Below are 72,089 nucleotides of genomic sequence, written 5' to 3' on the forward strand. Positions count from 1 at the left end.
AACACTGGACTGATCCTTCAGTTGTTATTTCTTATATTGATGCTTTAGTATTTACAACACACCTGTGTGTAATATTTCAGGTCAGGGTGTTACTGTGCTGAAACAAAACAGCCTTTGGTTTCTGGCAGCTTTATAGGGTCTTGAATAGATTAAACCATCTAGTTGATGTATTTGGAGTTTAGGATTTTTATAGTATTTGAATTTTTGGTATTTTTAAAGTTAACTTTAATATTAAATGTAGCTAAGTGCAGATTTTTTGGAAGTTTGACCCAGTACATTTTATATTGCATATACCCAGATTTGTCTTTGATAACATTATGCATTGGTTTTGTGTGTCATACCGATTCAAATACAGATCTTAGCTCAAGCTGCATGTTTTTCACATTAAAACCACATGCATCCAAAACAATTCATCATATTTGCATATCTACGTTGGCTTTATTGGAGTCATGACCTTTTGAATTACATTCAAGCTGTTTATATTCAGTAACTAAAAGTATAAATAAATGTTCATTTAATTTTGATCTTATCCCTCGCATTGTTTATTGTATTAACAAATGAGGTTAATAATGACAAATATGAGAAATAAAAAAATAAATAAAAAAAATGCTGCATGATGCATCAAATTATGGTGATTGGAGAATCAGGTTGGCCCTCTCTCACCTTCAGCCACCTTCAACTATCCTCATATTACTTCATCATGGGTGGCACATCCACCAGCACTGAGCGTGATGCTATGCCTGCTGTACCCACACAATGCCATGATTTCCTCTTGTGTTGACGCATTCACCCGTATCACAGTCTCGACCTTCTGTGTTAGTATCAGACAGGAAACGAAACTTCCCTGAATGAATGAAATGCTAAGCAAACCTTCTCGCTTGATGACAAACATAAAGAAAAATCTGTGTTTGAGCATTGCTCAGTACATATGTTCATGCTGGCTTTCCTTAAACAATGCGTTTCTTTGTTATCTCCTGCGTTCCTTCCCCATGACTTCAATGGCTTCCGCGTTATGACAACTTTGGCATTGTTTTCCACTTTAGTCGGTTGCTGTCTGGCTCACTGTGTTATGGTGATAAACGGGTCTTTCCTCAAACTCTTTCCTTTGTCATGAACAATTCGATTTTAGGCAAAGCAGTTGCATTTAATGAAATGAAATATGCTGCAGTTAAACTATGATTTATGGACACATGTGTCATTTTAAATGGACAGAAGATATTTAATACAACAGTTGAGAGAAATAATCAATAAATGTCATTAGAAGTTTAAAATGTAGAAAATAAGTCATGCTGTATTTAAAGAGTTTGGTTCCAAAAGGCAATAAATCCATTTTGACTAATTTGGGTAAAAACGTGTTTTCTATACCAAGAAAGTGACAAGATGAAAACCACTATTTTCTGTTAGAAAACTTTCACATGGCATCTATAAGTTATAATAACATTAAACATTTTAAATCCATAATTTAATTTTCAAAGATTTATTATAAAAACTGATTATTTTTTCATCAAAATGCAATAAATCCATGACAAGTTTTTTTTTAAATGCTACAAATGTATTTAATCAATATATAAATGTGAATTCATCTTTGCCACGTTATATTCATTTAGTTGACTAGTGGTATACACTGGTTAAAAATAAACATTAATGGCATTAATCAAAACACTTACTTTGTCATATAAATAAAACTGTCATTGCCGCTTTCATCCTCGGACGTCGCGGCTGAACTTTTTTGACAGCGATCAGCTGTAAAATGTTTTGGTCCTGCTCGATCTTCGTTGACTTTGAGTAAAATAATGAAAAGTTTTTCATAAATTCCCCTGGGGTCAATGTGTTAGCATGACAGAAGCTTGATTCTGTCGTGTGAGAACAAGCAACAGCCGGCATTTTTCCATTTCCCGAGTGCCTCTCATGTAAATTACTCGATTTTGATGGCTTACGTTTCTTTCCCGTCACAGAAAACCAGCAATGCCATCAAAGTATTATTTTGTTTTTGTTTGTTTGTTGATCACGAAGTACAAAGTAGATGAGGAAAAAAAGATTATGTCTGTATTCAAAGCGCCGCCATTTGTTGAGCAGATTGATTGCATTCTGCAGAGAAGGAGGAGTGCCGTTTAATGCGTTTTGGGAAAAAAGGGAGTAAAGATGATAGAATAACACGGCGGATATTGGATTTTGCAAATTAAGAAAATTTACTTTTTAACACTGACCAGACACAATACTGATTTTGGGAGTAACTCTTTTTTTATTATTATTGTTTATCGCTTTTTTTAACCAAACGCTTCATTTGTAAATACTATTAAATTTATTGTTTAAGTAAGGAATAATTGACGACGGGCCGTTGAATTATAAGAAAATAATGCATACCCAAGGTGGCAATGTGGCACGACGCGAAGATGATTGCCTTTACATCGGGGGTATGCATTATTTTCAAATAATTCAAAGGACTGGAGTCAATTATTCATCTTATACCACGTTTACCGCAAACATTGATCTGGTGCCTGTTTTTAAGACATGTTAAAGGTTAGGTGTGCAGTTTACAGAAAAATACTCAACACCCATGGAACATTTCTCAGCCAATCAGAATAAAGCATTCAACAGGCCCATGGTATAACTAATGTTAACAAATACAACCTTATTGTCAAATTTTATCATCATGCTCTTAAGTCTCATTTTGTTACTCACAGATAAAAGTGTTATTGTTATGTTACTATAACATCAGACGTTGCTCTTTCATAGCTCAGATGTAACATGTTTCAGTAATCTTTCAAGTACGGTATTAACTTTGTCTGGAATGTTTCTCCTAAAATTCCTTAGGAGAGATAAAAAAGACACAAATTAGTAAATTGTTGACAGTAAGACATAAAATGAATGTGAATAGCATAACTCAGATAACTTTGTTTTTTTTTAATGTCCACATTCTCCCAATGTTTTATTCATATTAAATGTTATTTGCAGGATATTTATTTGCAGACATTAGGACACACGTGTGATTACTGGAATAATGGTTTTTAGGATAATAACTGGAGAGGCACGAGACATTGCTGTCTAAGAGAAACAACTGAGATATGTTGCTGTAAAGGTCAACATGGCTCCTGTATAGCTCATTGGTAGAGCATTGCATTTCATTGGTCTTGTGTTGTAATGTATATAAAATGTATACACTTGTGTTATTAAATGTATCCCTTGTAATGCACTGTAAGTCACTTTGGTTAAAAGCATTGGATTGAGTTATAAATGCATAAATGTTAAAGTTTTTTTATATTGGTTCCCTTTATTTACTCTCTCTCTCTCTCTCTCTCTCTCTCTCTCTCTCTCTCTCTCTCTCTCTCTCTCTCTCTCTCTCTCTCTCTCTTTCTCTCTCTCGTCAGTCACGAGGACCTGGTAGGCAGCCAGATGACCTCTGGACAACCCCAGCAGGCAGTGGATTGGGTGTGGGTGATAGATTTAATACACTGTTCTCCATTCTGGATACTGGATACCAACGGACAAAAGCTGTCATCTTGTCTTTCAACTGTACTTTCTCTACATGTACACATGTCATATTTTCCCATCAGATCAGCTCTCACCCTGATGTCTGTGGTCTTTAGTATGTCCAGACAACAGAAGCTCAACCTCTTTGACTCTTGCAAGCATATTATCCACCTCTTCCTAAAAGTACCACTATACTCTCTCTCTTTGTCTCTCTCTCTCTTCCATGCTGTGATGACCACTCGTTCTGCATTCCATTAGCATTCTTGCTCCATCACGTTGACCTGCTTTGTTTGGACTGTTAAGCTGACCCTCTTGGCTTAACTGTTAAGCTGCCCAACAAGCCTGCTGTTACACTTAGGGCCAACCTTTTACTTTTATGTACAGTAAGATCTTTCCGTTAAACTCTTGAACATTGAATTTATATTATATTTATGCATTTGGCAGACGCTTTTATCCAAAGTGTATAAATTGCATTACAAGCTATACATTTTTATCAGTATTTGTGTTCCCTGGGTTCGAACCCGTGACCTTTTACGCAATGCTTTAAGACTGAGCTATACAGGAACACAGACGATAAATTACTTTAGGAACATGCTGTAACTTACAAAACTCAATAATCTTCTTAACCTCAAATATAACATCACAGATAAACATACATTTAACATTAATGTCTTTAGAAAACCCATACAATGCATTTTTGCTCATATTCAACTTTGGTGTGCCACTGGCGGTATGTTTGCATATAGTCATGGACATCAGTTTCATGTGTGAATCGTATACGGCCCTGAAGTGACCTGTATGCACAAAACAAGGCATGGGATCATCTTCCTGTCTCCTCCAGCACAGAATTGCGATGTCTTGATGTCATGAAATGCGACATGGCCGTTCAAGACTGAAGACGCATTGCAATACATTAGATATGTATCCAATTTAGGACCACATATGAAAGTGGACTGGGATTTGTGCTATTCAGACTGTTATGTGTCACATTTTGGAAAAAAGATGGATTTGGGCCACTTTTGCCTGCAGTGTGAACGTAGCCTAAATGTCTCTTGACTCACTGAGACTGTAAAGGATACATTCGTAAAAAACAATGAGAGATATTTTAAAATCACTTAAAATGTTTGCAGTTGTAACAGAGTTTGCAGTTGTAAAGGTCTGATTACAGAAACAGTTGTTGCTCTTGACTGTAACATGTCTTTTATTGTATTAGCTCTTAAAGGTTATTCACAGCGATGCCATTGAAGAACCATTCAGTCATAGGTTCTTAGAAGAGCCATTTCCGGCATACCTTTATATCATTTGGTATTCCAAATACCTTTTGCCTTGAAATGCTGAAGGGACTTATCCTCATGTTAGAAGTCCACAGCATGTCACCGGTTTGAGGTGAGTTTTTGGCATGGGGTCTGTCTCTCATTAGTGAGGTTACAGCTGACCCACAACCCCCTCTTGCCCTTTCTTCCTCTCTCTGCCTTTTTTTCAGGCACAGCCTGAAGCCGTGCCTCAAGAAAACCATAATCCCTCAGGCCAATAGAAGACAGATGCTGTTCTCTCTCTCTTTCTCATTCTTTTGTGCTACTTTCTATCTTTCTCTCTCCATCTAGTCTGACACATACACATTAACACGCACTTGAGCTTTGCCCCCCTCCCCTACACCCCTTTTTAAAGATCTCTCCTAGCCTGGTTTTTCAGGTCTTTTGTGGTCCATCTTCCTCCTTCAGTCACACAAAAGAAATGAACCCCCATGGAAAGGGGATTTGGATGTTGGCATATGGAGAACAGCTGTGCAGTCGGGGAGCTCTGTGTCAGGAGGTGAACGCTGTACCTGCAGCCCCTGTGGTACTGCTGAGGTCTGTCGGGTACATTAAAGTACTCATACTGACAGAAAAGTGATTTGAGTTAGTAATGACATGATGACTGAGGTTTATTTGGTTGCGTTCTTCGGATTCTCTCAAGAAGGTGGAGAGGAAACCAGAAGGCCCGATGTATGCAAGCATCCAAGACTATAAAACAAGAAGCACCTGCTCTTTATATTTCTTTACTTTAATCAATGACCTTGGGCCAGTTATTTAAAATTCATAGCAAAAATCCCAGCAAGCAATAGCCATCATTTACCATCTACGTTAACTATAGACATGATTTAGCTATGACTAACCCAATTCTAGCAAAAAAAATTTGATTTTGCCAAAATAGCTTGTGACATGTTAGATTTATCATCATGTAAGCAACAGTGATTACGGTTTCATTTATAAAAAAAAATTAATGGTGAGGGGTCTATTTAAATGACTGACAGCTCAGATTTTAGTCTAGACGTCTGGCCTGTGTTTGGATGGCTATTAGACATCTTTCAAACGCAAAATTGCTTGCTGGTATTGCTCAGATGAATGAAGTTGAGAGAGACAGCAGCGTTCCCATGAGTGGGCGTGGTTTTAGCGCCGGCAGCGGACATGACCCAGCGTTTGACGGCACAGAATGCTCCTAATTTTTCAAGATTTTGATAACTTATTTTATTTGCCTGCCAGTTTTCATCTTTCAAATTGGGCTGGGTGGTTAATAACACATTTTCCTGTGGTGTGACAAACCCTGAAGACATTTAAAGCTCCCATAACTCACACTGTTTCTGCTTATCTCATTTTAATCTTGAGTACCTATTGAGTAGTATCAAATCATTCATGTCTATGAAAAGACTTTATTTTTATAAGATTTATATAAGACAGATCTAGCGAATATTTTTGTAAAAGCACAAAATCCCAGAGGGAGGTGCAAGTCACAGGCAAGCAACACACACAAAACATTATCCCACTATCTCTGGATAACTTATGAATCATGTTTGTGTCGTTCACATGCACTTGCGTGCCGATTTCCAACATAACCCTGCGACTCATGACCTGGTTGGGACTTTTTAACAAAATCCAGCGTTAAACAAATACACACGCAAAACTCTGCTGCTAAACCTGATAAACAAACTATATCCATTGTTTCCATAATGGTGGCTTACTTGGAAAGCTGAACAAGGCTTTCCTCTCCTTACATCCAAAAACACACTTCTTCTTTTGTGCCATTGTTAAGTCTTGATATAAAACAAAGGTGTTACATGCAGTAGTGCCTTTTGACTTCTACTCGAAGGAACAATGCTAATAATCGTCCTCGTTTGGTCTCATTCTTGGCACTTTTCCATTGCAGGGTCAGGTTGTGTCAGCCTACCTTACTTTGGCTTGGTTAGCTTTACCAATGAGTTTAGTTCCACTTCGCAGTGGGAGGGATAATAGGCGTGTCATTATATTTGCGCTGCCTACTGCTGTGACATCATACAAAAAGTGGGAGCGAGCATCATTGGAATGCAGTGTTTCCCATTCATTCATTTATTTGTCAGTCCACCACAAAATCAAATTTGACCACCACAAATAGATGTTTGCACATCACGTTTATCACCACATCTGTCTCACATGTGAAAAACACCTGTGGCGTCTCTGCTAAGTTGCAAAAATGCCGTGCATACATACGGATGTGCGGATACACAAACTACAAGGAAAACACTGGTATGGTATTCCTGATTCTCAGCCTGTGGATGTAATTTTACTACTGAAGGGAGTTTGGGAACTTACAACAAAGCACAGATGACAACAGGTTTGCTTGAGACAGTAGTGACGATTCTGTTAGACCAATCAGTGACCTACAGTGTTTTCACATCACGTTTTACTATTTGCTCAGCTCGCCTGGAACCCCAACCGAGGTGGTACTAAAAAAAGTATCGGGTAATACGTACTGAAAAGCCCTCAAAAGTAAGCTGACCCACCAATGCAATGTACTATGCAATGAAAAAATGCCATCTGATTGACATGTGGGCGTGCTTTTCTGGAGGAAGTGCCCATAAAAGGAATATAGAGTTACTGGTATGTAACGGGTACCCATGTTTTAAAAAAACTTTCAGAAACTTTGCTTAGCTTTTTTGACATTTTGCATTTGTTTAGCATGAGGATTACAACTCGTAAACTGTGTTAATATTCAGAATGCATAAAATAGCATTAACTCCCCCCTTTAATATCACTTAACACAAATTTTAAAGATGCAATCAAAAAACAAACAAACAAGATAGTTTTAAGTCACATGACTTTATATTTCCATATAAAAATATTACTCTCATCGGCAACAATGTCATTATATATACAGCACAAGCATAAGACTCATAAGAAAACATGTACATTTTATCTCAGTGCTTTCTTTGAAAGCAGAATCTTCTTCACCTGTCACGTAATAGATTTTACATTTCCTTGGGAAACTTTCACTATCACACTGCAAGGAGACTGATCGACTAACCATCATCTACAACTGAAGTACCACAATAAACCCTGTCAGATGTCTCAACATTGAACATTACAAATAAAACAAGGTTGGATGATAAAAATAGATTAAACAATACTGTTTCTTTGATTGTAATAGCAAAATACAAGCCAAAAATTTCACAATTTGAAAAGGAAGTGTTTACATTCATTAAACTAATAAATTACTTGTGGACGCATCAATTGATGAAAGAACTTAAGCAGTTATATAAAAAAAGATTTAAAAAATCAAACAAAAAGCTTTTAAAAGCTTAACAAATAGACCCTGTTTCACATAAAAAAAATAAAAGTGCTGAATAACAGAAAAAATAAAGGATGATTCTGTGTGGGCACGAACAGCAACAACACATGAATGAAAGATTGAGAGAAAGAAGTGAGAGAGATATTGACAGGAGATCTCATTAAATACACACACATGCACTCTGAAATCCTAATGTTATCTTGTGTCCTGCCACAACAAGCACAAAATACCACTCTCTGCATCTCTGCCAAATACGAACACATTCACAAACTCTCGGGAAAAGAGCCGGACGTCCAATCCCAGGTTCAGAGGCAGTATTGCACTTTGGTTGGCTGTGATCTTTGCCTGAGTAAATCTCAGAGAAAACCAAACTCCCTGAGAGATGCTTTCTCTTCAGATGTAAGCGAGAGTGTCTTCAGATGATGTCTGCTCCTCCTTTCTCTCACGTTTCAGCTCCCAGCCGTTCCCAGTCGTACGTAGGTGAGTTTACCTGGAGCTTCTGTCACGCTGACCGCACTGGTTTTAAAGACTACTAGCTGATGACCTGCAGAGATTGAAAACAGGTTGTGAGAGAGTGAACTGGAAAATCGTTTTCGATTCTGGAAAAGTTTTAAAACCATTACCTGTCCAAGTGCTCTGATTGGTCATCACAAAGGCCCGGCATTGGGCGTGGCTCTCACACACGTCAATAGCTTCTTCGGCACTAAAGACCGACAGCATGCATCCATCGTGCTGATAGGACGGCCAGCAGCGGTAGTTCTCAGATGCTATTGAGGTGTTTGAAATGCGTTTGTACTCTGTCAAGAGAGAGAAAGATGCATTTCTATAAATCATACTAAATTCATAAAATGAAATATTAAGTTGAATTCAGGGGTTAACACTGTATAACCAGCTCCATCATTGTTAACACATTGGGCCGGTTTGTATTTTGACAGGGGGCGGCATGCAGGGCATTGTTAACGTGAGCCTGACATGTGTCCTCTGATTCCTCTCTTATCTTGTGGTTCTTCAGAAACTCATTCAAACACACATACGAGTTTAAAACGGGACTCAACGTGGCCCCCGACCGCAAAACATGCCCCCTTCACCGAGCAACCAAAGCCAGAGAAAGGCCAACAAAATGAGGTCAGAGTTAAAAAGAAAGACAGATAAACACGCAGAGATGTGATGAGTGACGACCAAAAGAAAACTAAACTAACAATGCCCCTCCCCTTGTCTTCATCTGGCCACGCCCACTGATTCTGCACTGCTACCACTTCTGTGATCACATTAACATAATGCAGTACGTCGCTAGTCATTGTAAAAAACTTCAAAACGTTCTAACAACAAAGGAAATAAACTAACCTGAACAAATACTTTTAGTAGTATGTCATTTTATTTTATTTATTTATTTGTTTGTTTGCCGAATAAGATTTAAATTTAAAAATTGTTGCTAACAAAGATTATTTTGTTACTGGATTGAAATACTTGAGTATTAAATAAAAAGTCAAAGTTTCAGTTTAAAGTTAAATAAAAACAAAATTCTTTCAGTTGGATGAAATTGTCTTTTTTAAGTTGATAAGTGAAAAAAAATCAACATTGCAACTAACAAAGTTTAAGCCTGGAGTAAAGTCAGTGAACGTATGAACGCACAGCCTTGCAAAGTATAGTTTATTCGACTTGTACGTATAGACAGATGTTCGATGCATGTGCATTGCGACAAAATGCAATGCATCTCCTGGGCTACACAAAACATTCTCCCGTAGGTGCATACTCGATTTACACATACAATGTACGCAGAGTTTGAAAAGTCCGGTGGTGGGCATACAATATGTGTGCACTCTTTTGATGACGAACATTGCGTCGTGCTCACTATACACAGACCATCTATGCATAAAAACTTGATACTTCAGCCTTAGATTGGATTAACATGAAAAAATCTTTTTTTGTGCTTTGTAAACGTTTTTATTTAAAACTATTCATCTATTACAGTCTAGAAACTCGGTTTTATAATGATCCTACACACCAAACACAAAGTGTATTCGAATTGCGTTCCTCACTTAATATTTCTCGCTAGATTTAACGTTGGGTCAGGCTAATTTTTCGCTCAAGTTGAATTTTTTAGACGTGTATGAGGCGAATAGCACGTTTACGTGGAAATAGCACCACCCAATTTGTGTCAGTCGCATCACCCGCAGCGAATTTGTGCCTTATTGTGTCTTTGCATTTACTTTTTATTTGATCTACTTGCACAAACTGTTGAATTTGCGTTTGTTTGTACGCCCCATAATACCCAACGTCACACTTCAAAATCCAACTTACAGGGCCATTTTAGAAATGTTGGCTGACATTATGTACAAATGAAGAGTTTGGTTACAAAACACAATAAACGCCATTTTTGAAAAAAAAAAATGAGTTACTGCCAGAATCAGTATTATATCAGGTCAGTATTTAAAAGTAAATTCTTAATTTTACGCAAAATCCAATATCCGCCGTGTTATTCTGTCATATTTTATCCCTTTTTTCACAAAACGCAATAAACGCCACTCCTCCTTTTCTACAGAATGCAATAAATCCGCTCCACAAATTACAGCGTACCATTCCACGCAATGTAAACACACAATGGCGGCGCGTTGAGTACACGGAGTCCTCATCTACTTTGTACTTCATGATCAACAAACAAACAAAAACAAAATAATACTTTAATGGCATTGATAAACCTGTGATGGTTTTCTATAACTGGAAAGAAACGTAAGCCATCAACATCTAATAATTTACGTAAGAGGCACTCGGGAGATGACCGCTTGTTCTCTCGACAGCATCAAGCTTCTCATGCTAACACATTGACCCCAGGGGATCTTATGAAAAACTTTCCATAATTTTACTCAAAGTCAACGAGAATCGAGCAGGACCAAAACATTTTACCGCTGATCGCTGTGAAAAATGTTAAGGGACGACGTCAAGTATAACCGCAGCAATGACAGTGTTCCTAATATCACAAAGTAAGTGTTTTTAATGCCATTAATGTTTATTTTTTTAATTAATGTAAACCACTAGTCAACTAAATGAATATATCATGGCAAAGATGAATGCACATTTATGGCTATTGATTCAATAGATTTATAGCATTTTGAAAAAACCTTGTCATGGATTTATTGCATTTCATGGAATAAATCTTTGAAAATCAAGTTATGGATTTGATTTTTTATGATTTCATAACCTATAGATGTTATGTGAAAGTTTGTAACAGAACCAAACTCTTCAAATATTCTTAAAATATCACAACATAACATCTGTATATGTCATTTAAATTTTTTTTATTTTTTTAAAACCTGCAAAAAAATTCACACCATTTGCTAACCAGACATGACACGTGTGAAATTGCGATATGACAGTCTTGGCTAGTAAGAAAAGTTTTGATATACAGCGGGGAACAGCGGTGGGCGGAGCTTCTTGGCGCAACACAATGTTCTCCAGCTCGTCGTGGATGATTAGGACACAAAGTGATAGAAACATGCAAGAGATCGACTTTCAGTCGTATGTATTAAAGTCTAATCATTTACACAGACATGAGTTCAGTCCTCTAAAACATCAAAACTAGCTAATGAGAAGAGACTTCTGTAAATCTGCCAAAATTCTCCTCACAGCAGCGATGATAGCCAGATTGTAATAGCTGGACCTTTCAATAAAAGTGTTTTTGTCATAAAAAGCACAGCTGCCTGTTTCTCATCTCTGGTCGTGTATCAAATCAGCGTTACAAGACAGGATTCATATTAACACAACGTACTGCACATAACACTGAACATATGACATTATGATATTGAAAAAGGGCAGATGTGCTCTTTTAGATCAAAGCGAGAACAAATGTCTGTCTGAATTCATCAGTGAGAAATTTCATTTGATGTAACCAGATGAAACACAAAATAAAAGCACATGCTTCGTTCATGACTATTAGTAATGCGACTATTAATAAAGCAGAATAATTGTTTCCTTCCACTGTCAATGCCACCAGTTTGTAGATTGTGTATTTTGTGGTGGGCTGAATTGTTTTTCTTTGCACTTCGGTTAAGCTCCAATGTGCAGCTGCATGAATTTTAGGCATTTACAAAAATAGCAAACATAGGAAAATCAAACATTCCACACTTTACATTTACCAATGTAAGAAAAAATTCTCACTTTTCGCAAACATGCGTTGTCTTGTGACCCAGCAAGCAAATCTGTGTCAGTTACTCATAAGCTCTCATTTGAACGGTTGCAGGACAATTTGGATAACAAAAAGAAAACACCAACTGCTGGTCAACCACACTCGAATTCAAGTCAAAATCCCTATGCGGCACTTTTAAGCTGTGATGTTTGGGAACGGAATTGCGATGGATTGGTTGTCATGGCCTTTGGTGAGCCTGGCATAAATGAGGCCAATGTGGTCATGTATTCTTCTAAGTGTGTCCACTTCCTAGACATTTTTTGGGGAGATGTCAAAATGGCTGCGCTGCATAGTTGGCTCATAATTGTGTGGGGTTTTGGATTTAAGGCTCTACTGGTTTTGGGCACCTGGACACCTTTGCTGTCCAGAATTGAATTTTTACACATGTATGGAGATTCCACTACACCACCCAAACAATTACATGAGATAAAAAATTATTTATCCTCTGAATTTTGTTAGTTTCACCAACAGGCATAGACTGTAATATTGACACATATCACAAATGCAATTTTTAAACCGAGATTTATACATCATATGTAATAAATAAATAAGCTTCCATTAAAATATGGTTTGTTAGGATAGGACAATATTTGGATGAAATACAACTATTTGAAAATCTGGAATCTGAGGGTGCAAAAAAATCTAAATATTGGGGAATCTCATTTAAAGGAATAGTCTACTCATTTTCAATATTAAACTATGTTATTACCTTAACTAAGAATTGTTGATACATCCCTCTATCATCTGTGTGCGTGCACGTAAGCGCTGGAGCGCGCTGCTACACTTCGATAGCATTTAGCTTAGCCCCTTTCATTCAATGGTATCAAACAGAGATAAAGTTAGAAGTGACCAAACACATCAACGTTTTTCCTATTTAAGACGAGTAGTTATACGAGCAAGTTTGGTGGTACAAAATAAAACGTAGGGCTTTTCTAAGTGGATTTAAAAGAGGAACTATATTGTATGGCGTAATAGCACTTTTGGGAGTACTTCGACTCGGCGCAGTAATCATTATGAGAGGGAGAAGGGGAGCGGATTTTTCAGGCGAGTCGAAGTACTCCCAAAAGTGCTATTACGCCATACAATATAGTTCCTCTTTTAAATCTGCTTAGAAAAGCGCTACGTTTTATTTTGTACCACCAAACTCGCTCGTATAACTACTCGTCTTAAATAGGAAAAATGTTGATGTGTTTGGTCACTTCTAACTTTATCTCTAAATGGCAGCATTGAATGAATGGGGCTAAGCTAAATGCTATCGAAGCGTCGCAGCGCGCTCCAGCGCTTACGTGCACGCACACAGATGATAGAGGGATGTATCAACTTTTCTTAGTTAAGGTAATAACATAGTTTAATATTGAAAATGAGTAGACTATTCCTTTAAAGTTGTCCAACTGAAGTCCTTAGCAACACATATTACTAATCATAAATAATTTTGGATTTATTTAAGGTTGAAAATGTACAAAATATCTCCGTGGAACATGACCTTTACATAAAAAATTAATAATTTTTATTCACACAATGTATTTTTGACTGTTGCTACAAATATACCTTTGAGACTTATGACTTGTGGTTTCATGTTACAGGGTCGCAATTGGGGAAAAAAATCCAAAATAAAATTTCATGACTGGTAAATATGATATATGGCCAAGTAGTTTTCTCCAATAGTTTGTCTTTGTCAGAAAGTTCATTTTATACCCTCCTTGTAACATAAACCCGAAGCCTCCTAATGGGCCCATAAGTTGACAATCACAGTACTGTGTCAATGGGCATGATGAAAGGAGGGCAGCTTTTTAAAGACCTAAGCTAACTGTCTGCTACAAATGTCAAACTGCTCGATCATAAACGGTTAAATCTCTAAGTCTCCTAGGGATATGGCTGAATGGGTTTCTTTTCAAAAGTAAAGGGGCTCTGAAAGAAGGTCACTGGTAGGCTGCCTCATATGAAGTCTTCTCTGATGAGAAGAACCTACAAAGTGACAATTTTAACATCTTACAATAAATTATATGTGGGGTATTTTGAGCTAAAACTTCACATATGTTCTCTGGGGACACCAAAGATTTATTTGACATCTTAAAAAAGTCTTGTGAAATGGCCCCTTTAATGTCTAAAGCTTGCACGTGGCAGAAAACTGGGCTGAGTGAGAAGCTAGTAAATAAGAACGACTTTATTGCCCTAATTAATGCTTCATGGAGCTCTCGCTTTCTGTGAATGTAAGACGCAGAAGAAATGAGATAGAGGTGAGGTAACCAAAGGCATGCTGGGATTTTAATGTGCGTTGGCCAGGAGAGTTTTCCAGGGAAGCCCTGATGATATACATGCCAACTAACAGATGACCCTGTTTTACAAGAATACCTAAAATGCCTACTCAAGTCATAGTTAACCAACTGAGCACAGTTATACAACAGGCCATAAATCAGTTTGACTCATATGTTGGTCTTTCATTTTTTTATATCCACAAATGTCTTTTTTTTTACATAAGCAAAGAAAATGTTGTGATTTTACATTTATTTTGGTGTGGCTGTGTTAATGGTTCAATGACGTGATGTTCATTATTTTGTGTCCGTACGGTTCAAGTAAATGTAAAAGGGTAAAAATTTCAAAATAAATTAGCAGATTACTGCATACATTCTCTTTTTTGAGGACCAAGTCTAAGATTTTGCTAAAAAATTGCTAAAATGTCATGTGGTGTAACTGGTCTGTGTCAATTGGTGTAACTAGTATTTTTCTTTTTAATAAAAATTTAAATATATTCATAAAAAATGTGGAATAAAATATAATCATCTGGTTTAGTGTAATATGATTTTTTTACATAGATTTTTACATTATTTAGATTATTTAGAAAACAGCTGTTTTCAGCATATGTCAGGATAAATATTACAAAAACGCATTAAAATGTACGTTTAGAAATAAAGAATAAAATGATATATATATATATATATATATATATATATATTTTTATGATTATGCTTACATGAAGCATCAAGGTGGATAAAATATTTAATATTTCTCATTCTTTGGCGCAATTGGCGGTTACACCATTTGACATTTTCAGGTCCACTCACTCTTAACTTTCATAAAAATGGTGCAAATGTAATGTTTTATTGCATAAAATCTACATAAATACGCTATGTGCATTGAAATAAATCTGATGCAGGCTTTTAAAACAAGTTTTTTTTTTTAAGATTTTTGAATTTCTCATCTTGCTAAACGTGTTTTTGTCACTGACCCTAATACAAATCCCAAAGTCTACAATGAGGCAAGTTATCGTCTCCAACTGAAATCTCTTTTTTTGGACTTCAATGAACGCAAGGATTATAGTCATAAGTTTACTTCCATAACAACTCAACGTGGACTTGATGCACATGATCATAAATCTTTCTTGCTCAGTGCTTTGGTCCCTTATGTGGAAATGTATACGGTATGGAAATAATGTACGGTATGTGAAAAATAATGTTTTTTTAACCATAAACCATGTAAACACATTGCATTACACCAACTATACAAAATAATCTTCTGTTTACCAACGTCATATGACCTCTTTAAAACTTACCAAACTGTAACAGCATGTATAATTTCTGATTAGTAAATGTACACAGCGTTTGCTGAAAGGGTGTAAAGAGTTAAATGGCGCTGTAAAAGATGGCCCTCGCTTGCTTAACACACCCATCAGTCAACAAGTGTCTGTATCTGCTTTAGACTGCCAATGGAGCATGAAGAAGAGAAGAAGGGATAGCATAGAAAAACATAGAGGAAAGGGAGTGAAAACAGGGGTGGAGACAGAAGGAAAGTGAGTGAGGTGTTTCTCCGTGTAAAATGGTTGTTTTGTCAGCCGGTTCTCTCTAACAGCCCCTCTCCTAACCAGTTATAAACTCTTATCTTCAACATCTCCTCTCTTTTGTCCTCACATGCACACACAAAACGTCTTCTTTTACTTTCTATGCTGTCTGTTTAATTCTGTAGAGATTTGTGGCTACCCATATGCCAGAATTGGGCATCTTGTTGACTTAAAGTCATGACGGACTGATCATGTTTATGAACACCAGCACGAAACCATAACTTTTTTTAAAGTCGCACATTACAAATTGGAGATGATTTACTCCAAAAATTCATGCCAGAAGCAAATGGTATTGGTCATCATTTTAATTGTAAATCTTGACTGCACAACCTGATTTGTATATTTCTATACTGCTAATGAAGAATAGCACATTAACGTTATATATTCATTTAGCTATTTTATGAGGCAAAAAATTGAGAATAATGGGAAATCTATTTCATTTTTGTTGGATTTAGACCAAATGGCTCATTTAAAGGCTTTTTTGAGCTTATGAACCATGCAATGACTCAGTCACTTACCTGTTTTGTGTGTTTGTGAGTTATTTTTGAGGTAATATCCATTCTTGTACATATCCAACACTTTTTCGAGATGAACCAGAGTCTCGTCTGTGCCCCAAATCAGCTCTCCTGAAACACAAACACGCAGCATAAATAACAATGAAATATCACCACTAATATTCAGTCTTATCAGAAAATATGACCCTAAAATGTCTCTTGAATGATGCTGAAGTGGGTGTTTCATGGTGTGACATAGAGAAGATAAAATCGAGTCTCAGCCCACCCACGCTACCTGCGGCGTCACGGACTGTTTTGTCCCAGAAAAACAAGATTTCAGACGCTATCTGACGTGCTATTACACTGATAAACAAAACGATAAAACGACCAGACAAAGGAATTACGAAGAAGGGATGATGGGAAGAAAACGAAAAATGTAGGAATGTGAGGAGGAGTTTTTTTGTGGAGGAGCATTTGGAAATCTTAAGGCTGTTTGGTATAGTAAAAGGGAATGAGAGGCTATAATACAATAGAATGGCTTGCTGGTATCTGGTTTTATATGGTTTCTAGCTGGTCCAAATTGGTCAAAGGCCATCATTTGGTCTAAGCTGGTCTAGATAGGTGTTTGTTTAACAGTTGCATGATCAAACTTATGACCTTTTGCGCTGCTAACACAACACTCTACCAATTACAGGAAACTACAGGAGCCTGCAGGTGAAACCATTTTTGTCTATCTGGAGCACCAGTTATGTACATCACCTTGGACCACCAAAAAATAAAGCTATCAAAGCCAAATCTAGCCAAAAAATCTCCATCAGAGATGAAAGCAGAAGCTAAATAGACCTTGACAGAAGGCGTATCTGAACCGTGACCAACAGCCAATCTCAGTGGCCACAACACATGCAAAAACCTAGTGCAGAGCCAGCCAATACTCTTTATGCAAAAGGAAATCTGATTGGCTGACGCACACGTTGGCACTGAAAAGTTGAGAACTGTTTTACTTCTGCTGCTAGCCACGGCTGTGACGCGACGCTGTCGGATCCACAATTCAGTTTGGCAACCTATGATGTCACCCATTAAATGTCAATGTGAAGCGTTAACAGTTACGCCCTGTGTGAATGTACCATAAGTGAAACCACACTCACCTGTAGAGTTTACGATTTTGTCCAAAAATGGCCGCAGAGCTGTGGGTGCACTGTGAGGTAATAAGTATGTGAAGAAAAATCTAGAGAAAATGGAAAAGCCACGTCAGCACATTGTTGCGCCTTCAACACCCCAGAATACACAAATAAAGCACGGGTCGGCTCAGATGTTTGTAATCGCTCACCTGTAAGCATTGTAGAGGTTTCTCTTTTCATTCATTTCCTGACAGCGCCCCTTGTGGCAGGAAAGAGTGAAGTTGCGCGCAGGGAACTCCATGAGACAATCGGAGGGAGACGATGGTGAGCAAGGCGTCTCCTCAACGCTGGCGTCATCCAGGTCGGTCACTTTCAACACTCCCTCCACCAGCACGAACTGTCGCGGCCTGAAGTCCAGCAGCGTGACGGACCCGAGCGGGGAGTGAGATAAATAATGGAGCAGCCTCATTAGACTTAAACAGATCTGTGGATAAAAATATGAAATAAGGAAGTCAATATCCTGAAACTAGAAACTTTATAATGTACAGTAGTTATATTTAAACAGACCAAATGAGCAGCACTTCATCCATTTCTAGGATATCTCTACTTTGACTTTATGTGATTGTCGCATTTTAATGACTTTTGAAGTAATTTCCTAATAATTCCAAATTTTCAATGATCATGAGAACCTGATTATCCCCAAAACCGGTTATAAGGGCTGACATAAAGCATTTTCTTGGGAGGGGGTACCTGCAGTGGTACCCTACCTATGTGTCTCTTTAGGGTTCGAAGGCCATTCTACTTGGTTACCCTTCGGGTCACTTAGACTATGCGATCACCACTGTGTACATATGAGTGAGTTTCTTGATAATTATCCCTTTTATTGTGCATGATGGTATGAGGCTGAAGTTCCTGCAGCTGGTGTATGTACATAGGGACGCCTCTCATTCGGGCAACACCTACGTCTACCACAGTCTTAGTGGTAGAGTTCAGAGGATTAGATGGGCGTAGGGAAAGGAGAGGAGCAAGGAGACGAAGAAAGCAGCGAGGAGAGGAGGAGGGAGGCATGAAAGAGAAGCAAACATAGAGGAGATGAGGGGGCGGAGGACACACTGCCCGTGCCTTTCACAACAGACAAAAGCTGCTCTTAATACACTCCGGATTAGCAGCTACTGGGAAAGGTCAGCCCCCCGTGCATTGTGCGTCTGTGTGTGGGTTTGTGTCTTGCTTAACATAGCAGGTGACCAGTAGTTGTGTTTTTATTTGTGACTAAATCAGCGGTTTTCAACCACACTTTTCTCCTCAGGTCTCTCTTCTTTGAAGCATGTCTGATTCATGCTCAACACAGCCAGTTTATTCTTTGAATGAAACAGACTATGATTTAAATACTGGATTCGCACAAAGACCCCTTGTTTAACATGTAATATATGTCATATTTATAAATCAATATTTAAATATTATTTATAGTGCTGGGAAAATATTTATCGCAATTAATACAAAATAAAAGTGATTTTTTGTAATATATGAGTGTGCACTGTGTGTAATTATTATGTATATATATATAAATACACACACATTCATGTATGTACTTAAGAAACATTTACATGTGTATATATATTTATATTTTTATATATTCTATATTAACAAAAATGGATATATAAATAAAAATGTTCTGAAATGTATATATGTATGTGTGTGTGTTTTAATATACATAATAATTACACACAGTACAGACACATATATTAGGCAAAAATGCACTTTTATTTTGTATGCGATTAATCGCGATTAACCTTTTCCCAGCACTAATTATTTATAACAATGAAATATTTGTCTAAATCTATTTTAATACTCTGATACCGCATAAAATCGGGTTGTGTTTATGATATAGCTTGGTTTAATTCAGTGGTTCTCAAACTAGGTGCGGGGCCCCCCATGGGGGGGGTGAGATGGAGCCAGGGGGCCCAGTTTTATTTAAAAAAACAAAAAACAAACGACAGCACTAAAATGTATAATTTAATGTTTTGTTAAATTCAAAGTTTAAATTTGAGATTGTGTTATGTAACTTTGAGACCCACTGGTTTAATTTAGTGCATGTATTTATTGTTTATTTGTCTTTTTCTTGTGTTTATTAAGTGACAGTAATATGTAAAATAGCAGAAACAAATATTAAATGAACCCCCACACTTAGCGTTTCTAACACATGTTTTATTTTTAATTTCTAGCTTGTTTAGGTCTTCTTATTTTTTTGGTTTTACTGTTGCTTAACTACAGAACTTAAAATGTGTAACTTGTTGCTTGGTAAGCTACAGTTTGAAAGCTTTCTCTACACTGGTCCATACATGGATTGGTCCCTGAGCCCAAACGTCAATGCAAGGGTGTGAACGCAGACGTGTCAACTTTGTCTGCCTGTCACATGTGTTTTTCGCAGGTAAGGACAGGCGATTTCTGGCTTCCAGTCCTGTGAAGTAGAGCTTGTGTAGTACAGAGGGCATAAAAGTCTTCGTCAGCGTGCAGAGGAAATGGATCTGGACCTAAGTGAGCTGTTTGGAAGTCAGCGGATTCAAGCGCCTCCCTAGAGTCTATTAGTGCCTCATACGCAATTCAAATGTTACTAAAGCATTGCTGCAGTGTTTCATATGCAAACAGAGAAAGAAAAGCCTCGAAAAGGGAGTATGAGGACCATGAGTATGAGGGAGGCCAGTCTTAAAGTCCCCATGAAATCAAAACTTACAATTCTTATGAACATTGGAGTGTTCATTATAAAAATGTATTAATGTGGGTCATTATTAAAAAAAATCTGCTCTCAAATGTACTTCCACTCTCTTTGCCGATCCTTTTCTGATGATGTCAGCTCGATGGTTTGGGCGGAGCATCTGTTAACTCCGCCCCCTACAACTGTCAGTCTGCAGCGAGATACATTTCTGATTGAAATGCCTACTTTTCTATATCTAGTCAACTCACACTGAAAAACACAAGCTATTCCCGATATCTTCTTTGAAAATTTTCATCCGAATACGTAACAATACAGAAAGTAAAGTCAAGTGCGACTTCCTGTTCACATGGACTTTAAAGGCACATTAAAGTTCATGAACACAGAGAATGGACTGAAGTGTTTGTTCACACAGGCAGCAAAAATCTTTTTTGAGTGAAGCTGTCTCAAATCAACTAAAAACGGATTAACTGTTCAACAAAATCTCATTTGGTAACACTTTAGATTAAACTGTCAGACGGATAACTTATTTAAAGGGGACATTTCACAATGCCAGATAAAACTTTTGTGTCCCCAGAGTACATATTTGAAGTTTTAGCTCAAAATACCATACAGATAATTTGAAGAGTTTGGTTCCAAAACGCAATAAACGCCATTTTTGAAAAAAATGAGTTACTGCCAGAATCGGTATTATATCAGGTCAGTATTAAAAAGTCAATTCTTAATTTTACGCAAAATCCAATATCCGCCGTGTTATTCTGTCATCTTTTCTCCCTTTTTTCCCAAAACGCAATAAACGCCACTCCTCCTTTTTTACAGAACGCAATAAATCCGTTCCAGAAATTACAGCGCACCATTCACGAAATGTAAACAAACAATGGCGGCTCGCTGAGTACACGGAGTCCTAATTTTCCTCATCTGCTTTTTACTTCGTGATCAACAAACAAACAAAAACAAAATAATACTTTAATAGCATTGATAAACCTGTGGTGGTTTTCTGTGACGGGAAAGAAACGTAAGCATCAACATCTAATAATTTACACAAGAGGCACTCGGTAGACGGGGGCTTGTTTGCCCGGGACAACAGCATCAAGTTTCTGTCATGATAACACATTGACTCCAGGGGATCTTATGAAAAACTTTCCATAATTTTACTCAAAGTCAACGAAAATCGAGCAGGACCAAAACATTTTACAGCTGATCGCTGTGAAAAACGTTAAGCCACGACGTCAAGTATAACCGCAGCAATGACAGTGTTCTTAATATGACAAAGTAAGTGTTTTGATTAATGACATTAATGTTTATATTTTTAATCAGTGTGTACAACTAGTCAACTAAATGAATATAACATGGCAAAGATGAATGCACATTTATATAGGCGATTGATTCAATAGATTTATAGCATTTTGAATAAAAACTTGTCATGGATTTATTGCATTTTGTGGAAAAAATAATCAGTTTTTATAATAAATCTTTGAAAATCAAGTTATAGATTTGATTTTTTTATGTTTTTATAACCTAAAGATGCTATGTGAAAGTTTGTAACAGAAAATAGTGGTTTTCATCTTGACACTTTCTTTATATAGAAAACACGTTTTTACCGAAATTTGTCAAAATGGATTTATTGCGTTTTGGAACCAAACTCTTCATTTATTATAACATTTTAAAATTGCCCCTTTGTAGGTGTGAGGAAAAATGTGCCATTTTGGTTGTGTCCTTTAAAATGAAAATGAGCTGATCTCTGTACTAAATGTCAGTGCTGTGGTTGGATAGTGCAGATAAGGGACGGTATTATCCCCTTCTGACATCATAAGGGGAGCCAAATTTTTTTCAAATGCTTGCAGAGAATGATTTACCAAAACTACATTTCTGGGTTGATCTTTTTCACATTTTCTAGGTTGATAGAAGCACTGAGGACCCAATTAAGCACTTAAACATGAAAAAATGTCCCCTTTACCATCCATGTTTACTCAACTTCAATGTTCTGCATTTACTATATATTATGTATATGTAATGCATGTTATGTATATGTCTCAGCATATGTATGAATGTGTAAAATACTGTTGCTTATGTTGTCTTACCACCTTATGGACAACATTTCCACTATTCTGTCCTCTCTTCCCATACCGACAGATTCTTAGTTGTTGTATAAAAGCTTTTTTGGATCATGCTCCTATTTACGTAAATACCATTGCAACTGATAAACCGAATATTGACTTCACTGACAAAAGGATTCATCTTCATCAGAAAAACAGTGAAATGAAAACAGTCTGTTTTTCCTTAGTTTGACTGTAATGGATTAGTAGCTTCACAAAGCGTTTTGGAGTATCAACTAGGCTACTTCATTGAAAACATCAGAAAGTTGTATAAATTATATAAGGACAATAATAAAATGTCTTAAAATAGAAAGCCAATAAAAGCCTCAAAAAGAAAAGAAAAGCCTATAAAAAAAAAAAAACGTGACACAATCAGCCTCAGGAACCGTGCATTTACCAACGTTGATTCCTAGTCATTAAAAGGATTTCATTGTTCCAGACCGCAAATTTACAGAAATACCAGCAAATCAGTCTAGAAACAACAGCCTAACAAATACTGAGGATTGAGTTATGGAAATGAAAGCCTGTACCGAACTGGAACCGCTCATGTTGAAAGTCTGTTGTAACTAAAGTACAGTTATGAATTGCTCTGCTGAAATACATACAGTTGTGTTGACGTGCAGATGAGTGTGGTGTGTTCCCTATTAAAGCTGGGGAATATTTACACTAGTGCCTTCACTATTGTGCTACGAGTGTGTTGGGCTGTTTCTGTGTTTGTGAATAAGTGTTTGGGTATGTAAGTATGTGGTTAGGTCAGAAAATACACTTCTGGGAATGGTTTTGGGTTTCGTGTGTGTGTGTGTGTCAGCTGGAGTCCGCAGTTCTCTCAGTTTTAATGTTTAAGTCTATTTACGTTCATCTAAATCTGAGCTAAGCTATGTTTCGGTCCTTTAATTTGATTCGATTATATTATGTTTACGCATTTTGCAGGCGCCTTTATTCAAAGTGACTTTCAGTGCATTACAAGTTATAGATTTTATCACTACGTGTGTTCCCTCAAACTCATGACCTTGAAGGGATAGTTCACCCCAAAATTACAATATTATCATAAATCACTTAACTCTGTGTCTTTCTAAACCACCAAGTCCTTTGATTTTCTTCATAATACATTTTTAGTTATTTTTGTTTAAAACCGGGAGGCAACAATTTGTTCTCCCCCTTGGTCATTCAGTGCGCGTTCATGAGCAGACTACGGCGCATGCTGCTGACGTCACGTGCTGATGTAGTAATTTATGCATTTATATGGGCTGTTTAAGTATTGTTTACAATGTTTGCATAATGGCTTAAATAAAAAAAAGGAAAAAAAACGTTCCCAACTATGTCAGCAGTATGCACCGTAGTCTGTTTGTGGACGCGCACTGAATAAAGAAATGTCACGAGAACCGGTACTTCGGTACCAAGTCGATACCAAATTTTTTTTTAAACATGACGGTACTTGCTATCTCTGGTACCGGAGGTACCGAGGTTGCAATACTTTTCCCGTAATGATTTAGCTGATTTATGACTCAGTGTCATACAGTTTGTTTAATTGATAAAATATCTTTCTTATTCTCTCTCTTTTTGACAGTATCAGCCAGAGGAAGATGTACACCAAGAGAGTCAGGAGAAAACTCAACAAACATTAACACAGACAACTTAAACAGAAGCTCTTAAAAGTTTTCTATAATGTTGAAATGTATTAATACAATTTTTTTAAAGGTGACATAGAATGATTGAACAGAGTATTTATCCTTGTTCTGTGATGTGACATGTTGACAAATTTTTTTTTGTTTGGGTCTGTAATGTCTTAGAAGCTTCCTAAAAACTTCTCTCAGATAGCTCTATTAGGGTGGGGGATTTTAAACAAGTGGTTTTGCACCTATTTGGCTCCCCCTACTGGCTTAACTTGCAATCTCATTACTGATTGGCTGACTTTGCTGCCACTCAAAATATTTAGCCAATCATTTTAAAGTGGAGGGGCAGTTAGATGGCTGTGATGTCATAAGCATTAGTTTTTCAGATTGGGCCGTTTTCTGGCTGACATTTCTAAAAGAGGAATTTCTATGAGACTGAGATGTTTTGCATGTCTAGCACTTTTTGTATGTTTGTGAATGCGGGTAGACTACCATTATTCAACAAAGACAAGGTAAAAATGGTTTTTCATTCTCTGTCCCCTTTAATGTTTAATTATAATTGTTCTTTTTTTACACACTGTGGGACCGACTTAGGTACAGAGTACCGTGTACTTTTTGTGGTATTGGTACCGACTACTAGATTTTTGGTACCGTGACATCCCTAGCACTGAAGGGCCAAGGAGAAAAAATTGTTAAATAAAATAATTTGTTTTATTTTCATTGCACACAAAATTGTTCTCGCCGATTCATAATATTATTATTTATTATTATTATTAAGTAATTTTTCACTTTATTGTGTTATCCTTGACAAATGTGTTATTTCACTTTTTGTCCAATAAATAAAAAAAAAATATTATTGAACTACTGAGGGGACATAGACCTTTTTTGGCGATGTCTTTAATTCTTTTCTGGGCTTGATTGTGAAAATCAAACTGCAGTCTTTGGGACAGTCACAAGCCTACCGGTTTTCATCAAAAATATCTAAAAATGTGTTTTGAAAACAATAAAGCACTTGGTGGTTTAGAACGACACAGGGGTAAGTGATTTATGATAAAAATTTAATTTTTGGGGTGAAAAAAATTACTAACACTTTAACTGCTAACACAATTCTCTACCAGTTAAGCTACATGATTTTACCACCAAAATATAACTTTCTGTCTGTATGTGCGGCATTTCCGATAAGAGTATGTGAGTGATGTGAAGCGTTAAATGAACAGGAAAGAGTTGGGAAATTTGTCCTCCATCCCACCCACAGATTCGGTTCCGGTCCGTGCATTGTGATGCGGGAGCTTAATGCTTTGGCTTCTTTCATAAAAGAAAACAAAAACTATACAACTGTTCAATTTTTTCACTGAAATGTAAGCAACTAGTGTTTATTAACTATCCTGTTGTATAAAAGCATTACTGCACTGGCAGTCGTGCTGAATGCAAGCGCGGCTGTGATCACCTGCCGATATTCAGCTGCTTGTGTAATTTAAGCATAACACATTTATCCATTTAAAGCCAGCGTTGTCAGATTGTCAATGTCTTGTACGTTCCTGTCAGCAGCTGTCTGTTATCGCAGGAAGAGCTCTGCACAGGATGCGCACTGGCTACAGGAAGTCATAGCAAATCATTATGGCATGTTGTCGCGGACATAGTAAACAGCAGGGTCTATAAGGCACAATGTCGTGTTGCCTGACAGGAAGCACAAAGGAAGCAGGACATCACAAACACAAATTTAGCTTTTGTGGGGCAGGGTTAACCATTATGATGTATATTATATCTTTTTAACAGATTTATGATTGTTGGAAAGCATTGGGATCAGACTGGAGTAATGGCACTACTGTAGGATTCGATCCTGTATCACCCACATAAGCACCGTTGTCTGGAGCATATGCATAAACAAGAGCGCCACAGCTTATTTTTGTCTCTGGCTACGTCAGAGACATTAAAATTGTTTATGAAATTGCCGTAATTTCATTAAATGAATGTAATTTTACCCTCTATGTTTGTTTACCCTCTTAATCACCTTTATCTTCTGTATGATCTACATGTACATTCGGATCGTAGCTTATTTTACCGATGTTATAAATTACGGCCCGTCTTGCCAAATCCATTTCAATTATCATATAACGGTAATGTTACACTACACTAATGCCTAAAAATCACTGATTCAATTCGTTTACGACTTTGATAAGACCAATTGAACTCGTCTCGTTTCTCCTTCAAGCTACAGACAGACAGGAGATGGAATGTGTGATATGACTTCTGCAGACACAGAGTCAGTGACTCACTCTGAATCTTTCCTCCCAGGGCGTCTGCAGTAACTGAATCATCTCCAGAGGGCTGCCGAGCTCTGTGATGGCCGTCACCGTGTCCTTTATATCGTTGCTGTCCTGGTAGCAGTAGCCATACAGCTGCAGAAGAGAGCAGAGCAAAGATTATCCATCAACACATTGGGCTTGGCAGATAACAGCGTTGTGTTGAATTTCTCTGTTTTGACCCAGACGTAATGTAGGTCTTGGTGAAAAGAGAAACCAAGCAAGAATTATTGTGCAATTTTCTCTTGCGAGTTATGTAAATCGCAAAATAGAGCTCAGATGCAAAACGCTCTAAGTGCATCTGAATTTTTTCGTTTTTTCTGAATGACTAAGGCTGGGATAAAGCGGATTTGAGACGAAAGTATTTGATTAACGTATAATACGTCATTTATCTAATTTTTGACAGACTTTTGCATCTGAGCTCCTTTTATGTTATATGCTATAAATAGTTTTCCTCTGCGTTGCTGTGACAGACTCCTAATAGTGTAAAATTTGGATCTTTGCTTAAAGAAACATTTTTCTAATTTAATATGAGCCAAAAAAGCTAGTTAAAATTAAACAGCATGAAATTTCATCTATAAAGAAAACAACCAATTGCTGGGTGACAGTCTTCACTGGCAACAAATGGAAAAATTCGTCCACTCGTGCCGTGTCGGTATAAGGTGAAGGCGACTGTTATATTAATGCACAGCCGAGCGGGTGTTTCTTTTAGTTCTGTAAAGTTAAAAACATCATTTTTATACCAATGACTAATCTCTAGCTGGTGAATAAAGCATTCTTCACCTCAATCTGATGCAATGACAAAGCTAAAAGTGCGTATGTTTAAGTAAAACACTAACCGTGGCCTTCAGTTTAATCCAAGAATTTATAAAAAAATGGAGTAAATGACTTGCGAATGTTGTACAATTTATGCAACAATTACTGCAAAAAATACATTTATAAACATATTCTTATTATATAAATGTAGGGTGAATTTGGACATCTGGGACCTCATTTATAAAGCGTGCGTACGCACGAAACGGGGCTGTAAACGTGCGTACACCAGTTCCCACGCAAAGGTTGTGATTTATAAAAAAACAAATTTGATGGGAGAACTGGCTTGCAGGGTGGGATATTCAACCCAGTCTCACCCCATTTCGTCAATATTTGACGACACTTGACCATTCGTCATATGTTGACGTGAAGGGTATACCTTTCGCGTCATTTTTTGACGAACTGGGGACTTCAATACTATTACGTCCGTTGCATTCTCTTTCCTATTTTATTACCATTTGCGCGTCGGTTTAGGGTTAGATTTACATAATGACATCCCTACCCAAACCTAACTCTAACCCCAACGCCAGGTGACAACTGTTTCTAACCCCAACGCCAGGTGACAACTGTTTAATTTCGCGTACACTGTTTAATTTCGCGTACACTGTTTAATTTTGCGTAATCTAACCCTAAACCGACGCGCAAATGGTAATAAAATAGGAAAGAGAATGCAACGGACGTAATAGTATTGAAGTCCCCAGTTCGTCAAAAAATGACGCGAAAGGTATACCCTTCACGTCAACATATGACGAATGGTCAAGTGTCGTCAAATATTGACGAAATGGGGTGAGACTGTGTTAGGATATTAGGATGATTCATGTATGCACACTTTTTATAAAGGATTTGTAAAGGGAACATTGTTTTGTTTTATAAGTCTTCATATTTTTTGGTGTATGCCATTTTTCGCTTTTGTGCGTACGTAGATTTTAGTAAGGATCCTACGCACAGTTTTATAAATGAGTTGCATAAACCTTTAAAAGTTAGTCATGAATTTTTTTCCTTTAAGACTGATCATAACTGTTTTAAGTATGTAGAAAGGTAGATTGGTCTAATTTAAATCCAAATAATAAGACTGATTAGCCCTAACTAATTGCTAGTTAGTCAGAATCATTCTTAAGACGCAGTCTTAATGTCACGGCTATGCAACCAGCCACTGGACAGTCAAAAAGTCCATGTAAAAAACATCCCATCTACCTGAATTCACCATATTTCTGTTCTTTGTGTGTTTTATAAATCCTAAATCATGCAGCGTCGATGTGCGTGAGATGTTTCATAAAGGTACAAAGCTTTTCTGTCCTGGGCTGAAAGGTACAGGGGCGTAGTTACCAAAAAATAATCAAAACAGCAAAAATAGCAATTATGAACTCCCCCAATATTTATACAGTGATTAATGAAAATATATGTACACTTGACACTTCAACCCACCCAATGTTAAAACCAAAATTACACCCTTAAAAAGCTAGCAAAAAAATTATTGCTAATTATCCATTCACTGCACTCACACTTACAAGAAAGTAACTGTTATAGACGATACAGTATTGCTGGCTTTAACTATTCAATCTTTGGCAACTGATTAAATTGGCAAATAAATGAAGCTGCTGTATGCATAACTTCAGAATGGGTTCTGGCCTGTGGTTCACAACGTATAAATCAGGAATGTGATGCCTGATAAGTAGCGAGATAATATCTCATTTGGCTATCTCAATCAATGTCAAATTTAGGGCAAGAAACTCTTGATCTTGATAACTCTCCCTGTGGGAGAATCTTGGAAGTTTTGCCTGTGATATAAAGCAGGACCAGGAACAATCTGATTTGAGATCTGTGTGTTTAAGCATGCAGGCAGACTTGTAGTGCAAATCATTTCCCAGGAGCTGGCAAAAGAGCAATGGACCTATCAGAGATACAAACTGTAATGACTGTTATCCTTGTAATGCATCTAAATGTGTGTGGGTGCTAAAAATGTTCGTTTGTATGTAACATTTCCGTGTGTCTGTGTGTTGCAGACTCTACGGCTGCTTGCTGGGAAGGAGACAGACTTGCACATGGAGGAACGCTGTTGTCTGTCTAGCCACACGGTGCCGTTTTGACGCATAAGCTCAAAGGTCAGCTTGCCTGTCCAGTCAATTTACTATGGAGGCTTTGTGTCTATCCAGGGCTGCTGAGAGTATGAAATACCTTATCTTAACAAATGCACCACAAATATTTTTCTTAAACATAACGAAAAAGATCCAAGGTAAAGATAAACTAAAAAAATATCTTAATGCCATTTTATCAAAACATTCAACAGGGTTCCCACAGTCAGGGATAAGCTAGATATACCAGGAAAATTATGATTTATACAGTCTGGAAAATACATGAAAATTAATCAAATTCTCAACTTTGCAAATTTCCATGGGCTAGTCATTTTTTTGTACTTATGCTAGGCTGTATAAATACGATATACATGATATTAAAAAATTATCAGTAATCACAAACCACTAATACAGTCCCAAAATCCACTGTACTATAGGTGTGGAAACCCTTACTTGAGGTTTTGGTCAAGAAGTACTATATGCACAACGAATTTGCACTGACTGAAATCTAGAGGTCATGAAATCCAATATAAAAGAACTTTATTCGATTTACGTTTAGATTTGCATAGAGCTTGAAATTAAAGCGGGGACAACATAACTGATATTTGTTTGTTTTACAGATTGAATTTGTGTCTTACAAGAGTCTCATGAAAGCTTTTTCTCAACTCTCAGGAAAGAGTGAATAACATTAAGGGAGGGGTGATGGAAAGAACCCAACCGACCGTGTCCTAGTCTGATCTGAACCTGGAAACATCCTGAAGAAACTTGCAAGAGCTATTTTCAAAAAAATAAACAGACGATTAACGTTTTTCTGTACTGTTCTTTGAAGTACCATGGTATTTCAGTATGACAGTCAGTCATTCACTATTAAGATACATATTTAAACACCATGATGTTACCTTCTGAAATCATCATCTTACCATGGTACCATCACATTTTTAATGATACTTTAGTGCTCAGTGGAGACTAAAACGATAGCTTGCAGTGAGTCAAGTGTGTTTTAACCATAGTAAAATCTTGACTGTAGTAAATCACTATGGCACATGGTCAAATAATATTAATAATCAGAATAATAAAAAACTTTTTACATTAGCTTAATCATAGGCTGTTTATGGGTTCCAAGCAATGTAACACTAATATTAAATGTACAACTTTACCAATCCCATCATTACACTGTCAGAAAAATTGGTCATAATCGATCACAAGCTGTCACTGGGGCAGTACCCATTCAAAAGGTGCTAATATGTTCCATTTAGGTACCTGTATGTACACATTGGTACCAATATGTACCTGTGAGCTACTAAAATGAAGTCTTTAGGTTTAAAAAAAAATACCCCCCACCTAAGGCCCTATCTAAATGATGTAAGTGCATGGTCAAAAGTGCATTGTGCACAGTCTAAAGGGGCGTGTCCAAATCCACTTTTGCTAATTTAACGAGGGGGAAAATGGTCTATACGCCTGGCACACAGTCTAAAAGGGTTGTTCCTATTCTCGTAATGAGTAATGGGTGTTTTTTGGGCGTGATGTGTAATAAACCATCCCCTTTAAAAGCCAGTTGCATTTGCACCATGCCAATTCCCTATTCAGGAATATTGTTATGTTTTTTTTTTTTTTTTATTAAAACCTCTGGTTCTCTTTAAAAGTCATTTTCTTATAGTCATTGAAGTAAAATTAGCAACATGATCAGTGTAATCTCAAATAATAATTTACAAATATGCAATAAAATGTTTGTACTCTAAAAATAATTTATTTGTAACAAACAGGAGATAAAAAACTATATTTAAAAACGTTTGTGTGCTGTCAATATGTGTAATAAGCAAACATGCTGTGATGGAGCACGATCGCCAACCACGCTGAGCAGGCAACACTGGCGCACACACACATACATACACGCATACACTTACCTTAACTATACTCCGATTCGGCGGCGGGTGCACACGAAGCCGATTTACATGGACATTACAGTCATCAACATTTCCCCCAGTTAATCCTGTTATTTCATACACATGCACACACTTTGTTTTGTTTGTTTGTTTGGTTTGTTTGTTTGTTTAGCCAGCCTTCCGTGGTGGGATGCTGCGCCGGCAAACCTGAGCGATTGAGCGGCACACGCTTATGACGTCACAGAGTGTGTCGCGCCGGCGCAGTATTCGCGAAGGTTGGCAGAGTCCATTATGTTTGTATATAGGGGGGTGTTGTTTTTGTATGTCATTGTTAAAGGGGCTATGTGTTAAATTATATTTTAATGTGTCAAACAGATGTTTTGTTAGGTGTATATAATGTGATGTTTATGTGTTTAAACTCACTGGATCTGAGTTTAATGGCAATTTAAAATGCTTACCTGGATACTTACCTGGTTATGGGAACTCCCATTGAAGGGGAGGAGTCTGGCTCTATAAAAAGGGAGGCCAGACTCACAATCAGGACTTGTTTACCAAGTCGGCCGGAGTGAGTGGTTGTGGAGAAGTTGCTATTGATATATTGTGAATATTTACTTGTGTATATTTTTCGTCATTGTTTTGTTTTATTTATTTTTTTGGTATTTTGGGTTTTGGTTTCTACACTTGTAAATATAAATATATCACCTTGGTTTTTCTCCAGTTTCACTGTAAATAAACTTCACTTTGTACAAGAGTACAGTTGCGGTCTGAGCCATCATTTTTGTTTTGGGGATTTTTTCTTTATTTTTGGGACTTACCCACGTCAAAGGTGAACCGCTGGTGTTCACTTTGTCACATTTGGTGTCAGAAGTGGGATGGCTCCCCGCAAGAAGAAAGGCCAAGCCCGGCCTGAAGTGAAGGCAGTGAGGGAGGATGTAACCTGGGATGCTACTGAGCTGGTCGGCGAGGGGCTGGCTACCAGGCATTCGGGTGCATCGCCAAAGAGCAGCTCTCCACTAGGCAAGGCCGCTACACCAGGTCTAGTGGCTGAAGAAGGGATGGTTGCCCTAATGCGCAAGTTCTTGGATGCGCAGGAGCAGAGGGAGGAGCGACAGATGCTGGAGCTCCGAAGCCTACGGGAGGCCGTTCTGCAGACGACGTCCCATGCTGAGTTTCCAGTGGATGCCAGCGTTCGTATGGAGCTACCAACCCCAGCAGGTCGGAAAGGTATGGGTCGATACGTTTCAGATTATGACCAAGACCCTCCGCAAAACCCTGCTCCCTTTCAGCCAATGCAACGGGCAGATCCGAAGCTACCCGCCTACCAGCAAGGAGATGATATTGAGAGCTACCTCCGTCGGTTCGAGCGTCTGGCGAAAACCTGGAGATGGCCACAGGAGGAGTGGAGCTACCGTCTGGTCCCATTGCTGACAGGACAAGCGTTGGAGGCATACCAGGCGATGGATGAGGCGGAGGTCTACCCCCAGTTAAAGGAGGCGATCCTGGCAAAGTTCAGCATCTCGGCAGAGACCTATCGTCAGCGTTTCCGGGCGACAACAGTACCTGCTGGTGAGTCACCGACGGAGTCGTACAACCGACTGAAGGGCCTGTATACACGTTGGGTCCGGCCAGAGGAGCATTCGAAGGAGGAGATCGGTGAGGCCATCATTCTCGAACAGCTGTTGAGGGTGCTACCTTTCGATACACGAATGTGGGTGAAGGAGCATGAGCCGAGATCAGGAATGGAAGCGGCGAAGCTAGCGCAACGATACCTGAATGCTCATCGTGATAGCCCTCGCACTCAACCTCCAAAAGGTACTGTACGCACTGTTACACCATTCAAGATGTCTGATACTGTGGTTCAGAAGAGTGGTAGCGAATCCACTACCTGTGTACAGCCAAGTAAGAGACTGATTTGCTTTTACTGTCAACAGTCGGGGCACAAAGCTGCTGATTGTCCGGTACGTAAAGCAAAATTAACTGGATTTTGTTATGTTCCACGAGAAGGGGACAATGTTAAAGACACTATACATGAACTGAACATTATGTGTGATGTGACCATCAATGGACATTGCTTACGAGCCTTAGTGGACACTGGGAGTTCACTTTCATTGGTTAAGTCATGTCATGTTAACAATGTTGATTATATGCATACATCTGCTGTAAAATGTGTACACGGGGATGTTAAGCAGTATCCCCAAGCAGAAGTCACTGTGGGTATTTTTGACCAAAATTTTCTGTTGAAAGTGGCAGTAGTGGACAATTTACCTGCTGATGTAATTCTGGGAGTAGATGTACCTGTGTTATATGATCTCCTAGCATTTAAGAATGTTGAAACCATGTCTTCCACTGTCAATAATCTGTCATGTGCTGTGTTAACTAGAGCCCAAACTAAGGCTGGTCTGCAACCACTGCCAGACTTTGACGATAGTCTGCTGCAGGGTGCAACCAAGGGCCCCAGGAAAACACGCCGACAACGGCGGCTTGCAAAGTACTTGGGTACCCCAGTCGTTGAGTCCTCAGTGGAGGGTCTCAATGTTCATGGCTGGAGGGTCCCAGAAAACATATCTGAGTTGCAAAGGGATGATGTTTCTTTAAAACCATTATTTGATAAAGCTGAACAGTTGGGAAATCCAAATGTGTGTGATGAATCATACGTTGTGTTGAATAATGTGTTGTATTTGCAAGTGAAGGATGTAACACGTTTGATTGTTCCTACATGTTGTCGTCCTGTGGTTTTGCATTTGGCACATTCAGTGCCCTGGGCTGGTCACCTTGGCCGCCAGAAAACATATGCACGCATATCATCACGTTTTCACTGGCCAACACTGTTTACTGATGTACAAACATATTGCAACACATGTTCCATCTGTCAAAAGACCAGTGTTGTATCTCAGCGGGGTAGAGCTCCCCTGCAACCCCTCCCTGTTATCTCTGTTCCTTTCAGACGCATTGCGATGGACATTGTCGGACCATTAGAAAAGAGCAGTACAGGATATCAGTACATCTTGGTGGTCAGCGATTATGCAACCCGATACCCAGAAGCTTTCCCACTACGATCGATCACAACAGCCAAGGTAATTCATGCTCTCATCCAGTTATTCTCTAGGGTGGGAATACCCGACGAGATCCTGACAGACCAAGGCACAAATTTCACCTCAAAGCTGATGGGCCAGCTGAATCGACAATTGGGCATCACCGCCATAAGAACAACTCCGTATCATCCCCAGACAGATGGCCTGGTGGAGAGATTCAACCAGACTTTGAAATGCATGCTGAGGAAGTTTGTGGCAGACACTGGCAGAGATTGGGACAAGTGGCTACCGTTTGTGCTGTTTGCCTACAGAGAAGTACCCCAAGCGTCAACTGGCTTCTCACCGTTTGAACTCTTGTACGGCTGGCAAGTGCAAGGACCCCTAGACCTACTGAGAACGAGTTGGGAGGGTTCTGCATCTAAACCTGGAGAGAGAGGTATCATCCAGTACGTGCTAGAGATGCGAGATCGGCTGGAGCGGTATAGAGAAGAGGCAAGGGAGAACCTGCAAGAGGCACAAAGAGCACAAAAGAGTTGGTACGACAGGAATGCAAGGAACCGAGAGTTCAATCCAGGACAAAAGGTACTACTCCTATTACCTACATCATCAAATAAATTGCTGGCCAAGTGGCAGGGTCCATACAGTGTGATCCGGAAGATGGGGCCAGTAACCTACGAAGTCTCTCACCCTGATAAAGGCAAGACCAAGCAAACTTACCACGTGAACCTACTAAAAGAGTGGAAGGAGCCAACTGGAAAGACGTCTGAAAAGTCACTGCTGGTGCGAAAGGTGGAAAGTGTGGAGGATGATGCTGCAGAGTCCAGAGTGGAGCAGAGAGCGTCTGTGGTGGATTTGAGTCACCTAGAGGACCTCAAGCGACGAGACCTGCAACAGCTACTGAACCAGTTCCCTGAGATGTTCCGTCAGAGGCCTGGGCGGACGGAGCTGGCACATCACACCATCCACTTAGTTGATCCGACACCTTCAAGACAGCGGCCTTACAGAGTGCCAGAGCGGCTAATTGAACCACTAAAAGAGGAAGTCACCGTTATGAGAGAGCTTGGAGTCATAGAGCCTTCGTCAAGTGAGTGGAGCAGTCCGGTAGTGATCGTACCAAAGAAGGATGGGTCGTTACGGATCTGCATTGATTTCAGGAGATTGAACAGCCAATCTAAATTCGATGCCTACCCAATACCTAGAGTGGATGACCTTCTGGAAAGAATAGGTAAGGCACAGTACATCACCACATTGGACCTGTGTAAGGGGTACTGGCAGGTACCCTTAGATCCAGCTTCAAGGCCCTACACTGCGTTCCGCACACCTCTAGGACTATTCCAGTTCACGGTCCTGCCATTTGGCCTGCATGGGGCACCGGCGACCTTCCAGAGGTTAATGGACAAGGTGCTTGAAGGATGTGAAGAGTGGTCTGCAGCTTACCTAGACGATGTGGTCATCTACAGTCATTCGTGGGGTGAGCATCTAAAACATATAGAAAGAACTCTAAAGAAGATTCAAGAAGCAGGTTTGACGTTAAACGTTGACAAGTGTAACTGGGCGAAAGAAGAAACTTGTTACCTAGGTTACCAACTGGGAAGTGGACAGCTGCGTCCTCAAGTGGATAAAGTGGAAGCGATTCGACGGAGCCCCAGACCAACCACAAAGAAAGAGGTGAGGTCTTTCTTGGGTCTTGCTGGGTGGTACCGAAGATTTATCCCTGAATTTGCTGCCATCGCTGTGCCACTAACAAACCTGCTAGGGAAAAACATCAAAAACCCAATACCCTGGACCGAAGATACTGAAGGGGCGTTCAGGACCCTGAAAGACAAGATGTGTGCCAACCCAGTACTCCAGAGTCCCGATTTCACCAAGCGGTTCCTGGTCCAGGTAGATGCCTCAGCAACAGGAGTAGGGGCAGTCCTGGCCCAGGGCGAAGCGGGGCGAGAGTTACCAGTGCTTTACTTAAGCCGGAAGTTGCTGCCTCGAGAGACCAGATACTCGGCGGTGGAAAAGGAGTGCCTAGCCATCAAGTGGAGTCTGGATAGCCTCCGCTATTATCTCCTAGGGCGGGAGTTTGACCTGGAAACAGACCATCGAGCCCTGACCTGGCTGCATACAATGAAGGACAGAAATTCCAGGGTGACAAGGTGGTACCTCAATCTCCAACCCTACAACTTCAAGGTACGGCATCGACCAGGAAAGCAAAATGTGGTCGCCGACTACCTGTCTCGTTTCCCGGCCAGTACGCGGCTTGGAGAGGGGGAAGGTAATGTGATGGAGCACGATCGCCAACCACGCTGAGCAGGCAACACTGGCGCACACACACATACATACACGCATACACTTACCTTAACTATACTCCGATTCGGCGGCGGGTGCACACGAAGCCGATTTACATGGACATTACAGTCATCAACATTTCCCCCAGTTAATCCTGTTATTTCATACACATGCACACACTTTGTTTTGTTTGTTTGTTTGGTTTGTTTGTTTGTTTAGCCAGCCTTCCGTGGTGGGATGCTGCGCCGGCAAACCTGAGCGATTGAGCGGCACACGCTTATGACGTCACAGAGTGTGTCGCGCCGGCGCAGTATTCGCGAAGGTTGGCAGAGTCCATTATGTTTGTATATAGGGGGGTGTTGTTTTTGTATGTCATTGTTAAAGGGGCTATGTGTTAAATTATATTTTAATGTGTCAAACAGATGTTTTGTTAGGTGTATATAATGTGATGTTTATGTGTTTAAACTCACTGGATCTGAGTTTAATGGCAATTTAAAATGCTTACCTGGATACTTACCTGGTTATGGGAACTCCCATTGAAGGGGAGGAGTCTGGCTCTATAAAAAGGGAGGCCAGACTCACAATCAGGACTTGTTTACCAAGTCGGCCGGAGTGAGTGGTTGTGGAGAAGTTGCTATTGATATATTGTGAATATTTACTTGTGTATATTTTTCGTCATTGTTTTGTTTTATTTATTTTTTTGGTATTTTGGGTTTTGGTTTCTACACTTGTAAATATAAATATATCACCTTGGTTTTTCTCCAGTTTCACTGTAAATAAACTTCACTTTGTACAAGAGTACAGTTGCGGTCTGAGCCATCATTTTTGTTTTGGGGATTTTTTCTTTATTTTTGGGACTTACCCACGTCAAAGGTGAACCGCTGGTGTTCACTTTGTCACACATGCGTTGTCATCTCGTTTCTAGGCTCATATTACTGATGTGCTCTTTAAATAACAAAAACAATATGTGTCATTGACTTTAGACTTTAGATCAGGTTTTTGTTGGTTAATGGCATAGTCTATTTTAGTTGCCTCAAAATAGCAACGTGCCAACAATGCGCCTGAACACACCTTGTTTTCAGACCAGCACGCCCATGGAAGCAAATGCATTTGCTATTTAAACAACGTGACGCTGGACATGAAAATGATAACTTCGCCGGGCTGAAACTATAGCAAAAACACTTGTGTCGCGCTTTGCGCTGCGCCGAGTGTATGATATGGCCCCTAGGGACCATTTACTTCTGAAAAAGGACATTGTTTAAATTAAAACAAATACGGTTTTAAAAACCACATTAAATTTGTTGTACCAACAATACAAATATTTCACAATCAATTTCTTTATAAAAAATATGTTTTTAAATCATTTCTCTATTTATAGGGTTATCAGGAGTGATCTTGTATCACCTTGATCAGATCTCCGTTAAAAATTTCCATAACTAGTGCTGTGTGTGTTAATATAGCAATGCTTACAAAAGCATTTCTGTGTTAGGTGTCATTAATGTGCAAACACACCAACACGTGCTTGCTCACAACCCTACGACCACCATTTAATGAAGACACCCTGGCAATGCATCCAAACACCCGTAGAGACGACCATGTTTGCCCAGAGATGAAACTGACTGGGCAGTGAAAGACAGAACGTCAAGCCACAGAGGAAAGACTGTCCAAGAAAACAAGAACACTGTTCACATATTAAAAGTGTGTTTGTGAGCGATAAAGTAAAAGTGTAAAGTGAGTAAACGGTTAAATGAATGATGTATACCACCTTGTTTTAATCAAGTTACTGTCAGAAAGCCACTTGAAACACTTCCAGGGAGTTATTTTCCCTCGCATTTCAAATTGATCCTCGAACATTAACCGGATTTAAGACTCATTACGGTGCAAACAGAGAAATGAGCAATTGTTAAATCTTACAGCTAAAGTGTAAACTCCACACCACATCTTTTCACAGTCTTTGATTGCTTTGTTTCACTTAACTCAGAAATTGTTCAAACCCACGAGTTGGTGATCTTTCAAGGCAGCAGTAACTAAAACCTCAAATCTACATTCCAACAAACTAACACAATGACAGGATTGCAATGAAATTTCTTCACCCTGAACTGCCTACACAGTTTAGCACGCAGTATTTTCTGAATCACGAATCTGCGGATGTGTAAATCACAAGGATCTTTTCAGCAGAGCTGTTGCACAATGGCTGAATTTCTCATGAACCTGTTTCTGTCTATTTAAACAAACCAATAAAGAATTTAGAAGAGAGTTCGGCTCATTTCCTCCCACAATCCTCTTGTCCTGAATTCATCCTCCAGACAGTCATTATCACGCTCCCAATCCATCCTATTGTCAGCGACTCTCAAACGCCACTCCTGTGGGTTCAATCCTTCAAGTGCACAATGGAAAAACCATGTCCAACCAATTGTTAGCTTTTCTCAAAAGACAAAGGGCAAGCATGTTGGAGATGTGGTTTAGCGGTTGGTGAATAATTCGTGTTTAAAGAACTGGTCATTATTTTCTCGCCCCGATGTTGTTTCAAAATCCTCGAGTCAGTTTTCACGCAGCTCTTTTCTAAAAACTACAATTCATTGTGACCATTCCTGTCAACTTCCAAAAACACATAAAAGCACCATAAATGCAGTCCATGCTACTTGTGTCTGCTGAAGTCCTGTGTTAGCTTTACAGGAGGAATAGTGCAAAATAATTTGCGGTCCATCTACCATAATTCATTCACATTTAGGGTAAAAAATGGGTCACCAACTTATCATGCGAGGCTGGGTGTTAAAAAAAACAGATCATTTTCGATTTGTGAGATAAAGAATTAGATCATTCACTTTTTTTGTGAGTTTCATTCACAATGCTTGTATGGATTCTGAAAGCTTGAAATATATGCTGCATGATATTGAAGGAAAAAGTGATATTTGAGAACTTGCTCAAATTATGTGATAAACGGTATGCAATCCAACAATACTTTAGGTTTGTTAAATCAATTTGAACTTATTAAAATTTGTTTAAATACTGAAAATCATATAACAAACATACGTTTCACATTCATTCTGATTGTTGATTATCTTCCACATGTCAGAGCAAACACAGGCACATATTCATGTACCAGACTGCCTGCTTAAACTTTAACTATATATAACCTTTGGAAGAATTAAAATACTGTGCCATTTCAATATGCAAATTGCCATATGCACATTTGCGATATTTTATTAAATAATGCAGCCTTAAATTGAAAAGCATTAACACCAGGAGAGTAGATAATGACTGCATTGTCATTTTAGGGTAAACTAAAGATATAAAAGTGGTAAAAATTGTGTTATATCATTTATATGAATATGTCATTAAAGAAATATGTACATAAGATATATCTGGGTGGCTTTTAATGTGCATTACGTCTTAAAGTTAATGGCACAGGAGAGCAACAATGAAACAAATTAATGTTAAATCACAGAGAGGAATGTGGTTGATATTAAAAAATAAGTGCAAATAAAGCCAAAAGGTATAACGCACTTCAGTATTCACTCAGTTTATGTGCTCTCTAAAAAACACTTGATCATTTGGGTGCAAGTCTGTTTTGCCAAACACATTTCTAAAATAAGTAAATATATCTTTAATGTTAAGTCTTTAGCTACACTGCACAAAAATCCAACTTGGGTTTTGTTGAAGAAACTTTTTTTTAATTCACTGAACTATTAAAGACAAGAAAAGTTGAGATAAAAATGATAAAAGTGAAATTTTAAAATAATAAGTATGGCCAACTTAATATTTCAAGCTAAGAGAACTAAAAGCTCTGAGTCTGATAGTAAAATAGCAAGCATTGGATTATGACTCAGTTTGAAGGTTTTTGGTGTGATGCCTTTTTTGGCTTTTCTTCCACATCATACTTAAGGGTTGCCCTACCTTAAGATTGTTATTGTATCTGGTTCTTGCATGTAAATCTGACTAAATGCAATAGATGAGAGGATTTTTTTCATCTGAGTGGAATACAAAAGGATCACATCTCAAAATGTTTTCTTTTTGCATTTTGGACCCATAAATCACAAGTCTTAGTTCATTTAACTTTTTGACATACAAAATCCATACACATAATATTTCAAGTTAACTTAATTTAAAATTGTAAGTTCAAAATGTTTTGAGGAATACCCATAATCCCTAGCACCACAAAATTTCTATGTTTTAGCAAATAATACTGATAGGGCATTTAAATAGAAGTTAATGAAGAAGTGATAGCGGTTTAAGCTCTTTTTAGCTTTACTGATGTTATTTTGTTGTAAATTAGTTACCATTTAGGGAATCATTGTTTGATTTGATAAACATGGACCCTTTTTAAGGGTTTTTACTTTGAATTTCTGTACACAATTATGAAGGTGCATGTCAGCAATGCAGTTTTATGCACTGTAAAAACTATAAATATATAACTATAACTATAAATAACTTAAAAAAAAATTGTTGAATCAACTCGGATTTACAAGTCATTTCAACTTACTATTATTTATCTAGAGATGAGTTGTTATAACTACAGGTGAGTTGTTATAACTTATAAAATTAAGTTGACTTTCCTCAACTATATTTTATAAGTTGTGACAACTCATCTCTTTGACATGACTTGTACATCTGAGTTGATTTAACAAAAAATGTTAAGGCAGCAAAGTATTTTTTATAGTGTGTGTATTCTTGTGGAGGTTTATTCAATGATTGACAGAGTCAGCCGTGAATTCATTGCATTTTCTGAGTTATAATATTATTTAATACGTTATGAACATCAAAGTAAATTAATTTAACAATTTAAGTTCAGTAAACATAAGCACTATGTTAAGGAAACTTAAATATGTACACTGTAAAAAAATCTTTGCTTTCTTAATTTTTTTTGTTGAATCTACTCAGATTTACTATTATTTATTTTCACTAGAGATGAGTTGTTATAACTACAGATGAGTTGTTATAACTTATAAAATATCGTTGAAAAAAGTCCATTTTATAAGTTGTGACAACTCATCTCTTATCAAGATAAATAATAGTAGGTTGACATGACCTGTTAATCTGAGTTGATTCAACAAAAAAATTAAGGCAGCAAGATTTTTAACAGTTTAGGTATTGGTGGACCAACCTCTTGTTCTTCTTTTAATAGACTTGGTTTAAATTAAAGCAATAGGTTAACTTTAAAGGACTTTTTATATGGTTTTGCAAAACCTAAACAATGAAGGTTGACTCAAAAAAAAAGCTTTGCAGCCAGTTGCTTTATATTTTTTAAGTTTACTCAACATTATTTTTAAAGTGTAAACACAGTATAATTATGTTTTTATTGTACTTAAACAGCTGGGAACCAAATTGAATATGTGTCAAAATATTGCATCTGTGCATTAGGTCTTAAGTTGTGCATTTGGTAAACACAGCCGAATAGACCAGCTGCTGTCTATAATGCTGTAAACATTAGTAAATTAACCAAGAAATTTTGAAATAACAGTGCTCTTGACTGCATACTAACATTTTGATGTGGTGACAAACTTTTCCCAGCAAAAATAATAATAATAATATACCATTATTGCAAACAAGAGTTTGGTCCCTTTGCCCACGCCTAGTTGTGACCCCAGCAGATGAATGGAGTCCAGTACCAGGCAGGGGCAAATCTAGCACTTGCGTTTTGTCTTTACCCAATGTCCTTAAAAGTTAAAGTATTAACCAGTGTTTAATTGCGTCTAGCACTAAAACTCACAAATCCGCACTCTCTGTCTCGTAGAAATGACCCTGGGGCCCCTGTGTCCCGACACCCAGCTTTCACATTCACATGGTACATGCTCACATTAGCAGTTACTGATTACCCCTCAGTGTGTGTGGGTGTGTATTTTGGGACTTCACTACGAATCTGAGAAGTTAACAGAATGACATGCTAATGTAAACATAATCCCAGTGCAAGACCACCTTAATCAGGCCCCCGAGCTGTGTTGCAGATTCCCTAACACACCATCTCAAATGCCTTTCCATATACAAATACTCTTGAGAACTTTAAGAAATAGTTCACCTCAAAATAAACACTTTTTTATAGTTAACTCACCGCATTCTGACATTATTTAATGTAGGTGTGATCTTAGGATGTCCTGAACATTATGACTTACATTTCTCTAATGCATGACTTTAGCGCACACACAAGCGCACAACATCTTTAGTTATTATTAAGCAGGAATTCACACTATTTAAACAAATTGTTATCTTCCACTCTGATGTGACCAAATTCATCTTGTTTACCTGCTGACATGGCAAGGGTTCTGAATGAGATGTACTGTATTTACAGTCTACATAGCAGCCCTACCAATCATGCCTGTTTATATAACAGGTGTTACCCTCGCTTGTAAGAGGAAGATGGGGATCTGCTTGACAGACATGTAAGTTAAAGACCTCAAGATTTGCTTCTGCCCTGGAAAGCTGAGTAGAGACGTTACTGAGGTTTGACCTCCCTCATTGGGGCGAACGGTAGGCAGACCGGCGTTGATCCTTTCTGTGTGCACTCTCAGTGAACCCAGCCTGGTGCTAATCAGCCTGCCGTATCGTATCTTCTCACCCCTGACCTCGCAACTTATAAAATAAGAGGCGTGTATTTTCGTCTGACGTGACGGCTGCCAAAGCAAATGAAAAGCAACACCTCTGGGGCTGACTGGTCAGGTGCGAGTACGAAGATATAATCAAAGGAATATTTGGCCCGGGAACATGGTCTGTTTATTAATCCATACATGCATGTGAGAAGTATCTGTACTTTTACCTTTTACGTGTTGATTTATAAAGAAAGGTATTATTTCACTCATTGGTGGATTTATTTATTTAAGTTTCAAGCGTTGGGGCCTCTGAAGAATTTGGCAGTGGGACTAATAAAGTAAAAGTGGCACCACATTACTATGAAGGGACTCCGAATGTGACATAAATTGGAGGGGATGGCCATGCACGTTCAAGTCAGACCTTGCAAAAATTACACATAATGATATTTGTATAAGACATGATATAAATGTGATCTGAGCATGTATGAAAACAACGACAAACTGTGTTAGACATAGGGAAATGTCAACTGGCCATAGAACAATGGTCCTCTTATGTTAAGAAGTTGAATTTGGTAAATGTAAAATATGTGTAGAAATAAACTAAATAAACAAAATGTTTTAGATGTTGATATAATTTCAGAATTTCAAGACAGCATCAAAAAGTATACATACGTGCATTAACACGACTGATACATGCTTGTCAAGAATGCTTGCACTTTGCAATATGCAGCAAGAATAATTATGTTACTTGTAATAAACAATTACATTAGAAAGACCTTTAAATCTTTTTTGTATATATTGACCACACTCTTTATACAGACACGTATATATATATATATATATATATATATATATATATATATATATATATATATATATATATATATATATATATATACATGTGTGTGTGTGTGTGCGTGTTTTTTATATAAATTTACCTTTTAAAAATGTGCATAATGAAAAAAAATGTAGTAACATTTTCTATGGAAAATATTTTTTTCATGTTTCTACAGTAAGTGTAAGCATGATACTAAATATTACACTATTTTTATATTCTGTTATATACTGTTAATTGAAATTAAAAGAGTGAATGATTTGCAGGTTTGCAAGAGAAGTATAAACTCAGTTCTAAACATTAACCACATTATATTTGTATTAACCAAAACTACATTTTGAATAGGGTCGAAACAACTACATTACTATGTGGTCGTTTTTTTTTTTTTTAAAGAAAAGTTCCAGTTATGTATGAGATTATATAGATTTTAAATTCATTATAAAAATATATGACTTATAACATCTAACACTTATTATTTTATAACACATGTTGGCCTTAACTTTCTAATATTACGAATTTCTATAAGCAATAATATATAATGATGACGTCCTTGTCGTTTTTGTGAGTTTATTAATTGGGATCCTGCACCAATGGGTCCCTGCTGTGAGCACAAAGGCCCCAATCTACAGCATCTGATAAAGCGCTTAACAATGGACCCTGACAGCTCTTGAATAAAGGAGACTGTTATTAAATTAACTAAACCAGGAATCACTGGTTATATAAACAGTACTGAATTACAAAAATATTAGGCTTATACAAATAATAAAACTATCGTGTTAGCAAAACCACTACTAAATTGTAACTCATTATTAACCAGCAACGTACATTTCTACTGGATTCTCTGAAGATACACGCATAACATACATGGACTTCAACAAAAAGTGTCGGCTACAAAACTACTCATGTCAAATAAACGACACACGGACCAAAAACAGGCCGAACAACCGTTTCTGATCGCTTCAAACCTGAGGAGCGATAACAGCCCCCATTCAAGCAGACAACGCGCCTAATCTCTAGTCACTTGTGGATTGCATGATAAACTAATTACTAAAACAAACTATTAAAAACAAACACTATTAGCTTTGTGTTGATTTTGATACTACACCCGTAAACCTTGACACCATGAGGTCTCACCTGGTCAATGAACCGATAAGGTTTATAATAGAAAATGCTGATAGGCATTCATTAACTTTGGTGTTCATTTTCTTGGGATTGTTTTCTTTCCTCCATACAGGTTATTGAGATAAGTCGTTTTTGATGAACCCGTTGACTGATATATTTAACATTGCAGTGTTACACACATATATGAAAACTGCTGCATCACTTCATGTTGTATTTAAAAGTAGCCCACACACTTTTACATTATTTGGAAGTTGTTCATTGTTAGGCTACTTAATAGTTACTGGTGTACAATAAACAATGTTGTGTAAACCGTCGACAATGTTTTAATTTACCACATTTTAAATTATATGCATTATTGCACTTTTTACATTCAATGCTTTGTTTAAAATCCTACTTGATTACTAAAGGTTTGGAAATAATTACCTTGAGAATATTCGGGTGCTGCAGCCTCTCCATCAAAGTCATTTCTTTGACGATTTTGAAGGAAGCGAGTTTGTAACAGTCTTTCGACGACGCGTACTTCTTCACGCAATTCTCCATATCGTGGCCTCCGAAATCGACTGATTTTAACGCGACGGAGAAGCTGCTATTCAAAGCCGCTTTATACACGGCTTTCGTGTACCCGGATCCCAGATAATGAACATTTGTCACATTATCAATACTGCCGCAGCCGAGCATCGCTTCACGCGGGGACTCCTGATGCAACTTTGTTGCTATAGAAACAACAGGATGATCGCCTTGGTTTTCATAAGTATCGTTTCCTCCAATTTCTTTGTATGACTCCCAGTCGCTGTCTTGCTCCAGGTCCATGAGTCGCCTGCGCTCCAGCGGTCGAGCGGCGTCTCCGGTGCCGACCCAGTGCGCGCGTCTCTGGCGATAGCGCAGCACCTCGTCTAATCTCTCGCGTATCTGCAATCGGAGCTCCGGGAGTCTCCCGGCGGCGGCCGTGGGTTCAAGCTTGGTTTCAACGTCTGGCGAATCATCGGCGTGAAGCCTGACGGCCGCGTCCCCTCCGGGCTGCTGTTTTTCGTGGTAGTAGCGATGCGCGCGCTCGCCGTGGTGCTCGAATCCAGGAATAAACAAGAAATTCATCAGCGTGCCCATGAAAAATGAGAGACAGAAGCCCGCCGCGACCACCATTTTCCTCCGCTTCATTTTGTTGCTTATTATTATTAATAGAAAATAGATGTGTTTCCCCTTCCAGCCTCCGCCTACCAGCCGGGCAGCTGCAGGCAGTCTGGCCGTGCGCTGGTGTAGTATCGTGCAGCGTAACGTGTTCAAGATATCGAGGGAAGGATGTGCAATGCCGTGTGTTCAAGTCTTCATCTTGCAGTTATGATTAATGCCATCTCGCAGATTTAAGATCCACCCCATATAAGGCTGATCATTGTGACACTTGCCTCCTAGCGTGTTGCGTGCGAGCGCAGTTAAGCGGGGTCTCCGTGGGCACACCCGCACCGTGCGCTACAAGTGACGTCACTGTGATTGACAGCTTACTCAGCCCTGCTGTACTGTAGTTTCGTCTGAGGCTCCTGCTGATTTGGACGTGGTAAGAAAGCAATGTATTGAACTACACTACCCGACATTCACAGCGCCAGCAGGATCGTCTCCATCTATATGGGGCGGCTCTAGGGGTTCTTTGAAATAAACGCGTTTTTCTTAGAGATTTTATATATTATTCCGAATATTTATTTTGTTATTATGTATTTTTGCTATAAATAAACTTCTATATCTAACTAGGAAGGTAACTTATGTGTGCCTTATTTATTCATATAGCCTGATATATTATTTTATATTAATTAAAAATTATTATTTTCTTAATACAGGTATTCTTTTTAATACAGTCTTTTACTAATTAATATAACTATTCATAATAGAAATATAAAAATTTTGTTCTTTGTGTAGGTGACTAGGCTTATGCCCTTCATTTTTTATAATTTTAATTGTTTTGTCAGTAAGGCTTTTCGTCACTGATCATATTACACTGAGTAATAGGAAAAGGACATTTTCAATCTTTCTATGACAACTATCCCCACCGCATGATTGATTTCTTAATGTTTTCAGCAAGTATTTAATTCTCCTTTAGCTCACTGCTAAAATGATAGTGCGGTCTGTTTAATTTTAGACTTTTAGTTTGCAAGTCCCACTACCTTTGGGAAAGAAAGTGTGTATAATTGCGTCTCTAGGGTCGGTGAAGAAAAGGTTTAAATGAAAAACAGACACGGGCAAAGGGCTTGAAGAATTATAGAGACTTGTAGCTTTGTTAAACTCCAGCAAGATAAGGGGATTTTATGGACCATAATATGCGTAATGCTAAAATGATTTCTTCATGCACTGTTTTGTCTGTGAATAAATAAACTTAAATGGCGTTGCCGAATCAACCAACGACTTCCTGTATACTCCATGTTTACCACAAAAATCATGAAGTACAACTGTTTTGGATAAGGTCACTTTTTAGGATACATCGGATTTGCAGTAATTATGCAATCGTACGGAGCAGGCGAAAGAGTTGCCAGGAATAGCAAGTCATGAATGCCATGGAGACACACAGGGCAATCCATCATGAAGGCATTAACATGCTGTTAGCAACTAATTAACAAATACAATCAACATGGAAACTGCAGCAATAACAGCAGATCAGCAGGAGCCCTGCTTCAAGCCAGTTAGGGGTGGCTCTTAATTTTGGCACATGCGTCTGGTCTTATTTATAGCACTAATTAAGCTAATGTAATTAGGTGATGTTAGTCTAAATGTAATGAGCAAAACTTAAATGAAGGGAAATTATGGTGTTTGCCGTATATTTTTAGTGTTATGTTCACCCTGAGACTTTTATAAAGGTTTAGTTCATTGTTACTGTATAGCAACATTGTAATAAGAATATTTTTAAAGTGTCATTTTGGCAAGAAAACTTTACACATTACAGATGGAGATTACAACGTAAAATCTGAAACGTAGCTCCATCTCCTGGGCGCTATAATAATAATATGCTCATAATAATAATAATAATATGCTAATAATATTATGCTCATAATAATATTATTATTCATAATAATAATAATAATAATAATGTCTATAAATATAAATAAATAGAGTAATGGGTGAAATAACCGTATTGCATAATTTGAATGTACAACGCAATGACAAACTGAGAAGGAAAATACCAACATAAATGATTGTCTAAATATTTTTGTAAATATTTTTAATTATAATATAATTATATTTTAAAATATAAAACTATTAAAGTGTTAAATAATAAATCTTTACAATTAAATAATCCTGTTTAGACAATGTTAGTTTTGTTAATGAATGGTATGCATGACATTTGGACTCAAGCAGAGAGAGACACAGTGTTATCTACCTGCATGACAATGGCTCATTAATATAAACAGATGCTCGTTATCATTCCAAGTAAAACCCATCGTTTTTAAACGACGTTTATCTTTACAGTCTTTTTTTAAAGACGGAGGTGGGAAATGGTATTAACGGTAAAATGTAGTATCTTAACAAACAAGGTTAACAAAATGAAAGGTTAGCAAATTAAGAAAGTTAACATTTGGAAAAAAAAGTCAAGTTTTACAATTTCTAACAATTTGGGTGCACGTGTATTACACATTATTAATTAATTTAAGTAATAGCGTGTTACATTTTGACGCAAAATGGTGGATGTAAAGAACATTTCAAAAACATTAAAATATAATTTGCCTTTGTTGTTCCGTTAAATACGCATCTTTATTTTTAATACACAATAAAACTGTTACAATCGAGCAACAGAAGTGAAGTGAGGGGAAATGCTATTTTACTTCTCATTGTTGCTGTAATATTTGACATCATTAGCATTGGTAACCCTGAGGCGGGGTGGAGACCCTGCTCACCTCGGGGGAGCAAACACGCGCTAATGCGCCTTAAGAAAAGTGCGTTTTCCTGAGACAATGACGCAGACTTTGTGCTCTCAAAACCCTGACATCTTAAATGTACGTTTGCATATGAATACGTTAAGATTCACTATAGATACGGAAGTTTTCCCTATGACTGAAGTTTTTGTGATTGAACGGATTATTGGGAGGTTTGCAAATTTACACCACCTCGAGCAAACCACATGGTGATTGAAAAATGTGATGAGAATAGCACTTGTCAATCAAATATCAATCAGAATGTCTTACTTGATAATCTAGTTAAACTTTTTGTGATTTATATTAGTTCAAAATCATTCTCTGAGTTCTCCTGTCAGGCTGCAAAGTCCTTTTGGTCTTTATTTAATTCATATATCAAACATTCTCCTTTAACCCACAAAATCAAAATGCAGAAAAACGTCAGCTCTTCTCCAGTAGGAACACATGTCTTGTTGTATTTTTGAAAAGTAAACATGTAAAGTTGGCTGATTCTTGAGTCTGTGTTCATTATGAAATATGCTGGACAGCAATATCTGAACTGTGTCTTGTGAATATCCAGAGAGCGTGTCTGGGTTTCCTCAACATGAACTTTCATTTATGCATGCAGATTTCTTTTGCCATGTAGGGCCAAAACAAATATGAACAATTTTATGATTCATAGCTGCTGAAACCACAGTGACTTAAGGTCAGTTTTTTATTGCACATTTGTTCTGTTTAGATTTTGCTCTTTATGATGATTGTCAGCACTATATTTAGAGAAAAGAAGAGAGAGCGTTCAGAAAGAGGCGCTACCACCCTGCAAACATATTCCCAACTGGTTTATACATTGTGACAACTGGAACAGTACAGTATGTGTGTTTCTAACTCAAAGTTTAGACTGTTTCTTATCAGTTTGATATTTTTTCCTTAAGGGGCTAATGGCAGACACTTATCTCCGTAACTCTGACCAAACGTCTGTTTTCTCTAAACAGGGAACTCGGCAGGTGCCCTGATCAAAGCCACAGAGACAGTCTGCAAATAACCAAACCTCAACATAAAGTGATTCTTCATCATTAAGAGCTAAATATAAGTAAGTGCACAACATTTTTGTTAATGGGCATTAACATGGCTAGTGAATGGGGTAAATTCAGTGAGGTTGGGCTACTTTTTGAGATATTTCTTTTTACTGTGGTCAGTATGCAGTTGTGTGTGGGCTATTTTTTCCTAAACATATCCGGGTGATTAATTTTCTTTTTATAGGGGTGATTTAGAGGTGAAATGAGTTGGATGTCAACATGAGATTTATGGACCTGCAAAATGAAGTATTATGATATTTTTAAGCACTTATATATGGTGACCTCACCTCACAGTGGTTTATGAGACAAAACCTGTGGCCTATGAACACCATCAGTCTTTACGTTTCTTTTCAAACTACAGCAGTTAATAAAAACCTTACAGCAATGCATGCAATCGCATTTCAGTAAAACGTTCGTAGTACATTTTGTTATATTTTTTCTCAACACTGCATGTGCCCAAGTAAGTCAGAGCGTCTCTAAGCATGTGTTTAAGGCTGCGTTCATATGTTTTTAATCAGGTCTTTCTAATAAAGAGGTTAGCTCAGGTCATTGTATCAACACACGGTATTGGTTCACTCTTGCAGCGAGGCAGAAAATTGGATGATGCTTCCTTCTGCTCTACAGTTAATCGGGCATCATCCTGCCAGTCCTTGTGGTTTCCAGTCATATTCTGGGAAGGGGCCACAATCTCAGAAGATCTTGGATGTTTTTCCGTGTTCCCTTCTTTCACTGTGAGTCACAGCTGAATGGGTAAACCGGATGCATCAAACTAGCCATAAAGCTCATATTATGTATGATAAAATAATGCAATCGAATACGCATAATGACAAAACAACGTCTACATTATAGACAGTTTCATCGGACGCACATGCGTTGTTTCGGTTACACTTCTGCTTGTAACTTAACTTCCGCTCTTGATTGTTTAATGGTCTGACTATGTCTATAGACTCTAGAACAAATACCTTGTTGAAAATAACAAATGTTTTGGTTTTTCTAAAGACGAGGGGAGATGGCGATCATGGATCACTGCTTGGAGAAGGAAAGTTTGGCAGCCGGTTTGTAGTTAACATTGTATACATTATAGTACACATTTTACACAGTAATGTAAACATATCTTCTTAATGTGTAATCATTTTTCTTCTTTTAAAGTTTACCAAGTGACTACTTCAACTAAAACATATTTAGCTAAATGTGCAGGTCAAGCATCTGCCCCACTGAAACACTATAATTCCCCCTGGTCAACAAAGAAGCTTGGACCTTTCAACTGCACACAGCCATCTGGCCAGGCCAATGACAGACCTCCATGTAGCCACTTTAGATGGCAGGATTACTGGGCTGTGACTGCCACGGCAGGATGCTCAGGGGACCGGGGGATCTGTGTCCTGAAGCCCAGGGAACTTGATCGGTGGGGGGATGACTGCAAAGACCTCCAGCCTACAGCAGCAAAATGGGCGCCTGGGGAGCAAGAGCTCACAATGGAGTCTCTCAGCACCCAGACAGCAGCAGAGAATGAATGAGGAGAAGGGGGGGGGGGGGGTGATGGGTAAGACGAGAGGAAAAGGAGCATTGTTGCACAGATGTCTGGGGTGAAGCTATGGAGTCAGGACGAGACTGAGTCAGTGCACCTGTAGGACTTCATGCAGGTTAGAAGAGTGAAATGCAGATTTCTCATGGGATCTGTCTCTTTCTATGGACAGTGGACATGAGGTCATGCGAAAAGTATCATATGTCCATGTGTTTGCTTGACACCAGATGAATTTCTTATACACATTAAGCTTGAATTATGGACAATCCTACAAAAATGTATCCAACGTGATCTCATGAGAATGTGTGTGTGGTTATACAGCGATCTTGATTCCAGTTCTCAACAGCAACTGTAAACGTCAAATCTCACGTTCATATTTGAATTCAAATAAGAAGCTTTACGGCAGTGATATCAAACGCTCATTTGCTCATGCGTGCTACATTACAGATTTGTGTCATTGCTGTCTTTCAGTCAATGTACCTTTGAAATTTTAAATGTGCGCCTTGAGAAGCCTGATTAACATTCTCATGGATAAATAACTTTAATACTCATCAGACCCACGTGCGGTGACACGATTACGCATCTGGTCTGAAATTTACTTCCGGTTTCAGATTTTTTTAATGGTCTGACTAGTTGCTAAATTGAACTCTTAAACAAATACCTTGTCAAAAATAACAAATGTTTTGGTTTCCTAGGTAATCTTCATGTTGTTTATTTTGCTTGTTATATAAATAAACTACTTTGTTGTTATTTATTCTTAGCTGAGTTTAACGGAACTTGTTTATGTTGTTACTGCTGAAACGTCTATAGTCCAGAGAGGATCACGGCTGCAGCACATCATCATTGTAACTACTTTTAGTACTGCTTTTGAAATTTCATAATAAATGAGTTATTGTGATTACACATGTCTGTCTGTTATGCTTTTAATTTCTAACAGTAATAAAACAATAAAATAAAATGACTTTAATATACAGTTTTGGGTAGGACAAATGCTATAATGTTACTATTGTTACAAAATCCTACACATTTTTCTGTTCATTATGTTGCATAACATAAGAAGAATAAATTACATATTTTAAAAACTTTTTATAAAATGGGTTTGGGTTGGGGTGGTAAAATAATCAATAAAATGGTTGAGGGGAAATTATACAGCAGTTTTTATAATATGAAAGATTTGAAAATGCAGTAAACATGCTGCACAGAGTTTTGTACGTGTGTATGTAAGAGCTTTCTCTGAATTTTCAGCGCAATTGATGAAATAGGATCGCGCAACTTTCATACGCTTTCAAAACGAAACTACGGAGATCCTCCGCTTTAGTTTTATCAATGAAAGGCTAAAATAGCGCTGTTCACCGTATGTTCACGCCAGAAGTCAGAAAAGACATAAAGCTTGTGTTTAATACCTCAGATTAGATTAATGGGCGGAGAGAAGGCGGTCGCGTATGGCTGTTCGAACACATTCAACCACATATGCGTTCCGCAACTCCAAAGCGATCCGATCGAAAGTGGTTTCGACTATCTCTGGATGTGGTTGAAAGTGGTCGAAAGTGGACGAGCTCAAAACGTTTTGAACACCGTTTACACCTGGCATTAACGTCGTCCACTTGTGATCCGATTGACGAAAACGCATGTTAATGCCAAGTGTAAACAGCCTCAGAGAGAGAGATAAATAAAGGTCTGACATCAGGTACCCAGGTCAGGGATGCTAGAAGACAATAAACGTGTCAAAAGTATATAGCTATGGCACCCATCTCATTATGTACTCATTTAAACTATATAGTTTAATAAAATAATGTATTTTACCAGCAATACACCAACACAACCTAGTGATTGTATTTACTAGCTGCTGACCACCTTCAAAAGTGCATAACTCACATGTAAAAATCATTAAACATTTCCATAAATGTTTCTTAGTTTAAAAAAGCTTTTTATTTGATTAACTTTTTGTTATTGCACTTTAATTGTAAAGATATTCCTACAATTAAAAACAACTAGTTTGAGATTTATATTCCCTTTTTTGAACTATACTAGAATCCTCCACCTGTCCCGGCTGTAAAAAAGTAACTTTTACTCTGAGTAAAGTTAAAATGACTTACTTTTTACTTTTACTTGAGTAGATTTTTAGACAAGTAACTTTACTTTTACTTAAGTAAAATAATATTAAAGTAACTTTACTTTTACTTGAGTACAATATTTTATTACTCTTTCCACCTCTGAAAGTAACACACCTGAACCCAACCTCACTGAGAAGAAAGCAGATTGCACTAAAACGCAAGATTGATATACAAATTCTTGTAAAATAGTTACACATTTCCAGGAGACTGAGATTCCAAACGGACAGTTTCACCAAAATAATTTTTTTTTCAATGCAGCTCAGAAATAAGAGAAACCAATGCATGCTTAATTGTCAGACTGCATGTTATGAACTGTGTAATGTAAACATTATATTGTTTATGTTACAGTTTAATATGTTGGAAAAAATAATTATGTGACAAAGTGGCACTGCTGAAACCAGCTGAACAACTGTAACATGGCTGAAGGCTGTAGTTATGTTCAATTGTGTGAATACTGTGTGCCAACACCTCAACACTGCATTCATTAATAACCCAGCATACGGTCAAAGCATGTTTTTACAAGGATATATAATAAAGCAGACAACTATTGCGAGATGAACAAAATCAGTTTGCATCAGTCCTGAATTCCTGCAGTTTGGCCCTCACTTAAGTTGAATCTGATGCTACATTCTGTTCCCTAAACATCTGGCAACCTGCAGTACAGATGACACAAAGTAAGCACCTTTCATGACCCTCCTCTATCCTCTCCCCTCAGTTTCATCATGCCCACCATTAAACAGTGCTAAGCGCAATGATCATCCCAGCCTGGACTCTATACATGACCGATGCCAGGGCTAAGCTCAGTTTACATTGACAGGCTCCTCGATCACTCTCTCTCTAAGTGCATGTGATGAAGGCTCCCTGCTGCGGGGGCTCGGCCGTGATATCGAACGGCGCCACAGACTGCAGAGAACAAGATACTCAGACGGGCCTTATGACACACGCGTGTACGCTAATATAAACACATTTTTCCCCAGCTCTACTGTACATGTTTCACAAAGAACAACAGGCCCATAAACGCAGGGGTCAGATAGTGAAAACTGTGTATTTATTAATAATACGCAACCCTTCATGTAAAAACCCATCGTAACTCAAATTGTGATTTATATAAGTAAGAGCATGTCAAAGATCGAAGTCAATGTGAAATCAAACTTTGATGCTCCAAAGCTCATACTTAGATAAGAGACATAAGTCTGGTTTTCACATACAGGGTCACATATTTTTATAACAAAGTAACAAAAATGCTCCATATTGGACCCAAACATGAGTTGAAACAACCCAGTATTGTATAAAAGGGCCTTGGATACGAGGCCAACAGCCTTACACTTCCACAAGAAGGTTAACACCGGGGAATTTAAGGCATATAGCACAAGCTAGGGCCCTAGATAGGATAAGATGACAGTAAGTGAGTATGGTAACAAGTAAGTAGGTATGGCAACAGACTTAGATGAATGTGGCACAGCTGGGTACTAGAGGAGGGGGATGACAGAGTTTGGAATAGAAGGATTAGAGGCTCCGTTAGACTCCATAAGCGGATCCCTGCATCCAGTACCCATGGGGGTGAAATTACACGCGCTGATGGGGTGCAGTGACTCAATGTTGGGGGTGAGCAGTGATGGATAGGTACTGAGCCAGGAAGGGTCACGTCTGTCAGATGGCGGTCGCTGTAGCGCACATGTTACAATACTAAAACACGTTTCTATACATAGAGTCAGTATCAGTACCAGTGTTGGGAACGTTACTTTAAAAAAGTAATTAGTTATAGTTACTAATTACTTCTCACAAATAGTAACTGAGTTAGTAACTCCGTTACATTATTATAAAAGTAATTAATTACCAGGAAAAGTAATTACTGCGTTACTTAAAAAAAATTAATATTTCAAATAACTTGAATGCCCCTTACAAAATTAAATATGTTAAATTAATAAAATGGATACTAAAGAGAAATCACTAATTTTGTGGCAGCATGTGACGATGTGAGGTGCTTTATTAGATCAGAATTACTTGCCACAGACGTGGAAAGACTTTTTCTTCATGGGCATAAGTTGCACATTACACAAACATTCTTGCCTTTCACCTCAACAATGGGAAAGTAGTGTAGTGCTTTATACTTCGTGTTTGCGACCGCTACCTTTGAGCTTGTTGTACTTGCCATCGCCCTGTCGCCGGTGTTTTCGGAGTGATTGATGCGCGATGACCGGGCTGCATGTCAGTGCTTTGAGATGGGGCACAGTCAGCAGCAGCACCGCTGCTCGTTGAGAAGACAAAACGACGCGTATTTTCATGTCAGTCTACAAAAGTCTCCAACCACGCCAGAAAAGATAGCTAGATTTGTCATATAAAGTCGCTAAAGTGATAGAAAGTTGCTAAATCTAGCAACAAAGTGACCAAGTTGCTCAGACTTTTTAACACTGCTTCTCGCTCCTCTGACTTGGACTGCGCGTGTGGGCGGGCCTTTTTGTGAACTCTGCCTCTGGTTGGCTACCGATGGAAATTAAGCCAATCATCATTCGTTATGTTTCTCACAACACACACAAGAGAAAAACAGTGTTTGGCTGAGAGAGTGAGCATACGCGGCTGAAAATCACTACAGTAAGATCAATTTTAGTAACGCGCCGCATTTTAATGTCAGTAACGATAACGGCGTTATAACGGGGGAAACAGTAATTTATTTGATTACTCGTTACTGAAAAAAATAACGCAGTTACTAACGCCAATTACTTATAACGCCGTTATTCCCATCACTGATCAGTACATACTGTATGTATGTAAGGCTTGCACAGACATATAATAAAACACACTTACATTAAACCCAATGCTTGGCATGCAGTTTCAAGGCATATCAAACAGCTTTACTGGAAAATACAATGTGGGTAATTTCTTTATGTTAAAGCTGAAATCTAAAAAAAAATATTTTTGAAAAGTGCATACTGAAAAAATACAAAAACTCAGCATGATTTAGCTGTTAGCACAGATTTGAAAGGTAACGTCAGTTGTTTTTCAATAGGTGTAAACCTAAGTATGTAAAGTAACCTGCAATGGAATGTTTTAGACAGAGATGGCGATAGAGAGGTTTTTTACATTTAAGTGTGTCTGACATGTTTTCTCGTAAATGAGTATTTTTTATCAGACTCTAGCTCTATTTAGTAATTGTTTCTTGTGGGGATATAAGGTATTTTCATCATTTACAAAGGTAATCAGTGATTTTATTGCATTTATTTTCATAATGTCAGTGTTTTTCTCCGACCACTCGCATAAAAACCCACGTTTACCATGTTTTTTGACAAACACTAAGGTTGTGTGGTGATTTAATTGCCATCCAAATTCAGTTCCAGAGTTTATAAAAGGCAATCAATGCAAAAGTCATCTGCACTTCTTTTTAGCCCACTGAAACGCACCATATGTTCACACACTTCACGTTTATTCTGCACCAAAGATGGTTCTTTCCTTGTGAGCATTTTAAACATTAACATCTTCATAACTGCAATGATGAGAAGTATGGGCACAATATTTCATTGCTCTTCTATAGCAAGTGGGAGTTGATAAAAATAAAGAGAAGAAAATCACAAACATTTTTAACATATCTATTATCAGCAGGACCAAGTGCTAAATACATTTTTAAAATGAATTCAATTACACAACGGTATTTCACATATAATCAAGTATCCGGGTAATGTGAATGATCGTGTAATTAAACACATATGCAGCTAATTTTTACGTGTTTCGAATTGCATGAGTTTTATGGTGGAGGAGGCAAATATATTTTTACCTCCTCGTCAGAAACAATTACCGTGCGAATAGGACATCTGTCAATGAACCGGTTGAAGTGATTTGAAGTAAAAGTATTTGATAAATGTATAATACTTGCCAAGAGCATTCAGTTGATATCATTATCTCTTTTTTTTTGGCTGTAGCGTTTGGTGGCTTTTGCATCTCCTCAATTCTTATGAAATATATATTTTTATATGTGTGTATGTTTTGTAACCCTCATAATATTAGATCAATGACAATTCCAAAAACAGTGTTAACACCTTAAATGACACAGAATATGTCAGATTTTTGATAAACCTGTCTACAAAACTTATTGACTGCTGCATAAAAGTTATAGTGAATATTTCCTCTCTACAAAAGTGTATGTTTGTCACTTGTTTGTGTTTAAATATGACCTATAGAAACATTACCTATAAAAAGTACCTCAACTAACAGAAGGTAATGCCACAGAAACTTTTGCTTTAATGCTTTATAATGCACAGGTTACTCTGTGGTTCCAATAGCACAATTGGAAGAGCATTGTGTTAACAACAAAAAGATCATGCGTTAAATCCCAGCAAACACATAATAATAATAAGTTTACCTTGAATGCAATGGAAGTCACTTATTGCTTATACCAAATGCCTAAATGTAAAAGTCAAACATCACATGCAACAGTTTTTTATGCTTGTTTAACTTTAAAATGTCACTAGAGATTGTAACAAGCAGCTTGCATAGTGTTTTTTTTTTTTTTTTTGAAGGAGGACAGGCACCTTTCAGTAATCGGGTTAATGCATTTATATGACACATATTTAATCCGAATAAGACTAAGTAACAGTTACATTTTTTTATGTGCATTTTGGTCCTTGTACAGCAGGAACAGATTTAGTAAAACGCTAAGATTATATCTAAAATGAATAAAAGCGAGTTCTGACTGAAAACAGACTTACAAACACGCAATCTCTTTTGTCTCTGTATGAATTACTGTCACTGCTGTATGAGTACAAAGGTGATTTTCTTTTCAGGTTTACTGAGAACCGCTGTAAAGATAAGACAGGCTCATCCAGCGTCCCCTCCGAGCCGGATAAGTGGAAACACACTTACATCCCGGCCTGCACGGACACACACTCCAGATGCCTGCGAATAAAACCACAAAATCCTGTTAGTGCGATTTAAAAGGGGAGTATCGGGAAAAGCCTGTGTATGTGTATGTGTGTGCATATATAAGTGATAGGGTGTGTTTGGCTTGAGCGGAACATCTGATTAACATTTCAGATGTGTTTAATTTTAGTTTTATATATAATGAGACATGAAGGATCCATTTGTCGACCACATCAGAACAGAATAATCAGCATTTTGAGTTGACCGGAGAAAAACCTGAGTATATGAGCTGTTACAGTACTGTGTGTGTGTGTGTGTTACGATCCCAGATGGTATTGTTTTTAGGGGTATGAATGGGAGGCAACAATATGAAATGATGGATTTATTTTTGGTGTGTGTATGGTAGCCAACAACGACAGACAACAAAAAAAAATAGTGGGCAAAACTGTGCAATTTATTAATATACAAAGGTGTTTAGTGGTGTGACAAGGTGAATAAAAAAGTGATGATATTTACAATATTTACAAGTAACAAATAACAAATACACAAAAGGGGAAAGGGGCACGAGCGGTGCCAAAGCAAAGAAACAAACAAAACAAAACCGTTCTAGCTAACGTTTAACCCTCTTACCTACGCTATAAAATAAAAGGTAATTAGATAAATCTTCAGCGTCACACGACGCCCTAACTTACCTACTCTACCTACCCAAACACAAAACGTACAGAGGGTGGCACACGCTCCTAAACTAGTGTCTCCAATACAGTGAATGTAACCTACGTGTTGCACAATGTATGTCACGTGACGTACTTACCTGTCCGCTTTCCCCAATAACAACAAAGTCACACACAACAGAGCGAATGAACGCTAACGTACAAACGCATAAACAAGTGACTATAAAACTGGGTACGAACAGTCTGACATACAAAACAAGAAACAACACAGCAAATGATTTTGACACGGTATACCAAACAGCAACAGGGGTTTTACAATAACAGTAACCAGCGTACTGGCATGAATGAACAGCGGTGAGATTTAAATAGGCGGTAACGGGTGTTGATTGGTGGATCGACGAGTGACGTCACACAGGATAATTAAGATTGACAGGAAAGGTGTCCAATGGCCGGGATCTGAGAAGACAGACAGCGGAGGAGAGAGAGAGAAACAGAAACAGAAAATACAGTCTGTCAGAATATCTCTCCACAGTTAGAGATGTAAAGCAGAGACGAATCCTCACTAAATACAGACTCAGTGATCACAGTCTGGCAATAGAGAAAGGCCGACATAGACAAACATGGCTCCCAAAAGAAGAGCGAATCTGTGTCCATTGTGACAGTGGTGAGATCGAAACAGAGACACACTTTCTCCTTTACTGTGGTAAATATAAAGAGCTTAGAGAAAAACACTTTGACAAAATCTCAAAGCTCATACCAGAGTTTCATAACTCTTCAGACTCAGATCAAATGAAGATGTTACTGGGGGAAGACAGACACCCATCAGTTGCTGCTAAATTCATTTATCAGTTACACACCATCAGAAATAATCCACAGCCCTGATCTTGTACAGTACTTTTATTTTACCTCTCATGTACCTCCATATTAATGTACATTTGTATACTTCATATGTTTATATTTCAAAGTCTACTTTATATTGTAAATATCCTCTGATTCTATTTTATTTTATTTGCAGTAGTACTTCATCCATCACCCAGCACCTTAGCTCAATTGCACCTTAATGTTTGTAAATATTGTGTTATTGTATGTTTCTCGTTTTATGTATAATGCTTTGGCAATATTGTAAGTGACACAATCATGCCAATAAAGTTCTTTAAATTGAATTGAAATTGAAATTGAATTGAGAGAGAGAGAACAAAAAGAACACAAAAACCAACAAACAACAGAGCACGTAACAGTGTGTGTGTGTGTGTGTGTGTGTGTGTGTGCGTGCGTGCGTGCGTGCGTGCGTGCGTGCGTGTGTCAGCAGGACTCATAACATAAAGACGTGGAAGCATTTAATTTGGATAGTCCCTCCAGCACATCCTCCAGTAAATGTCCAACAGATTATTATTTACATGTGAGAAGTGTCAGTAGTGATTCGGCTGATGAGATACAGTTTAAAATATCCACAAAGCTGTATGTAATAACATCCATACTCATATTTCGCAAGTGATTCATAAATTCATAACTGCTGGAGATCCGGCATTGTTTTCTTTTTACTTCCCTAACAAAAAAACGAAATAAAACCAAAGCTGTTCCTGTCAAACGTACAGAACGTATCCAGATCATCTGTGAATGTGTTTCGTGTGTGTTTCTGTTTTAAAGTCTTGTCTTGCTTCCAACGTGTGGACTCTAGTGGATGTTGAAAGCAAAAGGCCGTGTTAGCAATGATTGAGGTTGAGTTATGATCCCATTGTGTGTTGAATCATTAACAGGTCAAGGACACATGGTCACTTTACAGAACAGACGCAGATTAAAGTTTCATTACATTTATTCTCATAAGGCATTGCATTTGAGTAAAACATTCACCAGTTTCACTGTAATAACAATATGTAAAGTAATAACTTTAGTTTTTCACATGGAAACTATATGGCTCATCTTGTGTAAGGGAACATGATGGGACAGTTAAAAGCGTGGCTTGCTCTGTATTTTTGTGGTTATTATAATAATATGGTGTGGAGCAAATAGCAAAATAACATTTAGTTTGTGATCTCCCAAGAACATTAACTGTGTTTTCTCCATGATCAATTGACTAATGAAATGTATAACTCACAAGGCACTGCAGCATTCATTCAGACTCGTGCATGTGTTGTGTTTGAGGACTGGTGTGTCATTCACTTACTTTCTACATTCCTGTGGTGCCAGCGGGCAATGAGGGTGTATTGCTAGGATACTGTAAACGAATAAACACACAACACCCTGATTCTGACCCTATCAATGCTTCTGTATCCATGTAAAGTTTTACTGCAGTTCGCAGGAATTAGTTACCAGTACTTTTCCCCCTAGAAAAAATCAACAGTGTTGAACATTATTTATTTTATTTATTTATAAACATTATAAACATTCAAGCATTCAAATGTTAAATACTCAGCAATGAAACATGATAATTACAAAAAATAAAACTTTCTTCCTCATCTTATATGTTTACATGACGTTTTTTTAAAAAGCACGACACCGCTCTCAAAAAAATCAGCGTTTACATGGATCTGCGAAGAGGACTGAGAATGCCGTATAATGTGTGCCAGGCCAGTAGATGGCGATGTTACTTTGTAAAGAAAGACTACACGACTGCACACATATGCATTCTTCTACAGAATAAAAATACAAACAATCAAGATGGCAAAATAATTGAGCAAAGTGTTAATAAATACAATATCTTAATTATTTCCCCACTTTTGACGAGTTATCTTATCAATTAAGAGAAAATGCTTCCCTGCCAATGACGAGTTTTTCCTGGCAATCAGTTTTCCGCTATTATCCACCAGGTGGCGCTCTTACCCAACTTATAAAACCCATAAGTATTCCCTTAGGACAAACAGTTCAAACTCCATGTATGTTTTTAGGATTGCTCTGAATCTGATCTCTATTAAAAGTCTTTCACAAAAAAGCAATTATCACGGCTTTTTACTCAAAATTTGGTATTTTTGAAGAAACCTACCCATATCTGAGAGGTGATAAAAGAGAACAAATGAAGGTAGTATGAAATATTTTTTTGAAAGTAGCGGGACTGTTCACTTCTTTCATTTGATATATTGTATGTTTATATATTTAAAGAAGAACATTTTCTGGAAGGCATTGAAGTTGTGTGAAAATTGTAAAAAAAATAAGCCACCATTAGCTATGTTTCTATTACTCTTTAAATTGCGAAAATTGTCATAGCAATGTCAATGTCAACGCTCGCATGAGGCAATTCGGAAAATGTGTATTCTGCAAAGATGCAATGAAACAGTTTATTCGCATTTTCAGGTCACTTGATGCAAGTCGCATAATCATTATTTTAGGCCGGATGTCGTATGTACTAAAACCGTCCAGAAACACCAATACGTGTCCCAAGTATAATGTTTGGTTAACACTCCTACATCTCTTTTGATTTAAATTAATGTAATATTTTTTTCAAGAAACACCTGTACGTTGCCCCTCCTAAGTATAAGGGGCTTTCCATGTCATTAATATTTGGATAATACTCTTATGTCTCTCTCGGTTAAAAATAATGCCAAGTGTGGTGGATGTCAACGTGATGTTGCAATGGCTTCTAGAGAGAGGAAAATCTACATTTCAGTTGCATATCATTTGTTTAATGGAAACGCAGTTGTTTTGCAATAGTCCTTTAGGAAAATAACGCTAAATAAAAAATAAAGTTTTGCGCAAATCTGTAATAAAAACGACGCTTGTGAGGATTTAACAAAGAAATGAACCCAAATGCAGACGTGACACAAAATGAATAATTTATTGTACAAAACAGGGAAAAACAAAACCCATGAGGGGGCAAACGTAACACTAGACTAACACTAAACTTAACATAACATATAACAATCTAGACTAAATACAGTAACTCTCAATACTCACAGATAACTGACACAGGAACCGACAACATGCAACAAGACGCACGAGCACAGAACAGCAAACACAAGGACAATAAATAGGGACAAAATAAATTACATACAGCTGGAAATCATTACGATAAGGGATCGGGGAAAAAGAGGCGAGACCCGGGAAATGCGTGGTCAGAATAAACCAATACAAAAACCACGCATCTCCCACATAGAACATGGTACTGCCCCCGTTCACAAAGACTAGATATAATTTAGCACATGATTCAGACGGGTCCTGACAGACGCTATTGTTGCTTTGTTTATACTCGAGTCCCGCATGCCAAAAACCATGCCAAAAACCAAGACAGTGAAATGACTGCTAACTACTGTAGTCTGGCTATGAGTATCCCACTTCTACTCTAAATAACCTTGAATTTGGTAACATGCCATTTTTGCCTAAATAACTTGGAGATGTTCTATATTCCATCATGTTAGCAAAGTCGACAGGTGTTCAAGGTGTTTGCTTTTCTTTCTTTTGCATGTTTTAAGCATATACACATAGTCTATTCTTGGGATATGGTTAGACGTCTATTAGACAGCCCAAATTTTGCCTTGTTTTAGCCAAACTTCCTTTGCTGGGGAGTGATGCAAGCATTCCTGCTCACATTCACAATTCACAATGTTTCTACAGATCCAGTGCATTTGTTCAGCAGTCTATCATTTTAATGGTCACACCGAGACTTGAGCAGTGTCATGCAAACAGACAAGACAACCCAAAGCAAACAGCCATTAATCTAGGTGCTGTGATGCCGGGCCTTGCGTGCGTTTATGAATCATGGCTGTGATAGCACACAGGGGTTTCTGAGGGCAGACTGATCACCCGTCCACAGACAAAACTCAAAACTCAACAGTGATCCATCTTTACAGGCCTCTCTGCTGTGATGTTTCCAAGATGTGGAGAGATGAATCATCACTACGAAACCATTGAGGAATTCATTTCATTCAATCATTGTGTAATGAAGTAGCAATCCTTGACCCCCATTGTCAGTACTGTGTTTGTTTTTCCAGTAGTAAGTTATTGTTTGTGGAAATCAACATAGTGCCACAGAAGCTGTGAGTTGGCTTAAGATTGTATTGCATTTACACACTGCCAATATGAACACACAGTAGTAGACTGGTGTAAATTTAAATGGTATGCACAAAGTCTGTGGGCATCACAGGCCCATTTGCTTACACGTCACAAAGGCTTAGTTTGACTAACGTGTCTGGAAGCACATTAGAGCGAAGCAAAACTTCATAAACTGACTCTGACATTGCCAAGACCACTTTGGCAGAGGAAAAAGTAAGGAGAGAGAGACAGAAAGCGCCATTTTGAGAAAACCAGTTTGTGCTGGTTTTGTTTGGTCATGGAGACATTTCAGTCATGGACTGGACTCATGAGTTGGCGAATTTTAACTGAGGTGTGTGATTCACAGCATGTTCCTGAGCAAAAGGTGCATGTAAAATGTCATCAGCCCCTTATTCACGTCATCACTGTATGATTTCATTGTTCCATAGATTGAAATATAACGTGTAGTAAAGTGAAAGAAATATAAACCATTCATTCATCTTGGCTGTTTTAGATGTTTCAACAGCCTACATATTATTAATTAAGAGGAATAGTTTGCTCAAACATGAATATTGTTTCTATTTTATTAAAACTCATGTCATCCCATATCTATATGACTTTATTTCCTCAGCTAAATACAAATTAATCATTTTATTAAATTGAAATGCCATCATACTTACATTATAAGAGGCTCAAAATGGTGATACTCCAAAAAGCAGTAAATCCATTATTAAAGTAATCCAAATGATGCCACTAAGCAAAACAATATGTTTTTGAGAGATAACAATTGAGGAGCTCAGATGAAAAATCCTCTAAACACCACTGCCAAAAACAGAGATAATGATATAAAGCAAACACTTATTATACAGTCATTGAATACTTTCGCATCAAATACCAGCCTTAGGCAATTGAGAAATACCGCTTTGTTGGACTAATAAAAAATTATTTTAAAAAGCGCTCATTAACATGAAATCAGATCAGGCGCACTTGAGCTGTTCAATCGATATTTTAAGCTTAATCTATATTCTGTGTATTAATGTATTAAGATCAATGCAATAAATGCAAATATGGCGGCACATAGATGACTTTTTTAATCTCATTGGTTTTTGCAGTCTCCTGACTAGTTGGTTCTTGCTTGTCTCATGATGAAACATGCATAAAACAATGAGATTTTAAGTAATTGTCGTGTCACAATATATATATTTACTGTTAATCTCTATGTTTAGATTCGCTAAATAAGCTAAATAAAGTTTAAATGCCTCATACTGCTGTAGTTCAGTAAAAGAAAATCTGTTATAACAATATACAAAGCCTGCTGTAGACATAAAATTTCACATGCATCTCTTTTTGATCCCTTTTATATATATGCACTATAACAAGCTATAAATATTTATTTTTATTCCCCTATCCAGCTTATTTTCAAATGCGGAAGTAAGTGATGTGACATATTTCCCTTCTTTGTTCGAGACGTCCATTTCAATAGCCAGCCGGTAGACACTGACGTGGGAGCACGCATAAAACATGATTTAAACAATTATGGTAAATATTTACTACACCTGCCATGTATGAACCAATGTGAGGATGATCAAAATCAAGAAGTGCCCTAATGTCATTATGCTGGTACTAATGCTGGTTTTGCTGGTGCTAATGCTGGTGCTGATGCTGGTTTGATGCTGGTTTAGCTGGTGTTCACTAGCAAACCAGCACCAAAACACAACATATGCTGGTCTTGCTATGCTGTTTTTTTCAGCAGGGCAAAGCGCAAATATAAAAGCACAGAGACATACCAGTATCTTTACAATGGGAAAGTCAGTCGTGTTTTTAACCTTTTCAGGCAATGGTTTAAAATGTCACATCTGTGTGAGTTTTTATGGCGACACATCAAGCACATCATGCGATCCAACAGCATCTTTCCCATTCAACACATTGTAAGTTATTTGAACCAACCATGATAAACATATGAATCTACTATTACATCTATTCAGTATTGTTTTCGCTTTATGAAAATATTATTATGCAGTAGATCAGTCATGAGCTTATGAAAGTTTTTGTTATATTGTTTTTTTTTTCATTTAAAACGTAACAAAAGTACGTGCAAACACATTACGAACTATTATAAACATTAACTAAGCAGATTATGTCGTATATATTCTGTACTGTAATCGCATTTTTGTAATAATATATAGTAGCAGAATAAATAAACCAGCTATTATCAGCATAATATTAGTTGTTTTTGATCAATGACTGTATTTATTGTTTCCTGGCAGTTTCTATAAAAGGATTTACTGTGGATAATGAATGCATGTGTGCCACATTCAGCTCTTGTGCGTGGATTATGGATAAAACAAATATTTTGTAGAGATTTACTGCGTTTGTATCAGATATTATGGACACCCCTAACTGCACAACTGCCGGTCTTCCTGGATTTCATAATAAAAAGCCGGTCAAACGGCAGACTCGTGTCCCTCACAATACGACTACCATTAACTGTAGTGGCTCACCGGAAGTCTTACACAAAGGAGCTCAAAGATGGCGGTGCCCACATTTACCTCAAAAAATAAGGTGGATCAATAACTATGGAATACCAGCATACTAGACTGCATTTGTATGTGACTTTGACCATGATTTCTTTGATTTTAAATCTGACTAAAGAAAAATATCTAAATTACCAATTTTGTTATAAAAATTTACAATTATGCACACCTTCCATAATATGAAACATGTATCTGTTAACATCTTAATATTTGTCCTGGAGTGGTTGTTTAGCCATTAACAATAAATCTGCATAACTATCTAATGAAGTCAATATGGATTTATTGTCGACTGTAAGCTACAAGAGAAGTGAACTTTTACCAGTCAGCACAGTACACACACACACATTCAGAAAGTCACACCACATGCCTCACGGATGACATTTCTCTTAAATTCCCCATGCTGAAGGTCGTAACAGGGTCGGCCTAACATCAGGAAGCAGCGTGTGGAAGAACCCAGCAGGGCTGCTGAACTCCTGCTGTCCTCATGAGCTTTTGGGGTCAAAGGTCAAAGAAGACACAACAGGAAAGCATTCAGTGTTGACACATAGCGACAAAGAGCTTCACGTATCTCAGTCAGAGAGACAGAAACTCCATCCATCAACACCTCACTCACAATTTCTCATACATCAATAAAGAGTCATGGTATAGCCGGTTAAACCGCTGGATAGTTTGGAGTAACCTATCCTTTTTAAAACAAAATTCTAGTGTAATGTTCAAAGGCCGAAATCAGGTTTTCATAATCGTGTCTGCTATTTGTTATTTACTTGTTATTCAGAGGTGGCAAAGGGTTTTGGAGTCTCTGACCCAGCTAACTATGTTTGGTCTCCCCAGCCAACACAGAGGGAGTTGGAAAAGCAACATTCCCTCTTTAATCCCCAAACATTTCACTAAACGGTTCAACAGTGTTGTGTGTGGATTCTGTGTGCATTGCTCAGCAGAGGTCCTGCTCTTTAATGGCACCGGCTGGCGGGTGCTTTTAATGTATGGCCTCTGTTAAAACTATCAGCATGAGTGCTGGTGTAGCCTGGACCCACTAAACAGAAAAGTGTTAATATGGAAGATACATACATATGTTTCTATTTCATTCATTTTAGAAAAGTGAGAATTTAATGCATATAAAATTTAGGAGTGTAAGCATATAGCTTTAAAGCAAATAGGCATGCCTCTAAAGTTCCCTTTTGTAATGTCTCTTTAGGAGCCATAAGACACTGCTGCATTCATTCTCTGCACCTGATGATGTTGTCTACTACACAGTACAGCGTGAATGCACTTAACATGTGGCCTTTCTGCCCCTTCTTTCCACTTCGAAGCTCACAGGTATGTGAATGCTCAAAGACAGAGCACTTTTCTCCTGCTACGCTTCTGTGAAGAAACCCAATCTTAACAGGTAAGTCTGTGGGGTGCAATAGGTGTTTTCGACTTCATGGGGCGCTGCGCAGACCGATCGCCGGCTGACTTGAAGCAGTGCATTCTGGTAAGTAATTTTGTCCGACTTTAGGTATGTTTGAGATCATCCGGCGCTCAGCTGTCACTTTATTGGAAAATTAATACATTTTACATTAACCTTTTATTGCATTGGCAGACGCTAGTATTCAAAGTATAGTTTCGAGAGTAGCCGGCTAGCTCAGCCGGTGAGTTGTGATGACGACACAGCTCTTCGTGATTGGTCACCTCACTGATGACAACGATCACGTGTGTTTCAAGTTTAATCGAACCTTCAGTTACACTAATAAACATTCATTAATGCATGCTTTTATAACAGGAAAAACACATTAATATGCATAAATATGTTATATTGTGTGGTGTAATAAAATAAAAACACCAAACTCTATTGGTATTTTAATAATAAAGGCTTATTTCCTGTTATTTTCGGGTATCCAGTATAAGCAGCAATTAAACTATTCGATATAAAATGTTTCTAGTTGCAACTTTTTATTAAAAGGTTTGATTTTATCAAATTCACCATCTAATTCACTTCATTCGCGATTAAAAAGGAATCACGGCACACATGTCACTACGGCAAGCAGCAGGGGCACGTTCAATCTCACACCGGTGCGCAACGTTTTGCTGCGGTTTCCGGGTTGAACGACATGTTTCCTGGAAACGGTGTGTAACGGCGTGCAACAGGTTTTATATGCGTTTTCTCTCGTTTGGTGGGTGTGTCAGACATGTCGGCCCAATCAGCGGCAAGATGAATAAAACCACGCGGTAGTAAAGAGACAGCTCCTCCCTCAAATGCAAGCGGCAAACCTCGCCGATCGGTCCAGATGATCTCGAAAACACCTTAGGTCTATGTCAAACATGATCAACCCAGTCTCACCCCATTTCGTCAATATTTGACGACACTTGACCATTCGTCATATGTTGACGTGAAGGGTATACCTTTCGCGTCATTTTTTGACGAACTGGGGACTTCAATACTATTACGTCCGTTGCATTCTCTTTCCTATTTTATTACCATTTGCGCGTCGGTTTAGGGTTAGATTTACATAATGACATCACTACCCAAACCTAACTCTAACCCCAACGCCAGGTGACAACTGTTTCTAACCCCAACGCCAGGTGACAACTGTTTAATTTCGCGTACACTGTTTAATTTCGCGTACACTGTTTAATTTTGCGTAATCTAACTCTAAACCGACGCGCAAATGGTAATAAAATAGGAAAGAGAATGCAACGGACGTAATAGTATTGAAGTCCCCAGTTCGTCAAAAAATTACGCGAAAGGTATACCCTTCACGCCAACATATGACGAATGGTCAAGTGTCGTCAAATATTGACGAAATGGGGTGAGACTGTGTTAACATGATCCGTGTACTGATAAAATGCATACCTGGTAAAGTCACTTTGAATACTAGCGTCTGCCAATGCAATAAAAGGTTAATGTAAAATGTATTCATTTTCAAATAAAGTGACAACTGAGGTAAAACTTTTGACATCAACAACAAAAAATATGTTTTATTTATTATGCATGTTGTTTATTATATACTATATGATGGTAAATAGCTCTTAAAGTGGTTCCCCTTATGATTACATGCCAGTGCTATTTAGCGCATTTTTGTGTAGCCTACATACTATATATTATTACATATATGGGTACATTTAACCACATTGCATGGTATAAAATCAACCACCAGATGCATGAATATAAATGTGTTTAGCTATTAGCATTCAACGTCATTTTTTCCAAACTACGACCAAGAATTCCACACACTTCATTTTTTTCCAAACTCTTATTAAATTTCCTCTACATTAAGCTGTAATGACAGAGATTACGGCGGCGATTTCCATTTCAAAATAGGATTTCCACCATAGCATGCCAGTACAGCAACTGCTGTGAGCTTTACCCGCAAATCCATCATCTCTCTGCTTTAGTCATCAGCCATTTTTCAAATTTTTCCTTGTAACAAAATGGACGCCTCTCGACTGTCGTTTGGGATCCGCAGCTCAGAAGAGAAATGTTCCCTCAGCTGTTAAGACCAAGACTGGTGGAGTTTATCATCATAAGTTGAGGTCTATTTTTCCCTTATTCACTTTCGATTTGCGTTTCATTGAATCCAGCTGAGTCGGCCAACCACGGGGCAGCCAGAGGATGAGTTACACCAGACAACCTGGCATCAGTCTGTCTACATGAATTACTCAAGTAAAGTGGGTCACAGTGTGTATCTACATTTGAATCATATTCTTAGTAATTCATCATTCAACATTCCCATTCGTTTTGTTGAGTGATTTTATTGATTCACACATTGTTGTTCTTTATTCCTGTGTCTAAACCCTTGGCTTCCTGTCTTAAATCCTTCTGTTATTGAAACGTTATTAGATTAGAAAATGTCTGGTCGTGTCCTGACACCCTGCCTGTTATCTCCACATCACAACCTGCACAAACAATGACAGTCTAATGTTCTGTTTTCAATGAGGTCCAAAAATCTGAGAGCACTTATGAAAATGTTTCTTTTTCGCATTCTTTTCTAATGTAATTTAAAAGTTTCTGTCTTTATTTGTGGTTGTGTGTTAACATTTTGTTGTGTTAACATTGTCAAAATCTGATTAGATTTAATTAAAAAAAACATTGTTTGTTTAAATAAAAAATTTGAATCCCAGTTTTTCAAAATGATCTCAGGCCCTCTCTAGTTTGATCACTTATACACACTTAAGCATAATATGTGTGGGTTAAACTCAATTATACCACATGAATGCTTTATTGTGATTAGTTGGAAAATATTCCATGTGTATGCATTATTTTTTGACAAATGCACTTGACCTTTCAAATGTCTTAAAATAACCACAAAAGCGAAGTCTTGGCAATGTTTGTGGTAGCTGTGGTATAATCGAAATAATTGACTTCGGTCCTTTGAATGATTTAAAAGTAATGCATGCTCTGCCCCATTACCACCTTGGGTGTGCATTATTTTCAATGGCCTGTCATCAATTATTCCTTACGTATATATGACACTGACAATGGCACAACTGAAAACAGAATTGTTTGTTTGCTGTCATATTTTTCATGGCCAGTATCACTGTTAGCTAGACAAATGCAAAAATATAGACCTTGTATTCTAAAATGTGTCATTTATGGTGGTCACCTAAAAATGCCATTGCTTTGATTTGCTAAGCATGAGCAAGCAATCTTGAATTATGTTAGGAATAATTGACAACCTGCCGTTGAATTATTTGAAAATAATGCACATCCGCGGTGTGCCACATTATCACTTTGGGTGTGCATTATTTTCAAATAATTACCGGAGTCAATTTTTCCGCTTATACCATGGTTACCACAAACATTGCTTTGGTGCCTATTTTTAAGACATTTGAATGGGTAGGTGTGTGGTTTACAGAAAAATAATCAACACCCATGGAACATTTCTCAACCAATCAGAATAAAGCATTCAACAGGCCTGTGGTATGAAACTGGGATACTAACATTATCTATTTAAAAAATAAATGTTTCTCAGACTTCTGTTATTCTTTTCTCATCGAAATGTCTTGCATTTCTGTGTTATTTCCAAATTATTTTGAAATATAAAATAACTTTGAAATATATTTTGATAGTTTGGTAGGGTTGCAAGTTTTGGGGGGGCTGAGATGACAGACAGGGGGCTTAAAAAGGGTCTACAGCAGACCTGCCCCTGCAGTCCCAGCCCAGTCAATTTTTTACCATTGTCGCTTGGGTTTGGGGTTAGAACAACTTTTTGTTACAAAAAATGACATCCTAACCCAAACCCCAATTCTTACCCATCTAGAAGTGACCATGGCTTAAAAATAGACCAAAACATGGAGAAACCTATATATTAAAGCTGCGGTCAGCAACTTATTTGATCATATTTTTTGATCAAATTCACTGAAACCAACACTATGCTCCCACAGAACAACATAAATTAGACTGTTTAAGAAAAAACCCGCGCTTCTAGCTCCACCTAGAGCCTGTTATTTGTTTTGCAAAAATCCACCGCTCCCGGTTCATTTGGTCCAATCAGCGCAGGCCGGTTCATTTGGTCCAATCAGCGCAGGGCTGTGTAAAATCTGCC

General features: G+C 37.9%; 1 protein-coding gene and 1 long non-coding RNA gene across 3 annotated transcripts; one reads left to right on the forward strand and one right to left on the reverse strand.

The window, feature by feature from the left end:
• Positions 1 to 7,564: 7,564 nt before the first annotated feature.
• Positions 7,565 to 46,392, reverse strand: pkdcca (protein kinase domain containing, cytoplasmic a). The gene is made up of 7 exons (XM_065251685.2): positions 45,386 to 46,392; positions 26,378 to 26,500; positions 17,892 to 18,166; positions 17,710 to 17,789; positions 16,589 to 16,696; positions 8,676 to 8,849; positions 7,565 to 8,596 (listed from the first exon to the last, which is right to left on the reverse strand). The coding sequence occupies exons 1-7, from the start codon at positions 46,115 to 46,117 to the stop codon at positions 8,502 to 8,504; spliced, it is 1,587 nt and encodes a 528-aa protein (XP_065107757.1). The 5' UTR covers positions 46,118 to 46,392; the 3' UTR covers positions 7,565 to 8,501.
• A 12-nt stretch (positions 46,393 to 46,404) lies between these two features.
• On the forward strand, positions 46,405 to 52,128 carry LOC135733282 (uncharacterized). 2 transcript variants are annotated; one of them, XR_010526930.1, is made up of 5 exons: positions 46,405 to 46,511; positions 49,824 to 49,921; positions 50,532 to 50,638; positions 50,907 to 50,962; positions 51,057 to 52,128. It is a non-coding gene; the product is annotated as an uncharacterized lncRNA (long non-coding RNA). The 2 variants fall into 2 exon arrangements; XR_010526931.1 differs by lacking the exon at positions 46,405 to 46,511 and adding an exon at positions 49,256 to 49,700.
• Positions 52,129 to 72,089: the final 19,961 nt, after the last annotated feature.

Source organism: Paramisgurnus dabryanus, chromosome 20 (assembly GCF_030506205.2).
Source record: "Paramisgurnus dabryanus chromosome 20, PD_genome_1.1, whole genome shotgun sequence".
Taxonomy (NCBI): Eukaryota; Metazoa; Chordata; class Actinopteri; order Cypriniformes; family Cobitidae; genus Paramisgurnus; species Paramisgurnus dabryanus.

Excerpts from the sequence above, each read along its gene's own strand:
- pkdcca (XM_065251685.2), bottom strand. The coding sequence starts at position 46,117 with ATGAAGCGGAGGAAAATGGTGGTCGCGGCGGGCTTCTGTCTCTCATTT. Across the intron at positions 16,697-17,709 it reads CAAAATCGTAAACTCTACAG|GAGAGCTGATTTGGGGCACA; the intron begins GTGAGTGTGGTT and ends TTTGTGTTTCAG. Across the intron at positions 8,597-8,675 it reads CAATCAGAGCACTTGGACAG|GTCATCAGCTAGTAGTCTTT; the intron begins GTAATGGTTTTA and ends CAATCTCTGCAG.